This window comes from Ceratosolen solmsi, unplaced genomic scaffold, assembly GCF_000503995.2.
Source record: "Ceratosolen solmsi marchali unplaced genomic scaffold, CerSol_1.0 scaffold10, whole genome shotgun sequence".
Classification (NCBI taxonomy): Eukaryota; Metazoa; Arthropoda; class Insecta; order Hymenoptera; family Agaonidae; genus Ceratosolen; species Ceratosolen solmsi.
Window position 1 is genome coordinate 5,751,030 of NW_011948412.1, and position 72,089 is coordinate 5,823,118.

The window sequence follows — 72,089 nt, forward strand, 5'->3', positions numbered from 1 at the left end:
AAAAAAAAAAATTAACAATCTCCAGATGTATGAAATGATTATTTAAATTATTACATCATTAATTTTAGACACTGTACATTTTCAAATATATATATATATATATATATATATATATATATATAAATATATATATTATTTCGGAAATATGTATTTGAAATAATTATCTATTTGATTTTTTGAACGTCTTATTGATAAATTCAAAGGAAGTGATATTATGAAATCATGTCAATTCGCGACAAATTTAAATGTCTCTATTTAAATATACGTGGATCAAAGGGAAAATTAAAATTCTTAAATCACATAATAATTGTATTTGTATTAATCGTAAATATTAGTCGTATAATTATGTCGCGGGGCGCGCACGCACGCACGCACGCACACTCGCAGACTCAATGAAAGTAATGGACGCGATAAAGTGTGGTATTAGTGTACAATCGACTCTGGAAAGTTCCATTATAAATAGTCGTGTTAAACTTGTTAAGGGATGAACATTTCTCCGCCTACTTTTTTAAACTGACTAAATCGGAGCATTTTCTTACAGGGTTAACCGCCCAGTTTTCGTTCGCCACGGATTAAAAAGGCCTTAACCTCGTTTTGCGCTTTCGCGGGAGCCAAGAACGCGCCACACTTTGCCTCATTATATACATGGGTCGTAACGCACACAGAGCCGATATTTTTTCTCACCCGACCACAAAGACCGTTCGTTTTACCTTTTCACTGTCAGCGAAACAAGAAAAAGCGTCGGCAAGCGAAACGGGCGTACGACGCTTTGAGCGCCAATGAAATTGCGGATGTATTTGAAAAACGAATAATAATTTGATTATTTTCTTTTCATTCTTTAGCTTGAATTTGATCTTCGAAGCCACTTACGATTTTATTAAAATGGCTTAGAATCAAGAGTATTACGGAAGAAATAAGAATAACTATTTAATGAATAGAATGTTGGTGTGCGCTGCATGGTTATAAAATAAATATGAGTACGCAATTGTTAAAACGTTGCCATAGAAGCGGAATCGAAAATATCATCTTAGATATGCTTTAAAAATGTTCGTTTCGCCGAAAAATTTGTTAAAATGTAAGCGTGCGAAAGGAATATTCGTGCTTGTAAACAATATCGCTACTGCAACCATTAATCCAATGCTTTTATATTGAAAATTGCACTTTAAATTACTACAATGTCTTTGTATTTATTTTTAATGAAATATTAATGATGTTTAAATAAACTTGATACTCTCAGCGTTTGAACAAATAATTTTTTGAATAAGTAGATTTTTTTTTTTTTTGTTTTTTTTATTTTGAATAATCCCAACGTATTGAAATTTACATATGAAATATGAAATTAAATGGCCGGTAGCTTGTAAATAATTTTCAACTTGATGTCGTGGTTGTTCATGGAGATCTACGTATTCGATTGCTAATTGCTAATAATAACACCATACATTACTGAAGAATGTTTTTATTGCCTAGAAAATATAAATACAGCGAGACAGAATTTGCTCGAAATTCAAACTCCGCTTCGATTCTTCGCTGTTCTTTACTTCAATATTCTTCGGATTGATTTTCATTTTAATAAACAAGTGTATGAATAATGTAAAGCTCTATACTACTTGGATATTCTCACTTTGCCATGAAAGGGAGAAATTGTAACGATGAAATAATCGTAGCCTAGAGAAAATCAGTCTATCCTCGCAAAAGCATTAACAACAGTCGAGTCAACGTCCTCGAAAAAGAAGGACCGACGGCGGAGAAAAAGGAAAGTAGCCGACGGGCAACGTCTTTGAGCTACGCTAGGAAAAAGCATCCGGAGCTAATTCGCAAAAAGTTGAGGATAACTACTCGGCCGAGTAGTATTGAGACGAGGGAAAGCGTGCGCCAAGCTAAGGGCGGAAATTGCCTTTTGGACGTCCGGCGCACGCGGCTTTTCGCTCCCTAAAATCATTTGGGAAATCGACGCTCTGTCGCGCGACTCCGTCGTCTTGCTCCCTAACGAACGAGAATCCGAGCTACGAATTTTAACGAAGCGACGACTTTAATAAGCTTTCGCGAGCAGGAATTTTATCCCACTTTCCGCCACTGAGAATAGAAATTATAATGCCATTTGTAAAAATTTATATTATAAGGAGGTTAAGTGCCTCGATATTGTAAGGAGAATCTGCGGTTACATAAAATTAAAGCAGAAGTAAGAAGTTTTACTTATAGAGTCGATCCATATTTATATTCTCGATTAATTCTAATGTTTTGCACTATTTAAGCTAAACCGGATAATTACACTTAATGTTAAAATTAATTATATTTTTATAATGTTGATGTGGTTGCACGAGGTCTTGGGGCAATTATAATTTTAGTGTACAGATAGTATCGAATTGAAACATATTGACTTTACAAATAGATTCCCTGATGGTACAATGTTTGGCACAAATTATCATTAATGCGATGAAGACTTTTGTTTAAATAACCAATTATAGTTAGAAAAATAATCTATACCAAATAAAGCTTTGGTAAAGAAATTCTGGAAATCCTGAAATTCTTATGAAAAACTTGTATCGCGAATAAAAATTCATTAATAGCGAAAATATAAACAATTATTAATAATTAATGTTACGTAGAAGAGAATTAAAAAAAAAAAAATCTCCTTAAATTATAATTGCTTTAAACATAAGAATTTCAATATGAATAAATCGAATATTAAGCTATTCTAGCGATGCCGAAGCTTTAAATCGAAAAACTTATTACGAATTATTTATATTATCAAGATATATGCACTCGTAGTGGAGTATTATACTTGCAAATAATCTCTATACTTATTACTTCATCGATATCTTAAAGCTTATTATTTTGAAGGGACTATGGCTTAAATACTCTTTATATTATCATCTATTCTTGTCTTTATGTATGAATTTTACCATAGGAAATATAAATCACTTGGACATTGATCAACTCGACGCATATAATAATAGCCTTATCATCTTGAAAATTCAATTGATAATAATAATAATCTTGCCTCTATGTCTTATATGTATGCTCTTTTCTTTAATATTAATTTCTTGCAATTTGTTAAAGATACAATGACTGCTAATGATTGTGAACTTGAAACGGATATTCGGGATTCGATATTCGACATGTTGAGTGATTAAGGGATGCGAGCTCGATGTCATAAGAGAGCGGGATCCCGCAATCGTATACATATGTCGAGTTATGTCTGACTTTGCTTGTTCATGGTATTGGTGCGTGATGAGTTAGAGTGGCAGTTCTCGTATGGTGGTCGATTCACCTTTCACCTCCCCCGATATTCCTTTTTCTTCCAACTCGGGTCACACCACCGACGTCTCTGTGGCTATTATTGTTATGATTATTATTCCCTTGTATTTGATAGTATCGTTGAGTGACCGTCTTCCACTCAACTTGTCAAGGCCAAAGCGGGTAGGTCGTCAGGTATCTCGCGATTTACTCAACTCTCAGATCTAAGATCTATATTGTGTTATAGCTATATATTGTTAAAGTTGGATAAAACGTCGCATAGCAAACGATATTATTATAAACACATTGCCGTATAAATAATATTAAATCTGAGATTGATGATACATGAAACAATAATGTTTCTCAAGATTTATAAAATATTCTATAAAAATTAATCAAATGTCGCTCCCATTTCTTAAAAGTAACGTATACTTTGCACATTAATTATAAACTTTGAAACATCTTAACATTAATTGGTTACTAAATTTCTAATATTATAATCATTATTATATGACTCCAAGTCAAAGGGGCAATTACAAATATGTAAAATTGCCATTTTACAATTAGCAAGTGATATTGTTCATTAAAATATAAATTACTTCACTACCAACGTCCAAATTCATCAAAATTACTCGAAAAAAAAACTTGCCTTCAATGTTCTGAAATGACAATGAAAATTCATCAAAATATCATTACGATAATTGAATTTCAATTTTTTAAATATAATTTTTTAATAATACGTGTAAAGTTGTACGTTTTTTTTTTCCATATAAAAGTTTATTGTGTTTAGTTAAAAATGATTTCAAACAATATTTGAAAAATTTGCGGCCTCTATACAATTTACCAATACATAGATGTTACATATTCCTTTTTAATTTAATATAAAACGACGATATGGATTCTAGATATTAAATTTAAAAATAAAGAAAAAATATATAGATATTTAATGGAATATTTGACTACTTCAAATTTTTAATTATTATGTGTTGTGTGTTGCATTTTTTTATATTTTATATTCATCAAAATCTAAGATGATATAAAGCAATGAAAATTAAGTACAGCATAAGCAAATTGTTTTTTCTTACTATTGTTCGGCACGAAAACAATGCATATACTGATTTTAAATTCCACATTTTCAGTAAAATACTGTTGAAGAAAATCATTATTATTATTTGTTTTTTGTAGCTTATGATAGAAACAAATTAAAATGAAATTAAAAAATAAAAAAAGATGCGTATATACAGATATATAAGACATTTGGATTACTTTACGCGACCTTAATAAACATAAAATTATGAAATTGTGAATTTAATATAAGTTAATAAACTAAAAATAAAAATATAAGTTAATTAAACTGAATGCTTGATGAATGTATAAATTTGTTAAAAAGATATGCAGTTCGCAAGCAATATGTCGTCGCCTTACTAAGGCGCAACTGAAAGTCATCAACTATATTTGCTGAGTATAATACTTCTGATCCCTTCCTGATGTTACTGCACGTAAATTATTGTACTTACTCAAGTGAACGTTAAAGTTACGAAGGACCGAATTATCTTGTAATTAACACATTAATGAAATTTACAAATACTATTCTAAATTAATGTTTAATATCTATCAAAGAATGATGAAGATTTATATTGAATGACTTATATTAAAAATATAAATAAACACTTTGTCTTATGAATATCGATTAATAATAAGTACGCGCATGTATAGCAGATTAAATAACCATAAAAGTCTTATAAATTCAATTTACAAAATTTATATTCGATATATCTCCGTTAATTTATATACACTTATGTATACGTTCATTATCTAAATAACTTTCATACAGCTCAATATTTTTATTATTGTATTGTAAAATATTTAATTCACGAAAGATGCCTAGTGGTAAACAATTTACTCATTTGATTTACTAAAAACAATTGAATGCCATTTTAAATGATTTTGTATTTAGTTGTGAAAAAGCTGTATTCTCTGCTATACATTCTTGAAATAACAATATATTTATAACGATTTCAGACGATTGATAATAATGCAGATAAATATCTCTCAACAAAACCTCAAATAAAGATTTTGGAAAATAAATTAGTTCGCGTAACTTAATTGTTTGTTTAAATTTTTAAAAAGAAAATATTTATTTTTTTTTTTTCAAATAACATTCTAATTATTAATGAATTATATTTAAATAATAATATTGTTATTCAAAACCTTCTCGAAAACATCAAAAATTTATTCACAAACAGTATAATCTATTCATTATCGTTAAAGTTTGCATGAAATCATATCAATAACTTTGAAGCAAAATTTATCTTTTTATAAAACGTAATATACGAGTTACATAACTTCATTTGTGTGTAACTAGAATTCGAAACTATAATATCACCGATAGTCCAATATTTAATGTTGCTCTATTAATCAACACTAATCCGCAATAAAGTAGCCGCGACGCTTCAATCACGCATACGAAAGAGAGAAAAGTTAGAAAAAAGCAGTCAAAAATTTTGCTTTTCTGTATTATCAAGACAGCGCAGGATCCAGGATGAGGATGAATTACAAGGAGCTTAGATTAACGGCACCTCGTATTTTCAGATTTTTCCGTAAAGCAGGTACAATCAGGACTGTGAACTTATTACGCGATCATTTATTTCGCCGGTTATTTAATTCCAGCATTTCCGTATGTTATCTGTTATCTTAATAACAATCGTGTTTTTACGATAGATAAGAAAAATATTGAAAGTAGAGTTAACAAATGCAAAAATGTATGATAAATTTAGAATGTTTGGAGACTTAAAAAGAATGACGATACGCTTGAGTAACGAAGCGTTTTTCACTGTTAATGTGAAAAATGAAAAAAAAATGTTCCAATGGAGTAATAAATTTAACGTAATAATTGTTATTACTGCTAAAATACCATATTATATATTTAAAAAATTTACACCGAAATATAATTACTTTGACATGATAGCGACAATTATATGAAAGTAATACGTCTCTGTGCACGAAATATGTGAAATCTTGAAATCCTAAAATATTAATAATGCAACTAAATTTTCCTTCCAAAATAATTAAAAACATTAAATATACATTAGTATTATATTATTTCGCAACGTAAGAAAATATAAAAAATTCATATTCGAAAGAAAAAATTTATCATTCGTCGAGCAGTAAAAAGGTTGAAAAACTTAAATTTATTCATATTTACTTTTAACGAGTATTTATGCGCAAACATTAAGAGATTCATGGATCAACAAATTATGTAAAAAGTAAGGAAATTATTAACAAACTTATAATGAATTATGATATTAGTAAAAATTTTAGAGTTTATTGCACTTTTCTATTAAAAAAATTAATTAAAAATTCTCTATTATTTGGTTAAATGAGTTAATAAAATATTCTAATTAGCAACATTATTACATATTCCATGGGTAAAATAAATAAATAAATAATTATAATGGCGTTACCTTGAGTATTAAATATACTATTAGATAAATTAAGTATTAAATTGTTAAAATATTGACATTGTTATATTTAAAAAATTCATATTATCATTAAAAATATAGTAAACATTAATGAAAATTAAGTAACAAATTCAAATTAAAATTTATTCAAAGTTTTTTTTTTTTTTTAATATTCGATATATTTATTCTCAAACAACTTATACCTCTATAATAGTATTTAGAAAATAAATATAAAAATCTTCCTACGATATTCAATATATATAATCAAATATTCAATATATATAATCAAATATCTCGATATACAAGAATGAATATTAATTTTTTCTTCTTCTTTTTTCATTATATTTATCGTATTTTATAAAGATAATAATAACGCAATAGCACTGTTAAATAATAAAAGAAAATAAATTTTGTAAATTTTATAAATTTAATTTGTAACTCTATAAATAGGTTTATTAATTTAATTAATTAAATATCGATGTAAGAATGCCATTTTAAAAGATCCAATCTCAACTTATAAATAGTTGAGGCAAATTTGTAAAAAATGCATTGTTATTATAATAAATTTGACAACATTAATAGTTCGAGCATTACGTAGATTTCTTTTCTTTCATAATTCAAATTTTACATTAAATCAAATACATGCCATTGTTCAATCATATTGCATTAGACGCCTAATAAACTAAGAATTTAAATAATTAATTGCATTAAGTACATTGTCAATATGTACTTCAAATTAGCGTGGGAGATATTTTACCTTTTAAGTGACAACACATTAGAAATTTCAAAAGCTGCTGAAACTCATCTTATCAAAGGAAAAATCTTTGAAGAAGATTGATGAAGCCGAAAAATCTAATATTCTATTTTCATAATGTTAGATTTTTTTTTTTAATGTTTTTTATATATAAAAATGGTTTCGTGCCAAATTGGCAGCTTTTGAAAACACAATTTTTTCAATAAATCGAATTATCCTAATGAAAATTATCCTAGTTTTGAAATTATTTTTATATTTAAAAAATATTGGATTATTGTAATTTCAAATGAAAAAGAGTTATTAACGTCTTAGTCGTATTATTATAAATCCTATAATCAAAAAATTAAAAAGTTGATCTTACGTATCTATTACGATTTCTTCGAATAGGACCATTTTACCGATAAAGATGTCATTTAAATCTTTGCAAATATTGATTTTAATATTATCTTCGGGAAAATGATAAATTTTTACATTCTTAGTTCATTATTTAATAAAAATTGCAACAACAACAAAAATGTTTCAATAACATTGTATTATTATACAATTATTATAAGACAATATGTAATTATCAAATGTCTTTGTATCTTGATTAGGTATTTTAGGTAATTTAAAAAAAAAAAACAAAAAAAAAAACTAATAAATGAGTGTAATCTCAATTAAAAAATATATTCGTCGTAGAATCAAGGCGATGGGAACATTTTTATAAATAAACTATATTTTCCAATTTTTTAAAGATTAAATTTTTAAAATAAGCTTCAAGACATCGAGTAACTGATTATCGTATATTTTTTTACACAAAAGACTTATTTCTCTTTTAAAAGTCCCTTACAATGTATATACGTATAAATGAAAGTTTTTAAGTTAATAAAGTTCTTTGTGTGTGCTCTAGCGGATTAAAAAAATTGCAGAAATATTTCCATTGAATAAGCATTTTCATATCAAGGAATTTTTGAAACGTCACACAAATGTTGCCGGTGCAATGCCAAAGCACCGCCAAACTTCCTTCGTAAGACAGCGATTATCGCAAACTCACTGATCTTCATTAGCTCAATCGACTCGGAACAATGTCACTCAGCGCTTAAAGGAGAGAGAAACGCAACAAGAAAAACTCGCACCCAATCCCAACCGAATCTCAAGGCAAAATGCTCTTCGCTCGGTGCCAGTAGTACGAGTCACCGAGCGGTCGTCCGAGGATCCGACATCAATCCCTAGGTGCTCGCCCTTCGTACCTTCGATCAGCATCGTCGTGGGGCCTCCTTCGCCTCCTCCTTCTCCCGTCTCACGAGCGGCCTCGGCTTCGATCGGTCGGCCACTTCGGGATGCCGTGTTCCGGGACCCCCGAGGATCTTCCTTAACAGGGCCCCAAACTCAAACGTCGCGACTCGGAGACGAGACTGCGACGACGGCATATTCCCCGCGGGCCATCCGGTAGTCCCCTCCTCGGGGCCGACCTCGGAGAGGCTCGCGCGCGTCCGCCCCCATATACATCAGGCCCCAACCGCCCTGCACGCGCACTGCTTCTCGACTGGAGGGCGACCTGTCCTCCAGGGGTTGCCGGCCTCGCGAAGCACCACTGCTGCGCTCTCAGGCCTCGATGCGACTCCGCCGCGAACTGCTCGCGTTCAGCGACTGCCGCCCCGCCCCGGCCCGCGCCGCCCCCGCGTGGGAGGCCGCCCCCGCTCCGCCTGTCTTGCCGCGCGTCTGCGTGCCATCGCCGAGAGCCGACCCTGAGGCTCGGGGCTCGCTCCAAGCTACCTTTTTTCGAGGAGACATCGTCGGCTCTGCTTCCAATGACATTACACAAGCGATCATAGATATTATCGCGTTTATTGCATTTACACTGGAGTGATTTGTCGACGGTGGTCGACTTTATTTTCCCCCTAATATAATCACACCAGTCGCGATCGACATTCACAATTGCGAAAATATTAAGCGGACTCGCTGTCGCTAAGATGGACCAACTGGGTGAATTATTATCGATTCTATCCTGTAAATTAAATCTTACTTTCAATACCTAATGTCCTTTAAATTACTTGTATTACATAAGCCTGCTATGTGTATGCTTAAGTCAGCATGTAAATTGAAAGTCAATTGAAAATTGGAAATGGTCTTTCATCTCGGTCGATATTTTTCATCGATGTCCAAGATTCGACTTTTTACTATTTAGCATCATTTTTCTAAACAATATAAAGCAATGCTTTATGATACTTGAATATGATTTATCGATATGAACTATTTTTTATTTACATTTATCAATATTGCATTTACAAAATCAATGTATAAATTTATTTCACTTCCAAAATCTCTTTTATACATATATAAATTAAATTAAACTACATTATGTTCGGCAGTGTATAAAACAAAAAAATAATCAATTTATAAGGCAATAAATATTACGACCAAGGATTAATATTACAATAATTATAAACCTTTTATGTTATCCACGTGAATGTTGAAAAACCAACTGTAAAATGATTAGACTTTCCGAAATGTGCAATCTAACGACTAACACTCTAGCGCAGTTTTCCAGAGTGCTGTCTCAGAACTTTGAATTATCTCCGAAACGGTTAAAAGCTAGCTCGAGTGATTTCGAACATCCTACCGTTAGATATGTTTGAAGTTAACAGGTTTAGAGAAACAATAGCAATCTATGATTCTGTAAAGGTTCTATTTATTCATCTTGTTCTCTAAGCAGCAAAAAGAGATAAAACATCACTGCTTAAATAGTTCTAGTTAGATTTTTCGTTCAACTTTCAGCTTTGAAAATTAAATAATACATTAGAAAAATAGTTTGTTCTTTACAATGCATTAAAAACTGAATAATTAAAGTAAATATGGTTTGCTTTTAATAAGACTTATGGCTAAATAATTAAATAAAATTGTAAAAAAGTTTCAAATAATATAAATGCATATCCAATGTTTTTTCCTAAACATTGTATCATAAATGGTAAATACAAACAAGAGAGCAAAAATATAGTTTAAGCTTTTATTATTACGATACGATATAGTTAAGTTAAAGTTAATTAGTCGTAACGCTTTTAATTATGAAAACAACTAATTAAAAGAAAGAGAAACAAAGTATAAAAAATATGCCTAATAATAATGATATTCCATAATGATTATCTTTAACAAATTTTATTCAAATAAGAATGGATATTGTTTTACGAAATTTAAAGAAATAACAAAAATTCATGCACAATTATAAATATAAATTATGGATGTATCTTAAATACTATATTAGTATGAAGATTTAAACAAATTTTAAACAAATTTTTATATTTACTCGATTAAATGATAAAGTGAAGCAACTACAAATCTCAGTATGAAATTATCTTGTGCTCAATAATATTAGATCAAAATAAGTACTAAAAAAGTACATACTTACATCAGAAGTTTTAAATATAGAGCGAACTTCAAGAAGTTATAAAATAACAATCCGAAGATGGTTTCGAAGAGGAATTAACGGGAGGATTACAAAATAACTGAAGCGAAATAACGAGAATGGCATCCTCGAAAACCACGAGAAAGCGATGGAGTGCAACGTGTACGTCGACCCAAGAACATATAAGAGCACAAACCGTGATATAATTTTAAGATTACCTACAATCACATGATGATGATGGTGTGCCTCTCTGTGTGTGTGCGTGTGTGCGCGCGTGTGTGTGTGCGTGCGTGTGCGTGCGTGTTCGTGTGCGTGTGCGTGTCATAGAGAAGCAGACGATCCATTTATCAGTTGAAGTGTCAAAAGCTTTAACACCCAGTGCTCATAATACTAGCCAATTTCATCACTTCAACGTCTATGGATGCGAAAAATCTCAACTTTTTAGTATTTTCTCCATTATTACGTTAAGGAAGTAAAGCAAAATCACCCCTGTCAAATATCCCCCTGACAAATGCCGATGAATAAAAGCCAATATTTCATATTCCAAAATAAGAGACGTAGCATTATAAATAATAATTTAATAATTTCATCCGCTTTTTACGACATTATTTATATAGAGAGTTTTCAATGTTTACAGAATTGTTAAATAAACTCTTGAAAAAATAGCTTATATACGAATAATTAATTGTAAATTGTAAATTAAATAATAATGCAGATGATACATTTATCAAAATAAATGTCTACTCAAATGTTACTAATAAGACTCTAAATAAAATAATACTAAATTTATTGACAAAGAACTAAATTCTGCATAATTATTTGAACTTAAAATGGCACAATTACAAAAAATCATCTCTTCAAGTAGATCAAATATTTATAAATTATTAATAAATAAAACAATGTAATTAAATAGCATTCGGTTAAGAAAATTATTTCACTCAAAAATGTATTTAAACATTAAAATTTATGTTCGTCTATAACTTTCGCGATGCATACATTTAACGATATCCATAAACGTATGTGTGTTTATACATATATATATATATATATATATATCAACTGCAAACATTATCTTGTAAAATTTAATATGGGAACTCTCAGCCTTCTTGCTTCAATAAAACTATCCACATTAAAAATATTCCGAATACTTTCTTGCATTGTTGCTATATAAAAAGTTACAAACATTGAACATTCAAAATCATAACTCATGATTTCAACTTCTATATAAGATAATATAATTACGGTAATACAAATACTCAACATATTAACAATCTTTTTATTGGGATAATAATATTTTTGTAATTATGTTTAGAAATTATAATTTTTACGTTGAAATTATTAATAAAGACGTTCTATTTATACTAAGTGCGATTTAAAACTGAATTTTATTTATTTCATCCGACAACATTTATGAAAAACCAAAATTAGAAGGAAAATTACAATTAAAAATTGAATAAATCTCTATATTTTAATAGTTTATCTATCACGTCGTTTTATAAATCTATACTGACAGTTGTCAATGACTTCAATTTCAGAAAAATCATTATCACCATAGTAGCCAAAACGAAGTATCCATTCATTTTTTCTCATATTTCTTTTTCGTCCGTTTACTTTCCCAGCATTGGGAAACAAAATGAAGGCATAGAGAAAAGGTAATCCCTTTTCTGCTTTACCAATTTTTTCTTAAAGATAAAAATGAAGTCTATTTTTATATTTATATGATTTATGAATTTCTCAGAGAAAGAAATTGATTATCAAATGACAGTTAAAAATGGTACCCATCACTTAACCTCCGATACTTATTTACGATTAAGAAATTTTTTAAATTTTGTTTGCTCTAAATATTTTATATAATAAAATATGATAAAATATGATAAAATATCTTATTAGTAAATTTATGTTTCAATTTCTAAAACAAAAATACTTAATATAAATGCTTCATTCTTACATTTCTTATTAAATTTATAATGAAAATTAATTGCTTATACATTCATGGAATTAAAAAAATTAATAAATAAATAAATTGATCATAACGTCTCAAATAAAATGCTATGTATATAAATTAATGGTTAAATTTTTAAATATTCATTTAAGATTTTTTTTTTCTCTATCTTCAACAAAAATAATGGCTACATTGTATACATTGAATAGAAGTTGAAAAAATGTATTCGATATCAATAAATAAACTGCATAAAATACAAGATATTTTGATTATTCTGTGGCATACTGTAAATTTTTTTTATGTTAAATTAAATAAATAAAGTGATATATAAAGAAAATAATATTATTTATAGGAATAAATTTTATCCTGTCATATATATGAATATTCGTTTGTAAATTGGGAAAACCGTGACTTAAACACTAATGTTAAGAGTAGTTAATTATCGAACATTAATTAACAATTTATTCTATCATAAATTTTTATATCAGTTTTTTTTTTTTTTTTTTTTTTTTTTTTTTTTTTTTTTTTTTTTTAATAAAAAAAACTTATACTTTAAATTATGTTAATTGTTATATGATCGGTAGATAGAGAAAATATTTTTCAAAATACTGACATTTGGTAATATAAGAATATCGATTGAATAATTTATAATTTTATTCGCATACTATATCAATTTTAATTCATCATCATAATCAATTATCATCTAATTTTACTTAATATTCTTAATTACATTAAACATTATAATACAATTTTACCTAAATTTTCGTGGTTTTCTTTACTAAATTCTAAATTAATTAAATTTTTATATATTTTATATGATATCATTATAAATTGAATTAACTCTTTTAAATAATATATTTAATTTCTGGTAATTAATTTTTTAATTTTATAATTTATATTCTAACTTCATTAATTACGTTTTAAATGTATTTTTGTATTTTTATAGACAGACTGAATTTTAATATCTGAATGCCATAATAATCGCTTTTCTTAGTTTGGAAGTGAGATTTATTGAATTACAAGACATATATTGTAATTAAAAATCATCTTTATTTAATATAAATTATTAATTGTCATATATTTATTTTCAATCTAGATATTATTGCAAAAAATAAAACAAAAGAAAGACTTATGATATAAGAGAATGTATAATTTTCGAATTCAATTCTATTCGCAATGACAAATTATTCAAGATTCAATTTTTAAAAATCTTATAAGCATCCTATTCTAGAAATAAAATATTTAAAATATTCTATGGAATATTAGAATAGAGAATCTAAGAAATTAAAATATTCTTTGTGAATTCTGAGCGTCGTTTAACTTTTGTCTCTTGTTAATTATCTTATAAAATGATGGTTTATATTTAAAAAGACTGATATTTTTGTTCTCAATCATTGATTTTACTAAAATCTAAACTATCACTTAAAAACTTATATTTCTTTCTCCGACTATCGGTACTTGAGAAAGAAGTTGATATTTTCATGAGATTATTACAATTTATACATTTTTAAAAATTTATTCACTTATAAAATATCATATATTATATAATGTGCAAAATTAAAAAACAACCAATTTTTATATAAATTGATGTGTAATTTTAACATAACATCAAGCTCATAATTTTATAACATTTTTATATTATCATAAAAAAATTATTATTACTTCAAAGTAAAAAATTATGAATAAATGATATTAATATTTTGTTATTATTTATTTATGTTGAGCTAAATGTATATTTTTATAAGTAAAATTTTTCGTAATATTCATAGAAACTATTATAAATATGATAATGTTGCTTATAACTATTTACTGATTATTTTCTTTACTTTTTTAATATCAAAGAACCATATAAAAATACATCAAAATCAAATAAATGCTTCGACTATATTTATTTTTACTTATTTTATCTTAAATATACTTTAAACATTGCATAAAATTAAAATTTAATAAAAACTATTTAATCTTAGAAGAATTATTTCAAATACGTTATTGTCTGATTGTATATAGAATTTTCTCTAAATAATTTAAATTGCATTTATTCTAAATAAAATTCATACTTATTACTTAATTATTGAATTTAGTGTAATAACTAGTGCACTCATTAACTCATGCACATATACATAATGAATACCTTTGCAATAAAAAAAAATATATATTTCGTTAAACTATTAGAATGAGTAATTAAAATAAAGAATTCTCTTCGTATATAAATGTGGCTAATTTATGTTAGAAATTAGCTTTCTTAAATAAAACGATATCATTTTTAATAATAAATAAAGCTATCTTCTCTATTACACATGATTTTATTAATAATTTATAATACAATTCTTAAAAATAACATACAATAATTTTTATACTTTATACTTTTAACATTTAGTAATAATTTATAAATAAAATTATTTTCAGCAACAAAATTTTTTATTAATAATTATGAATGCAGTCTATATAAATAATTACATTATTCTTATTAATTAAATGTAAGATAATTTTTTTTAACCTTTTCAAATATTAAATTCTATTGTTGCTGAATTGTTTAATATTTTAATATTAGGCATTATACTGATCATGAAAATATTAACATATTTAAAGACTAAAGGAAAATAATTTAAAAATTTTAAATTTAATTGATTTTAAAATCATAAAAAGAAAAAACTTAAAATTATAGCGTGGATTTAAAATATAGAAAATATTCTAGAAATCGGAAGCTCGTAAAATATTTATAAAATAAATAATTACTGAAATAAATGATATACATAACGATAATGTTCCATTCTATAGTATTGTGCGTTAAAAATACTTTTAAAATTATGTATAAAATATCTTTAAAAGTATTTCAAAGCAAACATTGATAGAGAGTAATATGAAATTTCAAATTTTCAAATAAAACTGTTTAAATTTTACAATATGATTTTATCAATTGAAAAGTTACATAAATATGTGTATATTAATAACTAGATTGTCTAGAGAAAAAAATGTATGGTCTTAACATACATTTTGCAATAATATTTCATATATTGTTGAAAATGCATTATCAAAATATGATGATATAGTTTATATTCAAAATATAAATAAATCATTTTATCACAGAGTATCATATTCGATTTTTAAAATATAGTTAGTTATATCAAAGTGGCAACGTATTAAATTAAATATAAAATAGTTTAATTGATAATATCAACGTATTAAGAAATTAGTGGTATGTCACCATTATAAAGCCTATTTCTTATTACATGTACGTATAGAATATTTAATAAATAGAAATTATAAAGATGATGGACCGACTTTTTATCGGTTATTATTTATTTGGTTAATTATTATTGATTATCAATATTACTTTATAACAAAGTCTAAATTCTATGACTACTTGTAAAATTCCAAATCATTACCATTCATTAAAGTTTCCCATCGCACTCGCAAAATATTTCATCCAAAGGAATTCTAATACTTCAGGTGGGAACATCTAATTATGTAAATGTAGTCAGAGTTTTATATGAAAATTATCGATAAAAAAATAATTAAATTGTATTGTACATAAATTGGATTTCTCGGAAAATCTTAAACAATTAATGTCTATGATATTATATCTCTTCCATTACAATTGTAAAATAATATTTCATACTTTCACCAATACTTTCTGCATTATCAAAAATTATCAGTTCAACGTTTAACGTATTTTCTTAAGCATTTTCATTCTATAGACTTAAACGTCATCTATTTCTCCGTTCTCGAATATAAACTATATGATTATGTATAAAACTATACGTAATTCAAGAAAACAGTACCTGATCGCAATCAGATAAAAAATTACTTCCTTTTTCATGATAAACTAACTTAAGAGTAATACGTATTTACAATAAGATTATGCTTGGATTAGCCAATAGTTATTTTTCTATATGAAAAATGACCGATGACGAGATTGTTTAATAATTTTTTTAACTCTTTATCTCTTAATATTTGTTACTTCTTTTAAAATATTTCAACATCCAAATTTACTTTTTCATTTACATAAATTTTAAAAACACGAATAAATATGTCTTTTAAATTTAAATTTAAAAGAGAAATTATTTAAATTATAAGACACTGGCAACGAAAACACCCATATGGTATATAAGTTCGAATATGTGGATGAATCTCTGGTGCTGGACCTAAGTGTAAAGAATCTTCGCTCCCTTCGCTTAACTCCTCGATACTAAAAGTATCGGTAAGATCCTGTTTGTGCTTCAAACCATTCTCCCTCGTCATCGGGAAAAGTGTCATCTCATCCTCGCTACAAACACATAATCGTATAATATAGATTTATTATTATGTAAATTATTATTTATTATTTATTAATACGATATTATAGAGTTCACGTATTTTTTTACTATTTCAGTGAGTAGCGAAAATATTTCAATGATTATTTCAATTATTATATAAATTATAATTGTTAGACAATTGGTAGTGCAATATGGTATCATTGATAATAATATTTTAACTAATAACAATACTAATGTTTTTAATTATCGTACATTTTTGTATTTTTTCATCAATTTTCTTCGAGTTATTTAATACGAATCTTCTCTGCTTCTAGTTTATAATATTAATTGCATTACAATTTTCTTTTATATTAAAAAATATATATTAAATATAATATTATATATTATAATATATATAATATATAATATATAATAAATAATATAATAATATATATAATATATATAATAAATAATATAATATATATATATAATATAATATTATATATTAAATAAAAACAATTCAAGATAAATTAAAAACATTTAAAAATATTTTAAACATCCAATCCAATATTATTTTGTTTATTATGCATTATTTTATTATATAATATAATATTTATTATATTAAATTATGCTTGTTATTTAATATTTTATTATGCTTATTGTTTATACCTTTCATCGCTATGCCAAAATTCTATAAGTGTAGAATCAGTTTTCTTTTGTGGGATTGGTAATCTTTGTATAGGGATTAGCAAGTTGTATTTAGAACTACAATTATCTGGTTCGTTGTCTGGAAGTTTTGTATATTCTGAATTACGCTGAATACGTTTCGCTTGTTCGATTCTGGCTTCTAATGAAAGAATGAAATATTTTTGTATAACAAATTCACGACTTTTTTCAAATGCCCACACACTTTCACACATGTATCCGCACATGTGCTCGTATAATTCTGTCAATAAACATGCCCAAATTAAATTTAATACATTATAAGCTCTTATCAAATCTTATACATCATAAACAATTAAGCGGATTAAAAATTACAATATATAAACATGTATATCATCATTTTTATTATATTATTATTATCTTCATTTTGAAAGAAAAAAAAAAGATTTAATATTAATATTTATTATTACAATATAATACGAATGAATACTTTTACAAATAAAGCATGCAGAGATATTGCAAATTTTACCAAGTTTTTTCTGCAATTGCTTTGTAGTAGACCTCTGACATGTGGTTTGATTGTTGCTGCTGCAACTGCTGTCGCTTCCCTTTTAAACTCAAATAACTTAAAGTATCGAAACATAAATTTATTAAGAAAATCATAATGACTTACCGTGAAAAAGTTGTCATCTTCCATGCGCACATTAGTTTTCGGATCACTATCAATGCCGCTATCTTCCATTGCAATATTATATTGCAATTATAGATTTACTTTATATATAAAAAAAAAAAAAAAAAAAAAAAAAAAAAAAAAAAAAGAAGAAGAAAACATTTATAAATTATAGAGTATTGATAAAAATATAGTAAAATTTTTAAGTAAAATTTTCTTTAAATATTTAAATATAAATTAAATATTAATTTAACAAATAAAAAAACCATCATTTTTAATTTTAAATAAAGTTGAAAAAGATTAGTAATATTTTTATCCAAGTGAATTTCAACGTTTTGTCAATTAAAAAAAAAAAAAAAAAAAAAAAAAAAAAAAAAAAAAAAAAAAAAAAAAAAAAAAAAAAAAAAAAAAAAAAAAAAAAAAAAAAAAAAACAATGCATATAACAAAAATTTTTGAGCGACAATTCAAAAATCTACGTTGAAATAATATTAAAATTCGTGTAAATTAAGATTAAATTAATTAATTAATTATTAAATAATGTTTACTTTCATTAGAAAAAAAAAATCGTGTAATACGAAAAAATGATTTTATATTTAAAATATAAAATATAATTTATATTTTTTTTATTTTTACGATAAAATGATTTTATATCAACTTAAAAAAAAAAAGTAAATATAGATATACGTATAAATTAAGAGTAAAATAAGCAAAACTCTAATTGTTTTACTTTAATCTTTTCCATACAACTTGTAGCTCTCTGACTCGGTATTGGCTGAGCAACTATTGATTTTTTCACAAAACTCAAGCATATACAGGTAGGTCTTTAGAAGGAAAACAAGACCCATTTAGACTCAATGAAACAAAATCGACGAACTAATATACATAGAATATAATATATAGACACACACACACACACACACACACACACACACATATATATATAAATTTGCAATAGACTGTTGATACGATTATTAAAAAATATAATTTATTATAAGGTTATAAGCATATTATCTTAAGAGCGTTTGATAAAGAAAAAAAGAAAGAAAAAGCGAGTACCGTTCAGTCTTACGCTAATTAACTTACTCCATTAAACGGCCTCTGTCGCTAAGCAATGATTGAGAAAATTCATAGTGCACAAATTAGCAAGCGATCGCACGAAGTGTCAACTAAACTGGAAATACACTGAGTGTCGAGAATAACCTCAGCGATATTTAGTGAGTTACGCGCAGACTCAGTAACGTTGTATTTCTTCATCCTACAGCTGCTGGTAATTAAAATCCTAATAGTAACTTGCGGGTTTGGTTAAAAAATTTCAAATACATTTTACAACCAATAGATCTGGTCTGAATTTTAATTTCTATAATTCTCCAAATAATATTAGCCGCGATATTCGGATGGTATTCATTATAGTATTACATAAAAACTAACTATAATATTATATAAAAATTAATTGTTTAAATAATTTCGTTGTAATTTATTATTGACATTATTTTTAAATATGTAATGATTTATAAGGACATGATATTGTCGAAGTTTTATTATCTAGTTCGTCAATGCTTGGGTATATACATTCAAAACATTTATTTATTCTTATTATATAAGAGTCTTTTTAACGAAAAATAATAAATAGGTATTTAGTCCTTTTTTCGAGTCAACGATCTAGTATTTAATAAGAAAAATGATCATATAAATGAAGAAATATTTATCTTAAGTCGAATGTTTTTCTCTTTTGTAATAACAATGATATACCATTTTCTAATATAGAAAATATAATTTTATAAAAGCAATAAAAACGATAAAAACATATATAATTTTTTTTTTTTTTTTATTTGTCTTGCATACGAAATTAATTTTTGTCGGAGCCTTAAAAAAAGCAACATATTATAACTAGTCGATTTAATATAACAATCAAATTCGTCAAATTACTAAATGAATTATATATATATATATATATATAATTATTAATTTTTATATATATATATATATATATATATATATATATATATATATATATCAAATTCGTCAAATTACTAAATGAATTATATATATATATATATACATTAATATACTGCTATTTATAAAAAAAAAAATTAATATTATTCTCAAAAATCTTGAGCCTGGTTTCCATAGTAACTAATTCAAAATTTTTTAAAAATCAACCGAATTTTACTTCTGAGAATATGGGCGACACAAGCAAAATAGTCGAAATCGCAGAAAAATTCAATCGCGAAATATCATTAACCTAAGTTTTTGAAAATGTAAAATAAATTTCTTCGAACTGATAAAATTCGGAAAATATTAATAAATTGCTCGACGATTTCTTATCACCAAGGCAACAATATCCGTTAGTATTGCACCTGTCTTTCGTTAAGATCAGCACAGTGTTTTTCGAAAAATTAATTAAAGCGAAAGTTGAGTCCAATAAGGGGAGAATTCTTTGAGTTTATTTGGGCATAGCCAAAAACGCGACAAAATGCACGGATCATTAATGAAAAGACAATCAATGAGGGGATCAGAGGTAAATTTATACTTCACATCTTGATAATAAAGATTTTTGTATAATCTAATTCGAGTTATAATTATGAATTAACTAACTGTTTCAGCAAATTGTTATTATTAAAAATTTTTTAATCAAACGTTTTCTATATGGTGATTATATTAAAAAAAATAAATAAATAAATAAAATAAACATAAATAAATAAATAAATATTTGTGTGCGTGCGTGCGCGTGTCTGTGTGCGTGTGAGAGAGAGAGAGAGAGAGAGAGAGAGAGAGATTAAAAAAATGATGAAAATGTAGAAAAAATTGCTAACCAACTATAATGAATTTCCTAGGGAAACAAATCAAAAAGTCAAGCATCCAAATTCGATATGGGAGGTGACACGGACATTATACGTGGAAAAATGTTATTAAAACCTGACGATCAACTTCAGTTGACCGATACCGTATGTAGAAAGCAGCACTACATTGACTATCTAACGACCGCTATAGAAAATACATAATATTAGGATCATTTTATTAAAAGCAATGATAATACGATAAAGTAAATTTTTCATTTAGGAACTGAACGAGGAAATAGCCAGGGAATTGACAATTAAAAATACAAGGGTGCCAAATAATTTAGTTGTTTGGTCGTACCACCGCAGAGAATATGTTGCCGTTCCTCACCCACCAAACATTGTGACTGTTCTCAATGTCCTTGGCACTGTCGTCCATAATGACAGTGAAGAAGCTAAAAAACAATTAGTTGGAGATATCATAGGTAAAAGTAATTTTTTTCTTTTTCTTTTGATGCTTAACTATGTTTTACAATGATAGTTCTCTTTGTACCGAGTCACGAAACAGCAAATAATGACTCGATAACAGTCTATGTATGATTTTACAGAGTATTAAAGTGTAATTCTACAGTTACAGAACAAATTGAAGGTGAAGATAAAAACGTAAATGAAGATGGTAAGGAAGAGAAGACCCATGAAGAAAGCGACGGCATAGATGATGAAGAAATTGAGGAAGGTGAAGGTGGAGAAGGTGGGGAAAATTGGTAAAAGAATGTTTTTAAAATAAAAATAAGTATATTTATGCAGCAAACTTTTGTAACTTAATGGAATTAATAACAAAGCAGTTATATTATATATACACTAAAGCGGAATACATTATACACAATTTTATATCAAACATTAACAATAATCTTTTGACTTACAAACGATTTTTAACACTTTTAAATATTATTATGTAATTTATTTTATGACGGTATTAACAAATACATAACAGACGTTGAATGATGCATTTGGATTTACTTAACGTATTCGTATTTTGTACGGTAAGATTAATCTACAGTAGATATAAAATAATAATAAATATGAAAAATAAATAAATAGTTTAAGATCGATTGATAAATTTATCTCGAAACAGATGACGATTTAGAAGACAAAGCAGGAGATGACCTAATAGAATTCGATGCCGATGAAGATAATATGACGCAGAAAGCCAAAAAGTTACCAAATCAGTTCAATTTTTGTGAAAGGGCTGCCCTCACCTATCCAATCCCATCAAAAGTAAGCTCGTGTTTTTTTTATAGAAAGCGTTAATGTAAAATATCTTTTTCGATAAAATTCAGATGAATATAGTCATCAAAATGATTTAAATTTAACATTTTTGGTATTTGGCAATACTGCAGTTAGAATTATTATTTTACTGTTATAAGTTTTTACAGCTGTAGCTCCTTTATAGCCTCTCAAAGCAGAAATAACTCGATTTCAAGACCAGATTTACTTTAATTTTCTAGAGAATACACAATTATAAATGATTACCTTAACGATGCATTATTCCAACAAGATTTTAATTATTCAATGCTGTTAATTTAAGTTTACAATCTGCAGGCTTGAAAAATGAATTAATTATTCCTAAAGTATACAAACTTCAATTTGACAAATGCCCTTTTACAATTAATTTGTCCTCTCCTTATAATTTGTGTTCTTTAGCTTTAAATACTAATCGCTAAATCATCCTACATATTTCTTATTAATTTGACATTCTGAAAGAATTATAGAAACGGTCGATAAGAAATATATACAATATATAATTTCATTAAATCTTTAATCACGTTTATAAAGTGTTAAAAGTAGTACTTTGAATTATGAAGCTCCTAATGTAAATAATAATGTTGCTACTATAATTGTCGCTATAGTATTAAAGTCGCTATAGTTTATTTTATTGCTGATAAATGGTAGAAATATTATATTAAAACAAGATATAGTATGCAATGATATATCTTCTACATTTTAAAAATTATTAGTAGTGTGCTATATAATGCGGGGTGTGCTCCTATCTCTTAAATGTCTAATAAATCCAACGATTGCTAGGATATTAAAAAACAACATGTATTGAAATACATGAAATTACCACCCACGTGAACTACGATTTACAATTAAAATCGAATTGACGTGCATGAGAAAGTGAGAAAATCTAAAATATACATACAAGTGAAATCATACGTATAATAAAAATAGTAGGGTTACGGTACTCAATATTTAATAATTTTTACTAATTTTAGATCTTCTTTTAAGCACACAAATACTCTTATACGTATATGTATTGATATAATTAAGTAATAAATATTTGCTCTCTCTCTCTCTCTCTCTCTCTCTATCTCTCTATATATATATATATCTCTATCTCTCTCTATATCTCTCTATATCTCTCTATCTATCTATCTATCTATCTATCTATCTCTCACTCTCGCGTTTTCACTCTCGCATTAATGCTAAGAATTTAAATAATCATGTGGCACTACTTTCTCCTCTTGCCTTTAACAAAAAAAAAAAAAAAAAAAAAAACTCCGCTAATTTAAATCAGCGTAAATAAACGGTAAAGTTTTCACATCGTTGCATTTAACATACAGCATTAGTAAACATACATTAAAGTTGAAAATTACTTTAAATTGTCTTGTAGGACGCATGGACAGAAACAATGCCACCGCCAACAGCAACATGTAAAGGCACCATCCATCAATGGGAAATCTACGATAATTATAAGGTAAAATTTATAAAAAAAAAAAAAAAAACTATTTAACATCAACAAATTCTATCTAATAGACAATATGAATATTCGATCTGTATTTTGTACGATACTTGAGCTTCAAAGAATTTCACAGAATTTGATAATAAAATGATTGAACTATCTTATAATTATAAATCAGGCGGATTATGAACAGCATCGCCTGGAAAAGGAGAAAGAGCGTAAGGTATTGGCAGTTCATAAGGAAGATGTAAAAAAAACAACTCTCCATGGAGATGCTGCAATGGCGAATCGTATGTTACAAGCAGCGAAAACTTTGGAACGAATGGTCAATCAAAACGTCTTCGACGACATATTACAAGGTTTTTAAAAATCGATAATCATAAATGGCTGATGATTTTCGTGATTTTTATACTTGTGCCACATTTTTATATTTATGTCGTAATGTAATTTTTCCATATATTTAACGACACTTATAGTGTCGGTAACATAATTTTATTTTATTTCATATAGCTATTCCCTTCTTAATACTGGTCACATTGACAATTTTTGTTGTTTTTAATTTTTTTTTTTTTTTTTTTTTTTTTTTTTTAATCGCGTAGGGCACGCGGGCCTATAAAATTAACCAACCGGAAATTTTATTAATAAAGAGATTTTTGAATGCCGATAACAAGGGTGTCGCATTTGGGGAATACGAATAATTAAAATTAAGATGGATAAATGTGCCTTTTTCAAAATTACATTGTTAAAAGACGCGTAAGAGACAAGGACTTGAAATAATCGTTTGAACAAAAAATATTGATCCTTAAAAGTGACAGGTGACATTTTCCGATAAAATGCATATGGATTTCTTAATCATTCACTATGGATTAATTAATTAATTAATTAACCATCACTATGGATAATTATTTTATACCTAAGTGTTCGAGATTCGAGATTGATGGAGTTCCATGAATTTTAGAAAAAGTAGGTCATACGCGCTGTGCGGCGTAGGGCACGCGGGCCTAGACCGGCACGCGCACTCGGGCGAATGTTTATAAACAAAACTCGGCAAGTCCGAGCAAGTTTTACGACTTGAAATCTAATATACTATAAGATCACACAAATATATTACTCCTACTTTCCTCTCGTCGAACATTCTCGAAGGTTCTAGAATTTTTCCTTCCACGCCTCGTGTAAGAATTAGTACAACACTAAGAGTCTACTGGAAGTATCAACCAATTTATTTGGTTAAATAAAATTAAATTGAAAAAAATTTTTTAAATTGTTAAAACATGTGATAAAACAATAACAATTGTATTTATTTTAGATTACAGGTACTGGGATGATCCTAGCGATGAATTTAAGCCTGGAGAAGGATCACTATTACCTCTATGGAAATTTACCTACGAAAAAATCAAGAAACATGACGTTACCGATCTATGTTTTAACAATAAATACTATGATCTGTTTGCTGTTGCTTATGGATCGAGTGAGATACAATTCTTTTGCATTTAACATTTCTACAATAACTAATAAGTATTTTTAATTATTTAATATCTAATAGCAAATTATATGCTGTACAATATACTGAATCTTATAATAGAATTTAAGACAGAAAATTACTATAATGAAAATATATTTTGAGTTATAGTTATACATTATAGTTATAATGAATTGAAAATCGTTATATTGATGGATTGTTCACGAATATTTTAGTGAAATTTGACGACCCGATGCCAAATGGAGCAGTTTGTCTCTACTCGTTAAAAAATCCATCTTTCCCCGAATGGATTTGTATGACTGATTCGCCCGTAATGTGCTTGGATTTTAATGTACAAAATCCTTATCTTCTCGTAATTGGTAATAAAAAAACAAAAAAATTAAATAAAAAAAAAAAAATTAAAAAAAAAGCTATCACAACATTTTCATCCTTTTTAATTCAATGCATAAAATCTTAAATATAAGGGGAAGAATAATTATGATTTAATAACATTTGCGTTTCACAGCCTTTTTAAGTACGCATTTAATTGAGCAGAGGAAATTCAAATTAAAATACCATTAAGAAATGTATTTTAACAATATTTTGAAATAAATTCAATAAGAATTTTGCGTTATACCATTAATTATATTGATTAAAAAATAATTTTTTCTACAATGTCGTAGAAGAAAATAATTATTAGGATCTTAGTGAAGTTTTGAACGGTTATTTAAATATTAAGAAAATTTATATAGAAGATATTAGTACGATTATTAATATTATAATAGAAATAAGAATTAGTAGAATTTTAACACGTGTGATTAAAAATATAGATTTTCTGGACGTCAATACAGTCACATAAGAACACACAATTAAAATGAAAGTATAAATAAAGTAAATTTGACACATTGCAATTTATTTGGATATTTATCATATTAATATATATTGTATAGATATCATATAATAAATATAGAGATAAATGTAAAATAAAAAAAAAATATATATATATATATAACATAAATGTATTATAGATATAAATAAATATAATTTATTAGGAACAATGGAGGGCTCGGTAGCAGTATACAACGTAATGTTGGCTCCGACGACTCCACAATACAAGAGTAATAACGTAATTCAAAAGCATGCGGGCATCGTTTGGCAGGTTTTACAAATTCATAGTTTCTTATTTGCCAATTCTCAGAATATACAATGGGGATAATAAGCAATTTCTTGGACAATAATTAAAAGGTTTGTTGGGCACCGGACACCGAGGAGGGTAATATGGCTTTCTTCAGTATAAGCATTGATGGACTAATCAATTATTGGGTTCTAAATCAAAATGAACTTGGTGTCACAAACATCATGACTCTTTTTCTCGACCATTCGCCTATTTCTGGACCTGATGGAACCAAAATCCCATTAAAGGGTACGTAAAAAGAATCGAAATAAAATTTGACTGCATACTCGAGATTAAACTGTATTGATGGCCTTACCTTAGCTTACCGCACTTTACCTTAATATGAAATATTAATATTATTAATAATTACTATTTATTATTATATAAATAGTATTGATTATATAATTCAATCCTACAACTTCCAAATTATCAATATATATACATAATCAATAAAAATGTAAAAATTAACCACCATAAATAAGGTATTACATTAGAGAGAGAGAGAGAGAGAGAGAGAGAGAGAGAGAGAGAGAGAAGAAAGGAAAGGAGGGAGGAAGATGATGAGCCAAATAAATAAATTTCTAATGATACCCGGCTTTGGTGTAATAATTCATTTACAAAGGAAACGTTCAGTGCCAAACTATTGATAACCACCAATTACTCGTCCTACAGGTTGCGGCACGTGCTTAGTCTTCCATCCAAATGAATCAAACGTGTTTATGGTGGGTACAGAAGAAGGCACCATATACAAATGCAACACGGCCTACAGCAGCATTTACATGCAGACATACGTAGAGGCTCACAATATGCCGGTCCATCGAATCGTCTTCAATAAATTCAACTCGAGTATATTTGCAAGCTGCTCAGGCGACTGGCGAATCAAAATCTGGGAGGACGACAGACTGTTGAGTATTATCTACAAATCTTAATCGCGACTTTGGCTCGAGCTTGCGTGACTTTAATACTAGTCGAATGTGTCGAATGAATGACGCAAAGAACTGCACTCCTTCGCCGCGCTTGACTCAACCTTCCGAAGCTGAAAATTAAAAGACTTTTTAAGCTATCTCGCTCACCCCGCAGAGAGCCGCTATTCATGTTCGACCTCGGGGTATCGATCAGCGACGTCCAGTGGGCGCCCTACAGTTCAACGGTCCTCGCCTGCGTGTCCAACGATGGCAAAGTCACGGTATTTGACCTCAACGTGAATAAGTACCGACCAATATGCAGCCAAGCGGTTGTCAGCAAGCGAAACAAGCTCACGAGGCTCGCTTTCAGCAATTGCTTGCCCTTCGTGATCATCGGCGACAACAAGTAAGTCGCGACTTCAAAGTGCCAGGTGAAACTTGTTTCGGCACAACCGTCGCTTTTACTCCGCTCACATGAGTAACGTCGAGGCACTTTGTTCCAGCTAATACGCTCTCATTACTTACAACTAAATCTTTATTACACGCTCAACTTTACCAAGCGTATTGTGTCATCTCTAGCCGAGCCAACAATCATAAATTTTCGTCTTTTAATATTTTATCTGAACATGTAGACCGTCTAAACAAACGTAAGATCAAACGATTGTTAGCGGTTTGTTTGTTTTTTGTTTTTCAAGCTCATAGATACGACGAGAGGTCAAAGAAATAAAGAATTCTTATTAATTCGGTAAAGTGTCTGGATTAAAAAGGGGACTAAGAGATAATATCATTATTCTCGAACATGTTTTTATACGTGGTAAGACAAAATTGAGAAAAATTTTGTTTGCATATGTTGTGCGGGAATAAATGAATTGATAAATAATGTGTAGGCAAGACAAAAAATTTTTTTCAAGAATTTATTATCTTTGAGATTTTGTTTTTATTATAATTAGAAATTGTGCTTATTACAAGAGCGTGAATTAATGTAACGAAAGATTCTTCTCGAATAACAATGAATCCCATCAATTAATGAATCTATAGCTTATTCATATTTATTACAAAATTATTATAAAGTAATGGAGATTAAATAATTGCGCGTACATTCTCCTATCGGATAATGCAAAAGCACAAAGCAAACACAATAAATGGCTTTTCCTTTTCCGTCGAATGTCTTCAATTGATCACAAAAGATTGAATTAACATCCGAATTAATTGGTCATACGAATAATTTGTTTTTTTCACTTTCAGGGGAACTGTCAGCACGATGAAATTGTCGCCAAATCTCAGGCTCAAAGTAAAACTTACAAAAAAGCAGGCGCACCTATCGAACTACGAGCTGGAATCAGCGAAATTAGATAAGTTATTAAGTTTCGTACGCGAGCCAGCAGTTTTGATACCGCCAAAAGACAATAAAGAAAATTAATTTAATGTAATTCTTATCGACAAATCAACAGTAATCTCTCTACTTCTTCAACAATAACATCTTAGTATTAATTATCAATTGTCTCTTATATTTATAAACTTACGTATTTGGCACTAACTGTATGCTCGTTTCGATTATGGATACTCACTTTTTTTTTTCTTTTTCTTTATATATATATATATATATATATATATATATATATATATATATATTATGTTTATTATCTTTGTTTTTTAAGAATTTTATTTAATTGTAGTAAAATCATTTCTATATTACACCGCGCTATGAAATGACATTTTTTCTTCTTTATGTCGTAATTAACATAAAATTTACATTGAAAATACTGTACGAAAGTACATCAACATCAGCACATATGAATGATAAATGAAAAAATTACATTAAGTTACACAAAATAATCTTACAATATTCGTATCAACATTGTCAATTTACATAAAAAAAAAAAAAAAAAATGTATCGTTTTTATTTATCAGATCTGAAATAGAATGAAACGTTTTTCAAAACACGGCTCAGAATGGAAATACCACCGGACGTATCTTTTATTTTTTTTTTTTTGTTTTGTTTTTTTTTTAATTTTAATTATTTATTTATTTATTTATTTAGTTTTTTTTTTTTTTTTTTTTTTTTTTTTTTTTTTTTTTTTTTTTGATTTGCAACTATTTGTACCAATAATTTAAATTTTAACCTTATAAAACTTTACTCGATCTCTTAATCTGGATTATCTGGATTAGAAATGACGCTACGACTGATATACAAAAAATATAATTCCAATATAAATATTTCCGACTGCAAATTCTGTCGATTATACCCTGCTACAGTAATATTGGTGTATATTTTGTATCCACATTCTTTTTATTGAAGATACGAGCTATACAACATTTACATAAGCTCGATAATACGCGTTACAGTAAGAAAAATTCTGTGATATTACTATCATCACTTTTACGGAAAAGAAAGGCTTCTTATATAGTCTTACAATTACCCTTTACTTTTGTAAAAACATGCAATTACCGACGCTTCTTTTTGACTTACACTATTAAATAAAAAAAAAAAAAAAAAAAAACGTTCCACTAATCCTTGATGGTAATATTTATATAAAAGCTTTACAAGATTACTTCGATGATTTTAATTACTTTCCTGTAAAAAAGAAACAAAAAATGATATATTTCCAATATTTACATCATTCTATATTTAAAATTAAAAAAAAAAAAAAAAATCATTAATAATTATAATTTATGAATATTATCCTTGTTAAAATTATAAACTTGAATGCTGTTAAATCGTAATTTCATACAAATTTAATAATTTAATGCTTATATAAGATAATGCCTTGAGGCTTATAAAAATTGTACTTGAAATTTAATTGAAAAAAAAAATAAAAATACAATTGTTCGCTTAATCGCAAGTCTGATGCTATACTAAACAGGCTCTCGTTTCAATAAGATAAACAATTTTAATAAAAAAAAATTTTTAATACACAATAAAATACTCCCTGCATGTTTTTCGCAATATTTATCGCTTTGAGGTACCCTTGAAAAATAAATTCTGCTGCTTCACTTTATCTTTTGAATTAGTACCATTCCATTACCAACAAGGACGTACCATAGCCAAAAAATAACAGAAATAATAAACTATGTTTATTTATTACAACTCGATATAACATTTCCTCAATCAAGAGAAATCTTCCCCGGCAATTCCGGATTCTCTATCACACCTTTATAATACTTAATCTCTAAAAAGTCTCTTATGTTATTGGGACTTGGCACTTGCCTACCAGCAAAATCAATACTTGACATTGGATGCAAAAACTGTTCTGGAAAATCCTTATTCCGCAAGAACCACGAGTCCCTTGTCATGGTTCCATTTCTTGCATAAAATGGTAATAGATTCACATGTAGTCTGTTGACTTTTGAGTACTGAACTTTGAAAAATTCTCCCTCTGTGGCTTTCTCCCATACAAAGCCATGATTATCCACTACAGCCTTATTCTTAGCTTTGGTTAGCCATGGCGACCTATTTAAATCATCACGATTTACACCAACCACGACCTCGTGATCCCATGGTAGGATATCTCCATTGTGCATAGCACCCAACAACGAACCAGCTTCGAGCCAGTATCGAATACCTACTTCTTCTAATTTATCGAATACATGATGAGCGACTTTCTTTAAACCAGCAAGACAACACGGCGGAGTGTAACGATTTTGGTAAAGATACGATGGGATGCCATTCACTACAGATCCAAAGCAATGATTGGTTTCCCTTGAACAGCCATACCATTCTGTGTTACTAGACGCTCGAACCACCTTTTTAATTCCAAGCTTTTCGTACATTACACGTTCTCTAGTTCGATGGAGTTGCTGTAATTTCCATTGTGCTTGCTGACTGCGGTATAAAGGTTTCCCCTCATTAAAGTGAAAATTTTTCAAAATGTTTACCTAACAACATAAACCATTTTTTAATTTTCATATTCAATTTTTCAAGCTCAATGTCAGAATAATAGAATAATATAGTTTGCCTTTCTCATAACCATGTGCGCTGCACTACTTTCAAAAAGATATTCTATTTTTATACTAAACATCAATGTACATAAAGCCACTTAAAAAAAAATAAAACGATTATCGTACTTACCCATAAAAAATCACTCGTTACAATATCACTACATAAAGAATGCGCAATGAAAAAATTTATGCTAAAAATTAAGGAAAAAACAAAAGAACAAACAAACAAACATGCTAAATATTATAAATAATATTTTTTTTTATAAAAGATAATCAAATTATATACCTACTATGATTATGATAAAATAAATGTCCATTCAAACATCAAGATATAAGATACTGATAGCGAATCATACCTTAATGCCAAGTGACGTCATTTGCAGATAAAGAGCATCCGTAAATGGCAATAAAAATGGATCTGATAGTTTTTTTAATAATTTAACATCCATAATGGTAACATGTTTTCCTAACACCGCGTCGCATTCTGTCCCACTTGCCTTTGCGACTTGCATACTCCATTCCTTAATGTTCAATTTAACGCCAAGGCAATTTAAAGAATTTTTACCTACGGGGACAGAAACGACTCCTAATTTTGATGCCTGATTTATTGCCTCCTATAAGTACAATCAACAATAGTAAACATTAAGGAAGCATTGACAAGTTTTATCTTTATTTATATATTTAATTTAAAAAATAATATACAAACCTGCAGCGTTTGTTTGGTAATTAATCTTGTCGCGTCTGGCAAAAACAAAACAAACTTGGTATGAACATAAGTTAACGGATTACGTTCATCCGATGATTTATTGAAACTTGGCTGCAAATTTACAAGATGAACATTCCTCAAGCTCTCGTTTGTAAAATCTAATTCCAATGGTGGATATAAAAATTCATCGCAAACAATGATTATGGTCATGGTAGGGAATGAATTTAAAATAAACTTAACGGTTGTGGCTACATCATTTTCAAAGCTTTCAAATTGTCGTACGACCACACTGACTAAACGAGCTAGTCGACGATGAAGCTTCTGCGGAACATCCAACGTTGTTCCAGTCTCCGACAAAGACTGGGACTGATCGACTGCGAACAGCTTCCATATCTTATACCAAATAATAGTGTTGCCAAGTAATACAAGAATAAGCAATGATTTTGCTAATTTCAGTCGCATTCTTGCAATAAAAAAAAGTTTGTACATGTGTATCAATCTATTTACAATTTTTGTCATAAGCTTTCATACTTTTCGTATTGTTTAAATAATTTTATATTTACTTAACATTTAAATATCGAATACCGCATAATACATTTGATATTCGTATGTGACGTGCATCTTGGTGCAGATATTAACGAAGTGGATTTAATCAATTTTGTAAAGAATTTTTAAATATTCTCTCTTAGGCCAAGTAGTGATGGCCTTGTATAGTGGCTTAAGACTTTTCGTTCCATAACCTTTTATAATCAAGTTTTAAACTTTCTCTCATTATTGATAGACAGCTAAGGGCTATATTCAACGACAACGATAATTCTTCATTACTGACAAAATCTTCGAGCAATAAATAATAACAATGAAAATTCAGATTCTTCGGCGTCCCGGCAATTCCATCACATACACTACCACGGCATTCGTAGGCCCACGCATACGAAACTTTGTAATAACGTAAAAACCATTGCTGTCAAATATCAATTATCCGCCACCATCGAGAAAATAACTAAATTCAGAAAAGTGACAACTCAAAACGTACTTGTACTCATCGCCTCGTCAAATAATTCTTAACGCATAAAGATCCGAGACAATAATTCGCTTCTCCTCTAACTAGTAAATTACGTCGATAGTCTGTCAATGTTGATAAGCCCCTACTAACACAAGCGATATTTAAATAATAAGTAATTACGCGGTGCACAAGGCGAATAAGTCCGCGAATAAAAAGAGGGTGGATTTCGAACACATGGATCGGCGAACGAGAGAAATAGGGAGCTAAGATTACCAAGTATTAGGGAGGGTAAATTCGATTTCGGATGTTTTTTATGCGCGCGCGCGCGCTTTCGAAAATGAGCGAGGCAACTATATATAGCCCACCACGAAGCTTGAATTGTTCGAACTTCCTAGCGCCAAAATAAGAATAAACTACTTTCGGACAATTGAGCAAATATTCTACATCCATCGTAATATTTTTCATTTTACTCCCCTACTAATTACATTTAATTCAATTTACATACTTAAAAAGGAGTTCCTTTTAAATTGAATTGTGAAGATAATATTGTTATTAAATAACGCGGGTAATTGCGGTTTAGTATTGTCGATAGAAGGTGATGCAAAATGTAGTCGTAGATTTTTCGTAATTAATAATTGCAATAATGAATGATATTTATAAGGAGGATACCGACGATTGCATAATATTTTACAATTACGAAGAAAAAAAAAATCCGAACCAACGTTACATTTATATTATTTATATATTAATTATTACGAAGAAGTTTACTTCGCGCAATGTAATTAAATACATTTAATAATAACAATAAATTCAATGTTTAGTATAAATATAAAAATTAACGAATATAATTGGAAAGCTTTAACACGATTTATTTGTCAACGTATATTAAAAATTAGTTACGTGTTCAATTCTTGTTGTAGCGATATAATTCCTTACGTCACTGTACATTATTGATTTATCATCACCCAAAGAATATAGATAAACTCATTTAATAAATTCCTCTGCAATGACAAAATATTAAAAACTACAAGGCAGTTTACGTAATAAAATTACTTATTAATAATACACGAAAGCCTTTATCAGTTACAAAATATTTAAAATTTCATTGCACGCAATTCATTTCCAGTACGTTTAATTTATCAACTATTTTAATTAATTAAACAGCAAGATATTCTAAAAATTTAATTGAAAATTAAATATTATTTTTAATTCTATGCAATAGTTGTGAATATCGGAAATTCTTTATAACATAAATTCATCATTAAATAGGCTTTTTATCAATACAATAATTGACAAATAAATGAAAAAAATATCAATAAAGTCTTGCTTTGCAATATAATAAATAGTACATACGTAATTTTATCTTTTTCTTTCTATTATCTGTTAAAAGAATAAACGATAATCGTACCGCTGTTTATTAAAACACAAAATTATTTATTTTACATATATTAAATACTTTATCTTTATCTTACTAAATCTGTGATTTTTAATTGTTTAGCTTATCGATTGAGAAATAAAACATTTAATAGTCACTTATTACTATAATATATTTATTACGGGATTCATTTCATAGAAGTACATAAAATTATTCAACATCAAATAATAAATATAATATTGTTTTTTTAATTTATATATATATATATATATATATATATATATATATTTTTATATATATTATCTAAAAAACAACTTAAGTACAAGCTTTTTAAAAATAAAAATGCTAAACAAACATAATAAAATTACAAGAGAAAAAGTATAAAAGAACTTAAAACCTTTTAAATTTTTCATATTACATATTAGACGTTCGATCGATTAAAAAAAAAAAAAAAAAAAAAAAAAAAAAAAAAAAAAAAAAAAAAAAAAAAAAAAATTAAAGCAAAATAATACTAAGAGTCGACTCACAAAGGTGATCACGCAACGATTGAAGGATAGGAGATTTCAGTTAAAAAGGTGAAGCTGTCCATAAATGCTTAAACGAATTCAAAAATGATTTTATTTAGTGAAAATTAAATGTTCCGGAAAACTATAGTGACTTATAACTTTAATTTAAAACCACTGTCTTACACTTTCACTATACAGCAAGAATATTAACATTCGTTAAGTGGTTTGTCTTCTTATCAAACTTATTGGCTGCCACTATTAAAAACATCGCTCATGGTATCTTCCTCAAAGTTTCCATTAAATATGTATCATTATCTCTCATTTTTATCACGTGGTTGTGGCAATGGCCATAGTAGTACGACGATATAATTGTAGTAGTAGTAATTACTAACTAATAAATCATTCAATTGTCTTCCAAAATTATTTTACATCGATATATTATTCAATATAATCAATTTCATATATTTCTATATTAATATAGATTTCTCTTTTACTTTTTACTCCATTAAATTTTCTTATTCTTTTTCTCATTCTTTAATTCTTCTTCGTTAAAACCTCTTTATAATTGTCGCACATAACGCTTGCCAGACAGAAAACTGCGTGACAACGCGAGCGCACGCAAAAAACACTTAATCAATCGGACAATAATTTTTTTTTCTTTTCATAATTCATTATAAATTATAATTTACAGCTCTTCGGTGCCACTCGATATAATAATCGCTTGCCTTTCAATTTTATCTTTTAGCCAGCAGAAAATTACCACAATGTGCAAGGCATGTTATAACATTACATATCATATTTGTTTTATTTATTTTCATACGAATTAAGAGATTGACGGGCATTCAAGGGAATAAACAAGAGAAGGGAAAGCATTTTTTTTTCCTTTTTCTTTCTTAACATTTCCTTATTTTCTCGTTTCAACAACAATGCGTGTAGACGCGTGTGCGTGTGCGTATGCGTGTTTGCGCTCACCAATATTCATATTTATATGCATGCATGCGTGTATATATTGTACACGCACGCGCGCTCGCACACACACACACACATATATATTTATTTATTTATTTATTTATTTATTTATTTCTTAAATCTCTCCCTTCCCTTTCTTTTGTCACCCTTCTTTCTTTGTCACCTTATTGAGATACGCAATAAAATCGCAATCAATTATAATTGAAAAAAACGATAATAGTGCTAAAGGACTAGAGGCTACTTTAGAGTTGATTTTTTTAGTCGAGGGACGACAAAGGACTACATTTGATTTTTGGAGGATTTTTATTCTTATTCAATTGATTAGGTATATACTCTATTAAATCACACATGGATACACTCCATCACTTTGAAATGAACACTCTCGTTTATTTGTGCCCTATATTTCACATTAAAATTAACTTTATTACACAAATTACCAATATGAGAAACTTTAATTATCGTACTACTATACAAAAACCATAAAATATTTTTTATCCTTCCTATAATCCTTATTAAAAAAAAATATGAAAAAAAAAATACCAACAGTATGAAAAACCATATGATAAATCTCCAGAATTTACGTTTATATTTTTGTAATCATTATGATAAAAATTAATTTATATTCTATAAAAAAAATTCACGAGTATAACCGTATACTCTAATATACTCTAATGTACAAATATATAGGACTACTAATGAAAACAAATTTTTCATTCAAACAAACGGAAAGTGTGCTCTCCAAAGCGATAGACAATAGCCACTTTTCTAGCGAATAAAAAAACTCAGCGTTGGACCATTCAAAAATTGAGTTAGTCGTAACTCAATCAGATGTAGAATTAAAAACTATATAAGCATGGTACAAGTAACAACGTTGTAAGCAACCAAGTTCCACCTTCATATTTTTTTTCCTGTTTTTTTTTTGCTTTTTTGTACTCTTTTGATTAAGGTTTAATCGTTTAGCCAAGCGATCATTTAATTGTAAAACACATACCCATAGTCTACATTAGTGTTTATCTATACAAATTACTAAGGGCTTTTCTTTCTTGTCTTTATAAACTCCACTTTATACAGGTTCTCCAACTCTTATTTACGCCCTTTTGAATATTCTTTGAACTTTTTAATGTCGTGTATAAATTTTCAGTTGATCGTTACATTTTTCGCGTTTGAATAATGAGTAATTATCTTAAATCAAAAAACTATTTTACAAAATTTCAAATAAATGGCTCATCGATCGTAATAAATTAAAATAAATTACACAAAATTTGATGCAATTTTTTGGACAGTTTGTTGACAATTTTGTTTGAAATTTTGCATGAGAATCATTAAAAAGTAAATTTGACACTTCGATAAATCGAAGGTTTTTACTCGTAATTATTCATTATTCATTCGTTAAAATAGTTAAACTATAAAAGATTTACTCGACAAGTTAAATAGTTTTTCTGTATAATTTATTTTGCAAAATATAATTAGACGGAAGTAATTTGATAATCATTCGTATTATTTACTTTTCTTGAATACTTTATTTTTGCTACTAAAACTGACATCGTTGTTTGCGATTTTGCATTTATTTTCTTTTGTTGCTTACCCGTTTGGTTGTTTAAGAGCTAATTTAACGAGAAGCGCTTGTAAGACATTAAATTTGCAATGAGAACCAGTAACAATAATACATTATTTAATTTTCTGAGTCTACAATTAATAACCGCACTATTAGAAAACGAGTACTCTTTGCATTCAATAAATATCAATTTACAGATTGATCGTAACTTGTGTACTAGGTAAATAAATACTTTTTAAATTTAAATATAATTTAACATCGTTAAGTCTTAGATTGATTAATTTACAGATTTATCTTCTACGATCAATAAGAAAAAAATATTTAATGAAAAGAATATTCTTTCGATGTGCGTATTTCTAGACAAAATTTCGCATCACTTAACTTCGTTATATAATACAAACAAAAAAAAAAAAAAAATAAATAAATAAAAAGAAGCTTAGATACATCCCTTCAAGCCTCTACATCCTTCATATGATAAATTTAGTTATTGTTTAGCAACAAATTTTCCCATAGTCATAGACATAATGAGATGAAATGGCTCGTCGGAAGATATATGCGACTCAAGCTCATCACGGATTTAAAGAAACGCCTATAGCGTTAATAGTAATTGGTTTGCAAATCTTACGTTACTGTTTACATTTCGGTTATAATTTTTGAAACACCAGTATAATCCCTAATGGAATTTAGATTTTGAACCTCAACCATTTATTTTATTTTTTGTTTGTCGTTGTTGTTGTTAATCTGAGGATATTATGCCTAAGCTATATAAAGCAAAAAATAAAAAATAATATTTAAAACCCTCCCACCCACCTCTCTCTCTCTCTCTCTCTCTCTCTCTCTCTCTCTCTCTTTCTATCTGTGTGTAATGCATAATATACCAAACTGAGTTCAGAAGTGAATAAAATAATTATTTCAAATTATTTTATATATAATTAATCGTACGAATAAATGAATATTGAAGTATTATATAAAGTTGTTTCCTTAACATCTATAAATGAATTTCAGAGTCCTGCTTTACTCATACTACCATTTATTTTTCTTTTTCTTTTTATTTCAATAAATACTTCAGAAAATAAACAATATCTCACAATCTTTTAAAAACACGTTAAAAAATTATTTTACTTTGTTTATAAATATAAATAAATGTGAAATATATTTTTTAAAATTTTTAATTTTCAATACTTTAAAAAAAAAATAATCGCTATGTTCCTATATTGTTATGTATTCGTTTGTGTAAACACTAACGTTTTGTATTTTATTCGAATCGTAAGTAACGATAAAAGAGTTGATCAGGCTAACAATAACAACTATTAGTTATTAGTAAATAAAAAATATTGTAATATCAGTGAAGCAAGTTACCGAAAAAACGTTCAACATTTTCTTATGAATAATATAAGTTTAATAATCGAAGTTCTAAACTTCAAGTTGACTTTATTTGGGCAACATTTTGTCGAGATTGGCAATCTTTGTTTTTTCTTTGATTCTTTTTCAGCGATCGCGTCAAATGAAAACGTACCGAAAAAGATTTGCAAATAGGCATTTATCCGTGTAGACTCGATAATAAATTTAATATATCGGTTTTCTTTTATTTTGCACTAACGCATTACTCGTCCTCGGTGTCGCCATCACTACTATAATCCTGCAGAGCAAGAGCTCTCGAAAATGGTGCTTCGTTCATCTGACTGAAAAATATAAAAAGATTTTTAATTAATTACAGCAAAGTTCAATGTATAGGGTACATGAATAATGAATGACTTTACGAAAATACATACATAAAATCAAACAAATATACACAACACACATTGACATAATTATTGTTTTTTTGTTATTAATTCCGGCTTAATGTGACTAATTACGCTATTATTTTGTAAGAGTTACAAACAGTCATTAATTAATATCATAACCCTATACCAATTTGGGGTAGCCTCAAGTTTCCGAAAGAGCAAAGCTCTAAAATGTATACATTATTCAAAAAACAAAATTAAGATACAAAAGCCATATATATTCTTGTAAACAGTTTGTTCAATGTTTTTAGACGTTGACTTTACATCTAATGAATTTTATTATAATTACGTTGATAATTATATTGGTTTTAATTAATTTGGTAAATAGCTGAATAGAAGAAAATTTAGAATATTATTTAAAGTAATTTCAAAATCAGCACTCTCTTAAAATGGCTTCAACTTAATAACATTATTATTAAGATTTTGCAATAAAATTTTGTCCTACTCAATTTTCATAAATCAATTTCAAGTTCAATTTATATTACTGTTTGTAAAAAGGTTATAAATATTGCTATTATACGTTACAAAATAAGATTTTGAACGCACTAGCTAATTAATTATTAAGAAGCTCTAACGATTAAAGAAACTTGCCATAATTAATTATTCTCTTTTCTTAACTATTTATATTATAAATAATTACAATATTAAAGGTAATATTGATATCGTTATTAATGACGAATACATTTTGTTAGAACAATACTACTTTCCATGCCATCCAATTATTAAGATTAATATTAAGTTTATCAATAATTATTCTAATAGTTAATGTTTGAAATATTGAATTGACGCTATTGAATAAGAAAATGAAATGAAACTCGTGTAAATATTAACCGATATAGATTAAAAGTTATCATTCAAATCCGTCGTGTTATATAAATAATTTCTGCTGTAGATTGTAAACGCAAAAGAGCAGATTTAGAATCTTCGCTCATCCAAAAAACTCATGGACCACCTATAAGTCAATATCTAATAACAACCTTTGTCCTCTATTTTACTCACGCTAATCTTCTATAATGATTGAGCCATTCCTCGACCATCTGTGCGACGAGGAGCGGCCTTTTATGAAGTTTTTGCTGCGCAACTAAAATGCCCCCTTCGGTCGTGCAAACATCGAGCCATTGCTTGAGTATTGTCTCCTCGCGGCCCATCTCTTCCGGACTCAAAAAGTGAATAGGTAAAAGCTTGCGCTCACGATCCATCAGCGGCATGAAGGTCGTTTGCATTTGTAATTGCTGCATTGGACCATTGCCGCCCCCGACGACGTTCACGCCAACGTGATGCGAGGCGAGAGCGGGTATCCGAGACGAGGAATACGGCTCGATTGGCACAAGGGCCGTGAAATGGCCCCGAGTATAGCCTAAGGCTATCGGCGAGCGGATACAGAAAGAGGGCTCCCAAAGAAGAGGTAGGTAAACTCCTTCGAATCTTGCGTAACCTAAAACGACGTGTACGTTTAGTTTCCTCGGTTTTTTTTTCGCTATTTAGTTATATATCTTACATTAATACGTATAATTGCAAGCGATCATTTCAAATAGAAAAAAATAAAACGATCAATCTTTTAAAATAATTAGAAAAATAATACTAATAATACTACTACTACTAAATAATAATAATAATAATAATAATAATAATAATAATAATAATAATAATAATAATAATAATAAAACCGAGCAAATGAAATCACATCTAGGACTTACAAAATATTGTTAATGAAATTAATTATTGTAGCGATTGATAGATTTACCTATGTCTTCGCCGCGGAAACTTTTAACGTATTTAACTCCATAAACAATAATTGGTCGTCTTAATATGTGAGCCAAAGCGAACACGTGTAGTTGTTCTAAAGCACTTCCAGGCTGGGCAGCTGTCGCCAGCAGATTCTCCCAATCTTCCTGCCATTGAGTTTCTTCAAGAGTAAAGTCTAACATTCTGGAAGCCTGCGATGCCTCGTATTCCCGCCAACGAGGATAAAAACTAAAATATTTTGCACGAGATAGTAATTGCCATATCACATTAAAAACAAATCAGCAATGTTGTTAGCAATATTCAAACATTGATTTCTTTATATCCTTTTATATTCATGTATTGTGTTATTTTAAAAAAGACATATTATTTATATGGCCATTAATGGGAAAAATTATATATTTAATATTTTTCTAAGTTTCCTATAAAATTTAGGTGCAATACAAAAAAAAAAAATAGGTGCACATGAATCAATTTGCAAATTAACCTAATTAAAAGAGAAACGAACAAATGAGATTAAGCCTTTTAATATCGCGATCATAGGGCTCGAGACGTTTGTACAAAAATTTGTTTGTTTTCTACGCCCAACGATGTAGTAATGTTAAAGTATTGACAATACAACTCTGCCGCACAAGGTTAAGAGCTTATTTTTATTTTACTTTTGTTTTACTTTACTCTCTCGACATAATGCATCAACTTTTACATAAGAATCCAATTATTCTGCATTATTATTGAATCTCTTTCGTCGAGAAGCTCTCAAAATTCGAGAAATTAGTGTATTTAAGAATACGTGGGAGAATGAAGCAATCGTAATGAGCAATAGGCGTCGAAGTTGATCGGAGCTTGTAACGATTAAGCACTCACAATTGACCAGCTTGCTGCAACGTGTCGGCGAGAGCCCGTCTAAGTGCATTATCCCGATCAAAAACGCCCCAAGTAGCTTGCATGACGGAATCGAGAAGGCAATCGCCAGCCGAGCGATTCCATAGTGCATGCAGACGACTCCCGAGTCTCTCGGTAATTTCCAACGACCAGTTAAGGGCCGGCGGTTCACCCCCACCACCCTCCAACTGTTGCTGCGCCTCTCGATCCAATAGTTCCTCCAGCATCTGCTCTTGTACGATGCTCGGGAGATCCTCGACCTAAAACGTTTGCAAAGTGTATTATTTGCGGAGAACAATAATAATAGGTGGCGATAGATTTGTATCATTTCTAAATGATACAAATTGGCGCAGTAATGACAAATATCGACACGGCAAATACAACAGCGATGAAACTGTAATAATGAATGCATTTGATTCCGTTTCTTAAGTTTCGTTCCTAACATTTTCTCTTTAAACGAATGAAGATCTTATCAAAGATAAAAATTATAGAAAAGGCATTTATTTATTTATTGATAGAGAGAAAAAAAAGCAAAAATAAGACCTCACCTTATAAATCTTTTTGAATTTCTTTGCAGTTACGTAACAAAAATATTAATCAAAACTTTCATACTTGATAGCTTTTATACGTAGAATTAGAAAAGAAAAAGAATATATCTTAAAATATATTTTATCACGAGGTAATAAAAAAATTATTGATTGCTATTGATATAAAGAATATTACGTTCTGAAACTTCCGACATATTGTATATATATATATAGATATATATATATATATATATATATATAATCAACAAGTTACAGATAATTTGAAAGATCTATTTAAATTTTAGATAAACATCAACTTTGCAGACCGCCATAAATCACTTCGCCTACATAACTGCATATATAAAACGGTTAATCATTTTATAATTACGCACGAGCTTTTGGACACGTCCCCAACATTCACAACGTGAAAAGTGAATGAGAAATATTAATGTTCAAAGCAAAACCTGATAAATGGAGAACTAAACAAAGTGCTGAAATACCGACCAAGTCTACATCAGCGTGTCGAGAAAATGGCTGAGCGCCAAGTTTATTCAGCACTCAAATTATCAACGTCTAAAACAAGGATTTACCATTACCTCTGCAGGCAAGGCGAAGGTCACCATATCCGTAACAAAGTAGCAGGGGAAAGAGCCTTTCCTCATGCGTATGCTGTTGGTCACGTGACGGCGGATCTGAGCCGCGAGATCCGGCGCTACGTAGCTCGGCACCCTCTTGATACCAGAGCCCGAACCCTCGATTTGCGACAACAGTGTCGCCAAGATATCCTCCCTTTGAAACCTGAAATACAATGGGGAAGAAGAAGAGTCGATTAGGTAAGGACCGAGTTTTTAACGCTCCATAAATCCAATCCTGGATATTGGGAGTAACCTGACTTTTAATGGACAAGCATATATCTCGGGTGGATAATTTATTTGAAGCTTATAATAATAATGTAAAAATTAAATACGTCATTATAATTTGTTCATTAGGTAGTAAGCCAAAAATATTCGAGTCAAATATATGAATTTTAGTGTGCTACATTGAAAATACAATGCTGACCTTTTCATGAGTCTAATGACGAAATTGTTAAGAGTATTTGTGTAATTCTTCAGACTCACCAATACTTACTTTACCTTCTGTTCCAACGCAAAAGTCTTTTTCGGCATTTAGCCTTGAAACTTTATATGAATATAAATTCGAATGCTCGTTCAAATACAAATTTAAATGTATTATCTTCGATTAAGTCGTTGAAAGTCGCAAATAAATGTATAATAAAAACTGTAAATAATTTATTACTTAACAAAGAAAAATATTGCTCGTTTAAGGCAATGCATTTATTGTCTAATATTTGAAGAAAAAAATACAAAAATACTTCATTCGATATGAGAATCGCTAACTAGAAAAATTTATTTTGAAATAAAAATTACCTGTTGTTTGAAGTATTGTTTTTAAGAAAACGTACATTTTTACACTCAACTGCATTTTATCAAACTCCTTTCATAAATAAATTATTTATATAATTATCGGGAAAATGTGTACATAGATTTCTAAATAATTGTATATGATATACTTAATACGCCCACTTGAGAAATAATTTATTCGTACTGTCTTAAGCATGAGTAAATACAAATTTACTATAATTTATTATTCATGTTTTAAAAATAAATTATAAACTCGTCCAAGAAATAATGGAAAACCAGACAAACAAAAGTTAATGTAACAACAACAAAAATGAAAGAAAAAAACAACAAAAAAAGTACATCATATTGAAAATATTTTATCGACATTCGTCGTGTTATTTTGAAAATCTAAAAGTAGTATAGTATCTACGTGCCAATACCTTCATTTTGGCCGACAAATAAGACCACGTAAAATCCGACATTAAATTGTCGATTAAAATATTTTAAAAGCTTATCAACGAAACTACCGTGACATAAAGAAAGAATTTTTAAAAATATGTAACGCTCAATGCTCCTGTTAATAACAATAGCTTTCATTGTAGTTATAATTATATATGCGATAACGGAGATGAGAAAAATAATCGTACATACTAAATAGGCATGAATATTCATACAAAAGCATTTATATTATAGTTAATAATTACTTAGTAAGGCAGTTTTTAAATAATGTGAGCTTCGCTAAACAATCGTGTTATATTTTCAATAAAATTATACGTAATAATCACAATTACCAAGAGCTCTTTGGACTTTAAATCAATCTTATTTTTCACTATACAGTAAACAAGATAATGCTCGTCTTAAATATTTGCTTTAAAAAAAAAAAAAAAAAAAAAAAAAAAAAAAAAAAAAAAAAAAAAATATAGAATAAGAGGCTATAAGAGAAGAAAATTCATCAATAAAATATGTTTAAAAATTGCTATATTACTTTCCCCTACTCCAAACAAAAAAAAATTTATTTATTAAAAATGTATTTAATAATTAAAATAATTGTTTTCAATCATTTATAGTTTCATTAATGAAATATATATAAGATTAATTGCGTGTATTGAATACGCTAACAGTAGTTTAAATATAATAGCAGAATTGCCAAAAATTTTTTTTTATATATTGTCTCCTGACCAACAATTGTATTTTTAAATGAAATAGCAAAGGTCAAAGGTCAAAACAAATATAAAAAGATAACTTATAAAAACATATATTTATGATGAGAGAATGTCATACACTAGAATTATAATTACAAATATAAAAAGATAACTTATAAAAACATATATTTATGATGATTTTAAATTTTAACTCGATAATGATTTATGGATTACTCAATATGATCGTGTGAACACGCTTCGAATAACACGAATTACGTACCTGTTGGACAATACGAATTGTTTATTATTGATAAAATATTTATACTAAAATAATTTGACAAAAATAAATCATATGAATTTAATATACTCAATTTATATTATTTTATCAATAATAATCTTAAATTAAAAATTTATTTATTTAAAAAAAAAAATACTTTCCCATAATGTATGATAAATGTATTCGTACTTTTTTTGTTTTTAATAACACAAAAAACAAATTAACCATATTGTAATTGTAAAAGGGCCATATTTCTTGATTTTAATTATTGTTTTTCAATAATCTTTATAAATATCTTTATAAAATAAATTGTTCTTTTAAACTATTACACTGTAATAAAATAATATCGTATTATATATACTTTTTTAAACAAATTACATTTACCACCCCCGTTTATTAAAATTTCTTACGTTATATTAAACTATATGAACGAATAAAATTTTCAATTTGAATGTGAATAATTAAATTGAAACAAAAATGTATTTTCTTTTTATATATACTAGATAAATGCTAAGGATAATTAAATATTTGTATATAATACTATTAAAAGAAAAATACACATATAAAAATATATAAAATTAAAAAATATTATACTAGTTAAATCCAGCTTCTTCATTTTTTTTTTTTTTTTTTTAATAAAAATGTCCATTCTATAAGCATAAATTCATTAAAAACTATTTAAAAAATATTATATCAAAATACTTTGCAGCTCTCAAAATAAAAATTATAATTTGTTTATTCGATAATGGATATTTGTAGCTAGAAAAATTACAATCGCTTCTATAGGAAAGAAATATTTGAAAGTATTGGATGATGGGTGTAATAATTGTACATTAAATGTTTTTATGTAAAATAATATAATCGAAAAATATTTCATCGTAACTTCTAAAGAAGCTATAATATAAATTCCATTAAACAAGATAACGATAAATGTTCACGTATAACTGATTTTTTTAATAAACAAATAGCTTAAACGTTATTATATATTTCGAACCTTTAAATTAATTTTTCTTTTCATATAACTACCAGTTTATTTTTCTCGAACAAATCTGAAGTACGTACGCACGCATGCACGCATGCACGCACGTACACACGCCCCTATATATATATATATATATATATATATATATATAGTTGGTTTAGAAATTCTATAAACAGTGTGCGAAGAAAGGCAATGCTTTTTATACAGAGTGTGGGAACGATGAATCACCTTTTTCTTCTTTTTTTTTTTTTTTTTTTTCAAGAAAAGAACATACGAGACTCACCTAATAGCTAAATGAACTAAGGTGTGTCCTATGTCAAAAGCACTGCTTCTGTTCAGTAGTAAAACCTCGGAATGCGTTAATTGTCGCGCCGGATCTCCGCCGCTAGCAAGATACGCCTCAACGGGTGCATTGTCACCCTCGACAATGCCAAGGCAGGCATTTAACCAGCACCAGTCCGTGTGACGCCTCAGCTGCTTGAGCCTGCGCTCATAGTCGCAATTATTAGGGGATTGCGGCATAGGAAGACTGTCATTTCTGCCATCGTACCTGTGAGAGCTCCTGTGATGCATTTCAACAACGGCTTATATATAAATGCAGATCTTTAATTTAGTTTTAAATTTCTAATGACATAAATTGGTCGCATTCTTCTTACAAAACCGTAAATCTTTAAAGTTACTTCCGAAAAACTTGAATCTATTAGTACGTAGGTATCGTTTACTTACGTAGATCAATTCAATGGAAGCAACAATCAACAATTACGATTTGGTTACAAATACGAAAATTATCTTTAACAATATACACGGCTTGTTAATGTATTTCGAATTATGATTTTTGCTTTCGCGACAGATTAAGAGGTATGTGAAATTATTTTCAAATCGCGTAATCTAACGATAAGATGACATTGAAAATCAGGCTCTAGGACTTTGGATGTGCAGTCAAGTAAATAATAAGGAGTATATAGGCATACCGCCTGGCGATCGCAACGTTCTCGTCGCGTTGCGCTTGATGTATATAAGGCGTGTGAGGTGGTGACGGTAGGCCTCGTTGCGGATGATTATTACGTATGTCTCTGTCAGGGCTCGGCAATATAAGACTCGTGTTCGTCGTGTTAGTTTTCCCTTTCCCTCTGGTGACCGCACATCACACACTTTACCGACTTCGGCCAGTTTTCATAAGTACACTCCAGACAAGACCACTTATCCGGTTGCTGCAGCTGTTGCTGCTGTTGTTGCTGTTGTGGCTGCTGTTGCTGCTGTTGCTGCTGCTGACCCGAATTATTCCTCGATTGACATCTTTCTGAATTTACATTCAGATTTATCTGCTAAAGAAACATAATCTGTATTTTAGGTCACACGATTGAGCAATTGAGCAAAAATCTGATACTATCGCGCGATAAGTCTTTTAAATTTCAATTTTAATTAACAAAACTATGTCAATTTATTGGATAAGTGGACGATTTTTAAAGAGAAAGTCTCTAAGACGAGAGAAGACGAGCGATGTAGAGTGAGTTGAGAAACATCGCGTGTGATAAATGATACATGATGTCTAAAAATATGTAAATAATTCAATGAAACAATATGAAAGATTAGATATAAAGAAAAAAACAATATTAGACAGTAAATGAATGAACTCTAAGAGTTGATCATACAAATTAAAAGACAAATTCAAGAAAATGGTAGTATAAAATTGAGCAAATTAGGGGGAAATGCCGTAAATGAACTTTCAAGTTAGAATTAAATAGAACTGCGAAAAAAGTAGGTCGGGAAATAATATTGACGTGAAATCCAAATGTAACGATCATAAGATCGTATAAATAATAGATGAAAAATATACAAATACATTCAGTTCATTAAATAAAGTATATATTACAAAATTAATTTTTTTTTTTTTTTTTTTTTTTTTTTAATGTAGTAACTGCGTTAACAAAAAAGACTGAGTAAACAATCGATAATTATTACGATAGATACAATGAATGATAGGACGTATCTTCAGAATTTGCAGACAACTTACAAAGATTTAGCGAAGGACATGATGAATAAAAGAATATACTATCAGTAGAATAAATACTCCTTAAAAATCTAACTAAAATATTGATATGCATAATATTTTGCATAAAATCATTAGTATTTAAGTAAAAAATTGTTTTATCTTTAATTAAAAATTAGCAATGACGTTTAATAACAAAGCCATTCATTTGATAACTATAATTGATCTAATTAATCATTAGCAACTGTTTTTTATATTTCTTAGATTACATTTTATTGACATTATATATGCAATTTTATTTCCAATAAATGTTATACTTCGCATACGAAAAATAGAAAACATATATAAAGCACTGACTGATCAATATGTAATTGATAAAGCCAAGTGGAAAAAAGAGGCGGAAATTTCAAAGTAAAATAAGAATAATATCTAGCGTAAAAAGGACATTTTTAAATTTCGTATCTGTTTGAAACTTTAGTGCAGTAATTATAAACAGAAAATACTTGATATATTCAATTATTATAAAGAACGTAAGTTCTTATTATAAGTAAGCAAATAAAATATGGAATTTTGGCGAATAGTATTGCGTTTGGTTCCATGTAAACGATATGGATATAAGAAAGAATGAAAAATTTACAGATTTTTTCTTATTGAACGTTTTTAATATTAAAAAAAAATAAAAATTAAAAAAGAAAAAATAGGTTAATCAATATAAGAAATATGTTAATCACAGTCGTATAATCATGAAAAAATAAGAAACAATTTAACACGGGACGAGTATATTTTTTTTTAAAGAATATTGTAAGGCACTGGATGCTACATGGTAGAACAAAATAAATTAATATAATTTATAAATATTGTTCAATAGCAGAAAAAAATTAATAAAAAAAGGACCTTGATTTATATATGTAAATTATGTGTTAACAGAGTCGGTGTGAAAATTAAATGTAAATAACGTGCAAAATATAAATAAATAATATACACAAATAAACAATTGTATGGGAATACAAATAAGAAATGTTGATTATAAAATATAGGACATAAAATGAAAGCACACGGATTAACAATAGAAATTTAAGCAAATTAAAATTTAATAGAAAAAAGTATCTTAAGATAAATAACACAAAAATATTTCGCAAAAAAATTAATGATATGAGACGAAATAGGAACGTCATTAAAAAAATTTGTAGATATCCATTAAATATTGATAAATAATAATAATAATAAGGACAAGTGTATAAATGTTAAAAAAATTGATTTTACCTAAATTTTTTACAATTATGACAATATTCTTACAGAATAACATATCAATTACTTCAAGTAAATTATTTTATCGCTTATTTCAAAAAATATTCTAAGCATTGTATTTCTCATGTAAAGAGGCAAACAAATGCGAATAATTGCGTATTAATAATATACAATGATACATTTGTACATTACTAAAATACAAATAATGAAGGAAATATTACTTTGATAATTAATAAAAATATTTATTATCTTTATTATAATTATTTCTGATAAATGATAGCATTCAATATATTATTTTTCCTTTAAATTCAAGATAGACATTGAAATTGAAGACTACTGTTTATCTGCTTACGTTACATGAAAATATATTAAACTCAAAAATACCTTCTATTAAATAAAATTAAATAAAAAAAAAAAAATAATAAAAAAACCCTCATACAAATGAATATAGATTGTATTTTTATTTATAACATAAAGGACGAGGATTTTTTTCACACATGATCCCAAAGTACTAATGTAAAGCTAAAAAGATGTACACACATTTAATTTCTATCGCTGCATAGATTCGAGTACGAACGTTACGGTGCGCAACGTTAACAAATATTAATAAACGTACCGTCGGTGTGTTGCATTGAGAATTTGTCTGCGGTGACGGTGCATCGCCGAGTCGCAAAGGGGCGAAGTGCTCGTGAAGATTTGAAGCTACGAAGTTTATCGATTGGTTGTTTTGAAGTGCCGTTGCCGGCATCGCTGTCGTGGACGAGGGTCGGCGGCTTGCGCACTGCGTGCAGCGAGTCGCGTTCTGATAATTGAGATAAGTGCATGCGTCGCAATACCATTTTCCGGCTGATGGTACATTCTGACTATAATTTTGCGAGCCTGTGGATGTTTAAGTAGAATTTTCTCATCAAATGGCTGAATCGCCGAGTCGCTCGATTTTACCCTCGAAGAAGAAACAGGCATTTTGAGAAGTTAATTTGAATGCTGCTTATAATAGAAGTTATCGGGGCCAACAATTTATAATTTATATTTGCAATTATTTATTTATATAATATCGCATACTATTAAATATAGTCATAGCAATTCATCAGAAATACAAATCTATCTCATGCCTTTGAATAAACGATAATTCTGTCGCATGATAAATTTGTTTAAAAGGAAAGTATAGGAGAGCTATTTCATTTGTTAAAGTAAAAATTACTTGAAATTAATTGCAATTGATAATAAATATGCTATTACAGCATTTATTCGAATTTGTTAAACAATATTAATAAATTCGTATATAATATTTAATTTTTATATACATTTAATAATAACTTTATGTATATTTATGTATATGTTTTTTTAAATAAGCATATTCGTTAATTTAATGAAGCTTTCAAAGGGAATATTTATTTTTTTTTTTTTTATCAAATCTTTTATCTATTAAATACAACTCGACATTACTCATAAATAATGCTATTAAAGTTTAATACTAATAATAATAATATATATATATATATATAATAAAATTATAAAATATAAAATTATAATATAATAATATTATAAAATAAAAATATATATATATATAATAAAATTTTCATTTCAAAGAACTTAGTTTACAAATAATGCTATTATATATATATATATATATATATATATATATATATATATATAATAGCATTATTTGTAAACTAAGTTCTTTGAAATGAAAATTTTATTCAATAGCTTTTATCAATAATTTATACTCCACTACGTACGGTCCTAATAATCTACATTAATGCAAGAGAAAAAAAATAAATATAAATAAGAAGTTGATCTGATTAACCTTGGAGAAAGTTAAAAGCAACTCGATAAAAGATTAAAAAAAATAATGCGAGAAAGTATATTCGCGTACGGAGTTGCAAGTGTAATAGATGATAGTTATCGAGTTTCAATACATAAGTAGATACGCACTTTCTCGAATTATTTCTTTTCTCTTATTGCAACATTATCTAAATTCAACTTTCTCTAAAGAGATAAGTATATTTGCATATAGTTATCTCTAGTATATAAGAATATGCTGTTCATTATTAATTAACAATGATGTAACATGATGCATTGATTCCCATCTGAGTGCGAAAGCTTATGATTTATCTGCAATTCAATATCTTACTAACATATTTTTCATAATAACTGTAGAAATAAAGCAATAAATACTTTTCTTATAATATTGATCTTGCGAGAATAAAAATTCCATGAATGCTTAACATGAAAATATACGTTAAATGAAAATGATAATAAATGATGCTTTTATGCAACAAATCAAACAGACTGTTATTCAAAATTTTTAAACATTACACTTAATTTTAATCAATATATCCTTTGTAACGGTGTAGATTGTTATTAGAATAGCAAGATAAATTGTCAACACGCTCTCATTTAATATAGGAAAAATTTTTACAAACAATTACAGTTTCGTGAGTTCAATAAACGATTTCATACCTAAATTATATGAATCACTAGCTGGTGGCACTGGACCAGATGCTACGTTAGAACTAGATCTTTGTGGGCTTGGATCTCGTAATCGATAAATATCTTCACCTAATAATGGTTTAGCGCCTCTACACATTGTACATTTCAACGATGATGGCCAATTCTCATAGGTACAGTATTCACAGGTCCATTTTGACTCTGTCTCACCGAGGCGACTATTCATTTTCTCAGAATAACACTTGGTTTATTGTGCCAGGTTATAGCCTAAAAAATGCAAAATTTTGTATTTATAATAATACTTATTATATAAGCATGTACAATAGAAAATTAATGAGGATTAGTTTTATTAATGAAGCACCGATTTTTATAATTGATTTGGCCTCTCGATGCAATGGGTAACATGAATAAAAATGAGTATAAAATGGCCCCGAGTTTATAATTGATGAGAATTTTTTATAACTATACCACAAATAAAATTCAATACCATAATTGAACGTTGGAATTTTTCACTACATTCTAATGTTCCAATGTATTACTGTTGAAAATACTTTACAAAATGTCCCTCTACGTTAAATATAATTTTAAAAAATCATAGCTTCACTCACCCTTAAGTTATTCAATATAATTCGAATAAACTCTAGGATTATAGATAATTTCTTGTGCCTATGTTATCAAATTTTATCTTTTCTCTTGATTTTGACCGATCTTCGCTTATTCTACGCCATAAAAACTTTGGCCAATATTTTCCCAACGGGAGTACTCGAATCTTAAATCTGTTATGTAATGGAATATGCATCATGGGATAGTTATCTTAATTGAGATCATGGTGTTGCTATCTGTTGTTTTTACTGTATATTAACAGCTATCTAAAACATAAGAAAATAACAACGTAAGCGCTTTGACTCATAACCAATATTTATTTTTAAAGTAAATTTGAAATCTTCATAAAAAGCAAATACTTCAATACAAGCACCGATTGATATACTTTAAGCAAAATTTGAAATTCACAATTGGAAATAGAAAATTTTTAACATAATAATTGTATATTTTCAATTAGTACTAACTATTCGATAAGCTAATCGAGTGTGTAATTTACAGTGCCAGCTGTCAAAATAATAAATTTAAAAAATAAAGCCATTTACCATGAAAATATAAAAGTTAATTGTTATTTGTAATGTTTATAATACTATGTAGGTGAAGAAGTACTTTGAAATCACAGTCTCGCGATAGTCGAGCATTGGCAGCTACTCATAAGTAAATTTCATCCAAATGATAAGTTCTTATTCTTACTCTTTGTGGTCTTCTACGCAAGGCAAAGTGGTAAACTGCTATCCTCGTGAATCCACTATAATAGCAAAATCATTAATAAATACTACTATCGCTGTAACTTTAAAAAATTTAATAAAATCAATACAAACCCTGAATATAAGCTACTAAACTACTTAAGTATTTTTGTATTGTTACATGATGTTATGTTAATTATAAATGTTAAAATAATAATGAATAATTATTTCAAGACATTCTCCTTCCTAACAAGAAGTATTTTAAAATGAACTATAGATTAAATAATTGTAACGAGATTTCACTTTTTTCCTAATTATTGTATCATAGATGCAATTTCAGCAAAAATAGATATTAAATATAATCATGACAAATATTATTACTTTGTTATGTATAAGGGCCACGATTGCACAATTATTGAAATATAAAATAAGCTTGCATCGCTCGAATGGGATAAAAAAAACTGTTTGAGCCAATAATTAAGAATACGTCTCCTTTGAATTTTTCATACATGATAATTGTAGATAAGAAGTAATTAATTATAATCAATTATTACAATTCTTAGCGTTAAAACATTCCAGATGAAAGTTAGATTAAATAATAGGATTAAATTTTTAATCAATTATTAATTCAAATTATGTCATTGAGAATTGTTTAATATTTATAAATTATCTTTAACGACTAGTATATTCAGGTAATGTATTGTTTTAACAAACAAAAGATCTTTTAACAATATTTGCCTAAATGTTAGATATTTTATTTCTATATTTTTATTATAAATCTATCATACAATTTAATTCACAAAGGTAATTTATTATTTAATTCCTATTATGTGAATTGTGATATATATATATATATATATATATATATATATATATATTATCTAAACATTGTCGAATTGACAATTCATGATTTTAATTCATTTTAATATAATTCAATTGTTCAACATTATTTTAACATTATTTGATTGAAATCGGTTGTTAGTATAATAATGTAACTTATTCAAAGGCAAGTACTTGTAATGTATCTTCAAAAAAGAAAAAGAAAAAGAAAAAGAAAAAGAAAAAAGTATCAAATAGTGTCACTCATGTAAGTGTTAGCCTTAACTGTAAAAAGCCCCAGAAGAGGAAAATTAATGGCTTTCAATCATATCCATAAAAATTTACAAATTAAGTTGAGAAAAATGCTAGGTACATTGATTATAATGATTGACCATGAACAGCACAGACAAACGGACATTACGTTATCACGTAAATTCGAGGAATTTACTTGCTCCATTATGGATAGTGGAGTGATTTGCAGTCATACTATCCAGGGCTCTGTTTTTACCCTTCTATTTTCTTTTCGCTCACTCAGCCTTTTCTGCAGGTGTGTGCGCAAACTTCTCATCACAAATACGCACACATATCCATCAACGGTTCCATATATATAAATAAGCACACATACGTGTCCCGTGTATACCAATAAAGCATGCAGGTGTGGGTGCGCACGCGTTCATCACGTACATACATGTATGAGGGTACACTCGTATTCAAAAAGAAAGACACCAAAAAAACCGCAACACAGCTCACTCGTTACGAGAAAAGAGGCGAGCGATCGAGGCGCGAATTCCTTCATGATAAAGGGATCTAACAACACTGACAACAAACACTCGACACTTACTACTGTTCATCGTCGAAGGAGAAAAAAAGTCCAAAAGACCACGAGCTTTCTTTCTCCAAGTCGCTTTCTTCTCTCTTCTAGCTCGATCGCGCTCTCCTCACTTTCTATCTATCTCTCTCCCTTTCCCCTCCCTCGCACACTCGCGCACTCTCTCGCGCTTTCTCTCTCTCTCTCTCTCTCTCTCTCTCTCTCTCTCTCTTTCTCCCTCGCTCACTCTTTCTCCCTCGCTCACTCTTTCTCTCGCCAGCTCTATTACTATATATCTTTGTTTCTCTCTGCCTCGCTCACTACTGCTTATACACTGTGTCGTATAACGCGTTATATACGAGTAGACATCGCCGTCCTCGTCGTCGCCGTCATCATCATCGTCGTTGTCCTTGTCGTCGTTGTCGTTGTTGTTGTTGTTGTTGTTGTTGTTGTTGTTGTTGTTGTTGTTGTTGTTGTTGTTGTTGTTGTTGTTGTTGTTGTTGTTGTTGTTGTTGTTGTTGTTGTTGTTGTTGTTGTTGTTGTTGTTGTTGTTGTTGTTGTTGTTGTTGTTGTTAATCTCTACCTATCTATCTATGTTTCTCTCAATCCCCTAACCACTAGTACAAGACTACACACATTGGCACACTACTACGAAGCGCTGGTGCTGCTGCTCCTCCTTGCCGCCGTCATGGTGCTTCCGTAACTGCTATTGTTGCTGTTCCGGAGGACGAGGACGACGACTGCTTGCATCGCGAAACGAACTGCCAGTTGCACGAAGCTCCACTCGCGGAACTTTGACTGAAGGTAGCGATACGAGTTCGCGGGAAGAAAATAAGTTTTGACAGTCATCCGCAAAGCGAGAGCCTAGCAGCAGCAGCAGCAACAGCAGAAGCAGCAGAAGCAGCAGAAGCAACAACAGCAGCAGCAGCAGCAGCAGCAGCAGCAGCGGCGGCGGCGGCGACGGCGGCGGCGGCAACAGCGACGACAGCGACGGCAGCAGCAACAACAACAGCAGTGACGGCGACGGCGACGGCGGCGGTAGCGGCGCTGGAGGTGGAGGTGGCGGCTGTGGAGGTGGCGGCTGTGGAGGTGGCGGCGGTGGAGGTGTCGGCGCTGGAGGTGGCGGCGGTGATAGCAGTCGTGACGGTGGCCAGCAGATCAGTCCTGCCAAATGCGCGGAGGTTAGCAGTAGTTAACCGATGTTACAGTGGAAGCGAACAATGATGACGATGACTGATGTCCGAGATGACACTCTCTTCCTTGGACTAACTATCGAGGGGGGCGGGGCGGGAGGAGGAGTATGACGGCCCGTTTTACCGGTGGCGCGGCCACCAACACGACTCGCTCACTCGCGACCAAATGACGGTGTCGCGAGCCACTTACTTTGTCATTGGCAGTACTGTATTTAATCGTAGTACCTTTAATAGGGTTCCTTCCCCTGAAAAATACAAAATAATAACGTTTCTCTTCTAGTCAATTATTTGCAACAACAATCCAGAAAAATTATTGGATAGAAGCATATGTATTATGATCGTCGCTTAGTCATTAATGTACTCATCGATTAATTGTGTCATGTTCTATCTCACTAAAGACGTGTCCAACTATCTCTTTTGTATAAAAAAGAAAGCAATCCAATCGATTTTTATATACCAATATACAGTCTTCGGAAATTATATGATATCATTGACCTACGAAAGGAAAGTTCCTTGAATAATTTCATTAAAGGAATTTTTAATTAATTTAAAGTAATTAGATATTTAAGTTGAGCGCGATACTTTCGTAAAGCATATGTGATATATAAGAATTTTCTTATTCGTCGAAAAAGCGCGTAAAAGTGAACCGCAATTAATAAAATTAAATATATAAATAAGGTTATAAACTTTATAGAATAAATTTTGTATTGTTTTAACCATAAGCGATGTAAATAGTTGTTTATTGACAGATAAAAGGATATTTATGGATAGTTGACGAAATAAAAAGCCGTAAAGTAATACAAATTATTAAACTTACTATTAATAATAAAAGTTAAAATCATATTAAATATTACTATTAAGATTCAAATTAACAATAATTAAATTGAGATTTTATCGAAAATCATTGTCGATTTGCACGATTAACGGTTTTAATATCTAAATTATCAGAAGAAACGATATTTTATATAAATTTATGGACACTATTGAGACATTTAAAATAATACCGTCGTTTAAAGCCACCACTACCAACATTATAAACATTTCGTGTATCCTACATCTCCGCTCGCACGTGACAATGAATGAAATCTCTTTTCTAAGAAAAAGTGGTAAAATTCAGCGAAATAACCAACTGAAAAATAGACTTCGAATATAAGGGAATGATTCATCCTCAAATAGTTTCTTCTTTTAAGTGACTGGGAGAAATTTTAGGTTATATCAATGTCTTCTCAACTACATCTCTGCTTTTCGGCAATTTTTTATATCCGTAATCCAAATATCAAATATCGAAAATATTTCATTACAAAAAAATCATGAAACAGAAAACAGAACGTAAACAAATTTTAGCTATTTGTAAATAAAAATTTCATTTACTTTAATGCATGACGATTTAAGAATACAAGTCCCAAAATTTTTCAGGTAAAGTTGATCAATGTAAAAGAAATTGCTGTTTTTACCTTTATAAATAATTATGGGCCAAAAGCCAAATAGGCCTCGACCTAGACTTTTGACCTTGACATCTATCATAAACGTTCAATACGTACTAGTGTTAAAACATTGTATACCGTTGCTTTACAAATTTTGAATTAAAATGCTTTAATTAATTTAATATGTTGTAGCATTCAAAAAAAAAAAACAAACAAACAAACAAACAAACAAACAAACAAAAATAATGCCATAACGGTATAGAAAGATGTGAAATAAGGCTAAAAATTTTAAATAAATTTAAAATATTTATGTAATTATATTAATAAATTTTCATTTATCACTTTTTCCATCAAATCTCTTCTACCAATTATTTTAACTTTTATATTAATGTTGTTAATATAACAAAGATTGAACGGAAACATAATTTTATCTTTTTAAAAATGTTTAGATGTTTTATCAGAAAGTAAATGTACATTATGAAAAAATATAGGTATACTAGATTGAATGTTCTTATCTTGGAGAAAAATATTAGTGCAAATAAATAATGTACTTATACTCATTCCGTGAATAACGTCATGTCATTATCTGTTTAAGCATCAAGGATTAAAATAGCAAGCAGTCTTATAAATCCATGATCACCTATATTGCAAAGAACGATTTAATATAGTCTTTTGGTTTACAAATTTAACTTTATACTTTAAAGATGAGTGAACCAAAGATCACTATCCTTTATGGCAGCGAAACTGGAACTGCTCAAGATATTGCGGAACAAATTTGGAAGACATCCAAAAGGTACAATCTCTTAGTGTAGTTTATTTTTCATGTAAATTATCTAGCATTGCTATTTACTATTTATTGCTAACTTGCTTCTGCTCAAATTTAGGACAATAATATTTTTATTAATTTTTTATAAGTAATATGAACTTTAAAAATTTTTGTAAACTATAATATTGATTTATTTTATTTTTTTTTTTTTTTTTATATCACTAACAATCTGATTTTACCAATTACTATTACATTGAATTGTTTCAAATTTATTTCAATAGCTTAAAATTATAAATAACGATAAATATAAATTTTCAGAATTAATTTAAAGAGTAGCGTAGATGCAATGGATGATTATAAGATTGAGCATATTCAGAACGAAAGTATAATCATTTTTATAGTTTCTACAGCTGGTCAAGGAGACACACCCATCAATATGAAAAATTTTTGGAAATTCTTTCTGCGCAAAAGCCTTCCAACCAACTTTTTAAGTAGTGTAAAATTCTCAGTACTGGGATTAGGTGATAGCTCTTTTGAAAAATTTAATTTTGCTGCTAAAAAATTAAATAAACGATTATTGCAACTTGGGGCAACTGAATTAGTACCAATTGGATTAGCTGATGATCAACATGATTTAGGAATCGATGCTGTTTTTGGATCTTGGCTAGAAGATGTATTTAGTGAAATATGTCAACAGTATAACTTATCGTCACAAAGTATTCTTACAGATCATGAAATAGTTGAAAGGTTTAATGTAAATATTTTGACAAATGAAGCAGTGCCTGATAACTCAGAAAATGATATATATCTTTATGAAACACAAATAAACGATGCACTAATTACTGGTACAGTTATTGACAACATCAGAACCACTACCACCGATCATTTTCAAGATGTAAAACTAATTAAATTTAAGGTCCCTGAAATTAATTATTTACCTGGTGATATCATTTATATAAAAGCAAAAAATTCAGACGAACAAGTAAATAAATTTTTTAATATTTTAAATAATAATGGTGTAAATATTGATCCAAATATGGTAATACAAGTATCTGAAAAAGAAATAAAGTTGCCAACTGTTTTAAAGCCAAAGTTAACATTAAAACAAATAGTACAGCAATATTGGGATTTAAATTTCAAACCTAAAAGATCAACGATGCAAATTCTTGCACAAATCAGTGAAAATGAATTAGAGAAAGAGAAATTATTTGAATTCACTACTTCAGCTGGCCAAGAAGATTTGTTTAATTATATAAATAGACCAAGAAGAAATATTATTGAAGTTATGAATGATTTCCCGCATACGACGAGCAAACTAAACGTAAAATTACTCTTTGAAATTATGTCACCAATAAAACCAAGAGCTTTTAGCATTGCATCCAGTTCAAAATATACCAAAGATGAGATACATTTATTAGTTGCTATTGTTCGTTATAAAACAAAATTAAGCGAACCAAGATTTGGACTTTGTTCAAATTGGTTAGCAACTTTAAAGTCAGGAGATGAAGCTATATTTTGGATACAAAAGGGCACATTTAAATTCAATTACAGAAAACCCATGATTTTAGTTGGACCTGGAACTGGAATTGCTCCCTTTAGATCCTTACTATTAGATAAAGCCATAGTAGATGGCGATTTAAGCTCATGCCTTGTTTTTTTTGGCTGTAGAAATAAAGAGAAAGATTATCATTGTAAAGAAGATTTTTCTTTATTAACTGACAAATTTAATTTGAAATTATATTGTGCATTCTCCAGAGATCAACCTGATAAAATGTAAGTTAAAGTAATTATTTGAAGTTAAATTAGCTAATCATTATGGAATATTAAACTTATTTGTTAAAGAAAGGGTTTTATAAAACAACATATTACATAATTTCTTAATTAAAATATTATATTGTATTAGAAAAAAAAAAAGTAGAAAAAAAAGAGAAAAAATTTTTTTTTTATTTATTGTATTTAATATATTATTATTTATTTTAAAATTAATTAATATTGTCTGTCGAAGCTTATGTTTCATCCAGTAATATCTATCTTGATATTTAAATTTCTCATTTGTCTTTTATAATACTTATCAAATATTTATTATATTATATAATATTTTCAAAATGTTTCAATTTTAATACACATTACTTTAATTTACATAATTAAAAACATACTAATGTATGAATTAATTTATTATACTTTTTATTATTATTTATTTAGCTATGTACAACACATGATTCGTCAACAAAATAAGATTTGCTGGGATTTTCTACAGAATGATGGAAATATTTACTTGGCGGGTAATTGTAAGAATATGCCTAATGCTGTGAGAGAAGAATTTGTAAATGTAATAAAAAATTTTAGCGAACTGGACAAAGATAAAGCTGAAAATTATATTAGAATGTTAGAAAAAAGTGATAAGTATCAAACCGAGACTTGGTGAAGAATGATCTACATTGTAGATGATAGATTTTTAAATACATACTTATGAAATTTGTTGGTAATATTCATAAGTTTCGTTTTTTACTATATATATATATATATATATATTTTTTTTTTTTTTTTATATTATATAATAATAAAAACTATGTTAAAAAAAAAAAAATAATAAAGACCTTCCTTTTGAATTACTGTTTGCTAAAAATCATTATTAGTAGAAATGTTATCCCATATCTTTAAATTAAAATAAGTTAATTGATTGAGGCATTGAAATTAGAATTATAATAAAAAGTGTATACGTGCATAATTTTAATTTAAACTTATTTCATTATAAAAATAAACTATTCAAATTTATAGATGATATAAGTTTTCATTTTAAATTAATGCATATCATTGTTTGAATTAACTTGATTTGAATTAATTGAAAGAATTAACTATCTAAATACAAATGAATAAATGAAAATATATTAATTGTAATGTACCAATAATTCTAAAATTCTTAAAAAATTTTGTTTTATGCAAAAACTCTTAATAATTCCTTATGTTGATAATTGTTTTTACATACTCGTGTCAAAATTGTTTAAAATATTTGTGTAAACTTCTTTTTCGACATTCAATTATATTTTTATACATAAAAATAATCGGGCTTTCTTATTATTAAAATATAATTGCCATACTTTATTTTATATTTTATTTAGTTGCATGTTTTTAAATAGTAAGGTTTCAATTTTTATTTTTGCTGTGCTTTCAATGAGTAATATGATAGGTATAAAATTACATTAAGAATGCAGTTATTGGATTTACAAGTATTTTACAAGTATTCTAATAATTTCTTATTAAGTTTTCTATGAAAATATCTATCTTACTTTTAACAAGCGCTTCGAATGTACTTAATGGTATATTCGAAGATACATTTCACGTATATGTGGTACTATTCATCATTAATAAATAAATGTGAATTATAAATAACGAAATTAACGATAATAATTATCCAGAGCACAAATTACTTTGATAAACAATGTTTAAACAAATATCAGAGGATGATAAACTTCAAATTAAAATGAATAAAATGCTTATTACAAATTCGATCCAATGATTAATACATTGTGATTAAAACATCGTGAATTCAAGATAGAATAATGTATAATGTATAATGAATAATGAAAAGGAGTTTTTCATCCGAGAGCACGAAACAGCGGTTTCTTGTTTCTACCACGCATCAAACTATAAAAAATTCGCTGTTCCAAGTAAAAAATGAAAAGAAATGTATAATTCAGCATAATACATAATGATAAACCCACGTGGCCGTAACGACAAAAGCGATGTATGGCTGATGGAGGGGACAATAATTGAGAAGTATAAAGAAAGTAGGCGGTTACCGAGCGTGCGCAATACACGATATAATAATCGGTGGGGCACCGGGCTGCTTTCATTTTTACATTTAACAAGAGCATTCACGCTGCTTTGGGCGCGTGAGAAGCAAGGGAGCGATAATCTTTGGCGCTCTGTTGTCGCGAGGCTTGCGTGGAAGGTGACATAACCTAAAAAAATAACGCGCGTAGTCTTGCAACAGTTGTGTGCCACCACTGTGAGATTAAGATGGTGCAATGAAATAGACCTGGTTTGTGTATCATCGCCACGACTCAGTCAACAAAAGGAGTACCCACGATTCCCGTGGACGCACGCGCGCGTGTGTGCGTGTAAGTGTGCGTGTTGTTTTTTCTCTTGCTCTTTCCAATCAAAGTCAAAAAATAAAAAAAATAATAAATACAATACAAGTGAAAATACCGATGGATGATCTCATTTATAGGAAAAGAGCCATAGGGCCAGAATATTACACCAATTATTTATAATAGTGGCCGTGTAGACTAGCATAAAAATGTTAATTTTGAATTTCCAGAGCCCTTTATCCTCTATTTTGTAAATTGAGGAAGCACAGAAATGGCAGGCAGCTACACGAAAAAGGAGTTTGGTATTGGTCCAGAGGAGCAAACACTCTTGAAGGATTCTAATGGAACGCGCATCGTACCCACTAAAGGTGAGAGAGAGCAGTATAAGCCTACTCTGTGCCTATGTTGTATGCGTGTGCGCCGTCTTTAGGTGATTATTTTGCGCGTGTAACTTGTCGGCAGGTTCGGTCAGTTTTCTTCCTCTCTTTCGTTTTCCCCTTTATTATCTCCTTCCAATAGCGGTGGAAGGAAGAAATGAAAGAAAGAGGGAGTGAGATAGATAGATAGAGAGAGAGAGAGAGAGAGTGAGCGAGTGAGTGAGGGAGCGAGTGAGTGAGTGAGAGGAACTGCGCTGCTATTTTGTACATAAGAGAGGAGCAGTGGTGGATTCCTGCGAGTCCTTTTTTTCATATCTATTTGCCTTGTTCTGCCCTTTCCTGGCCTCCTGTCCATCCATATAGTGCTTGCTACTTCTTTAACAAGGAATACTAAAGTACAATTTTACACAGCACTATTCTGCTTCACGTTATCTTTATTTCATTGTTGTTAAATTGTTTATTTAAGTACTCAAAATTTTACTAGATTCTGTTTTACGAATCATTATATTAAATTAAGTGAAATTGGCTAATGTGTTATGTGTGGTGTGGTATTATGTTATATTTAAAATCGTCTTTAGGTACTTGCTGTTTAAAATGTGCTTTGTGCGTATGTGCGCGTGTGCATGCATGAATACGTATGGGTGCGCATATGAATATAGATGAATTAACTTTATTATTCCATAATTTTTATTTATAAATACAGTATCTTTAAATTAACGATGTGATTAGTTGTTCAAAAGTGCAAATGAAAACTTCTTAAAGAAAAATTATATTACATTGAATCATAGTCGTAATAAAATGTTAAAATATTTTAATATATTTGAAGTCATAATGGATAATTCAAATTTATATAATTAAAATACCGGAAATTGTTATATTTCGAACGTATATAAGTAATAATAATTTGCAATTAACTTTCAATTATCACAATATTACAGTTTAAAAATAAATTTAGAAATATAATTTGAATATCGCCAATTTTATGTATATTATTATTATCATTATATTAATTTTTATAAGAATTACTTAAATACTTTTACTTAGCTTAACCATTTGAAAAATTAAAATTTAATACTTGTTAATTACACGGATAAACAGTATGATATTATTAAATTTTTTCAATTGTAAAAAGTATGATAATTGCATAATATTTTCCTTCCCTATTATTCTTCTCCATTGCTTTAATATTGTTAATATTGTTGTTATAATTAAGTACTACGATTCCTGCGTTACTATTTCATGCTCCGTTTAATATTCACCTTCTTTTCTTCTTTTTTTTAAGCTTTTTGTTGTATAATTTGATTTAATGGATGTAACTTAGATGTATGACGAATCAGTAATTAATGCACGTGATAAAACATTATTCTATTACCACTAATAAAAATTTTCCCATAACTAATCTAGCTGCCTAAATTCATCATACTATATTTATGTATTCTCTATTCCTATTATTTATAATTTTTCCCTGCTTCTATAAGTTTTATGCTCAATTTATAATGTTCCAATCTATTGACGTGGCTTTAATGTTACAGTATCTGTTTAAGTCATTGTGTCAGTCAATTACTTCTTGCTACGTAATAATAGATGAGTTTAATCATATTTTTAAAAACTTTAACTCTTCAAAATATGTTTAACCCTATACATAGAAAAATCAATTATATAAATTTTATTCAAAAAAAAAATTTTATAATCGTCTTCATTACACAATATTTTTATCATATAATTAACCAAAATACTCCAAAGATAAGTATTATCTTAGTATTTCATATATTATTATCAAAAAAAACAATTTTTTTTTCATTCAATTTTAAAATTTATTAGCCTTCATAATTAATCTTATAATACTATTTCTCTCTGCTTATATTAATTTTGCAGTTTTAATTATGTAATATATTAATATTAGTAGTATCATTATGGGTTTTTCATAAAAAGCAAATCTTCAATTGTATTAAATATATTTGTGTCCAATGATAATAAAATATTACATCTCGTTAAAAAATAATATGATCCGGAATAGTTATGATTAAGGATTTATAATTTTACTAAATAAAAATTTTAATAATTGCGATAATTTTATATTCCGTTATATAAATGCATTATCTTATCTATAATCTAATATTTACAATTGCACTGCTATTATCTACAAAATGGTATAGACATCATTAAAAACATGCGCGAGTTTTACATTTCACTCATAGTACTATTGTAAAAACTAAAGATAATTTTAAAAAGCTTCATCTGTGCTTGTCATTTGCATGTATCTGTTAACGTTCAATAATCTTAATATTAACCATGAAAAAATACTTATGCCTACTCCATAACATATTGGGGAAATGTTTAAACTGTGCTATTCGAGACCCAAATGCAACCTTTATTGTCTGTTTCGTACTAACAATATATATATATATATATATATATATATATATATATATATATATATATATTCATTCATACATATATCCAGAACCCACAGAAACTCTCCAAACTAATTATTACAAATTAGGAACTAAGTACATTCCTTAGGTGATGAGTAATTCAATAGAGGATATTTCGTAGGCATGAAAATTATTATAAGGCGTAGCAAAGAATAGACAGCAATCAACATTGCTATTGTATTGTATATTAAAAGTATTGTATATTAGAAGAGTCTAACATCCAATAGTTAATTGCTTTTAATACAATGATTATAATGTTAAAAATTCTTTCAATCAATTACAAATGAATATTGATTACTTATATTTTATCAGCTTATGCATAGTAAGAATATATATATATATATATATATATATATATATACATGATATGCTATTTAAACATGACAAAATACTACATAAATTCAATAAAAACGATATAAAAAACACAAATAATACAAAATTTTAATTAAAAAAAAAAAAAAATATATTAGAAATTTAAATGATTGTATAATAATATAAATAAAAAAATTAATTTTCCTTAGTAATAATAGCAAAAAATTAGTAAAATTTCTTTACCGTTAGTTATTATCATATAATTATCATAATTTTCTACGGTACCTTAGGTATGCAATAATTTTTTAATACGTATAATTTTTAAAATGTAAATAACATTATTTTTGACTATTACTAAAACCACATAATTTATTGTAAAACTTTAAATATTTTTACGGCTTAACCAATCCATATCGAGGTTATAGGTCTAACTTTTTTTTTCATTAAAATAAACTTTTACTAAATATATGAATTGTATTTTCATGAAAAACAAGATATTTTATTATGTTATAATGTCTTTTTCATGACAAAAAATATTTAAACAAACTTATATATCTACTTTTATTATACAATATTAGTGGAGTATATAAAAAAAAAATTTTTGTTTAATATCCTTTTTAATATCATACATCGATTAAAATACTTGTTCGTTGTATTCCAATAATACAAGGTAAAGTTTCAAATGTATGCATATGTTTGTATGCGCACATGTGCATCAAATTTTTAACGTTTATCTGTATGTCAAGAAAAGATTTATTCTCAAATGAGCTTTAATATTTTTAAAATTTTTCTCAATGTCATTTAATAGAAATAGCCCTTATTAACTAGGTTGGAAGTTAATAAAAATAATGTTTAACAGGCCATGACAGATTCATTGAACAGAATTAAATCTATAAATTGAAATAAATTAGTATATTCCTAGCGCGTACAAACACACATATGCAGGTATATACATACATAAAGCACTTAAGTTTAATTAATTTAAATTTAATTTTATATATAGAATTTATTTGTTTATGTATGCAGTAATGTATATATAACAATCATATTGCGAAATAATTCTCAGTATTGTTATTGTGTTATTATATTAGGAACGGTAAAAGATTATTTTAATTTTTGGCATTTAGTCTATTAAATTTGTAGTTTATTTATAAAAAATATACGATTGCTTATACGAATATATATATATGTCTTCAGATACATCTATAAATCTCTTATTAACTAACTTAATTTCAAATTAACATTATTTTTGGCAGCACTATAATAATATACTTGTAGTAGTATCAATATGTAGTTGTATGTATAAAACGTAAGTTGTTTATATAATGATCAAAGGAATGTTAAAAAATTTTAACTACTTTGTATAATACTTACTTTAAATAATCGGTTGTAATGACGCAAATTTCAATTCTGTTGATAAATAATGCAATGCGGACGATTCTTCGTCACAGATATATGCAACATTCTTTATTAAAATTAGTTGATTTTCAACGTTACAAGTAAATGCAGAGTAAAGCACGAACTAAATTTGAACTTTATTCGTTATAATGTGACCGTTATGCTTGCTTAACATTTTTCATACATTTGTTAAAAATTTCATTTCTATTATAACACTTGATAATTTATTTAATAATATACAGATTTTTTTTTATAGAATATAATTATACGAAGTAAATATCGTGGTAGTATACTTTTTACGTTTAAAATTTTTTTAAAAATCCAATGAACTAAATTTAATCCATAAAATACTTTAGTTGCACGCAAACATTTTTCTAATACGCCGAATTAAATTGTAAACTATATTTAAAGTGTTGCTTATATGAAATTCCTACCGTGACATTTTCTATATATAAATGTTTCCTGAGTTACAGTTTCCATAATTTGCTGTTAAAAGTTATGTATTCCAGAAATCAAATCAATCTACCCGGTATGTATTAAAAAATAATCTTTGATCGTATATCTATTACAAATTTGAATTATGTATATATAAAAGTAAAAATGGAAGTTTTTAAAAGTCAATAGCTTTAATAATTTTGACTTTTCTAAAAGTTAACACGTACGCTATAAAAAAAAAAAAAAAAAAAAAAAAAAAAAACTATAACATACAATAGTAAAAAGAATTTCTTAAATAACAATGATTTAATAATTAGCAATATTAGCAATATTCTAGACTCCCAACATGAATCCTAAAACTACATAAATGCTTAAATATTATATAATATTAAAAGTAATTACAAAGGAATAAGTATTTAATTCGAGTATGTAGATAAATAAATGTTAAGAAATATTTATAAAAATCTTTTCTTTTGTTTGTTTGTTTTTTCTCTCGTTTATTTCTCAAATGTTGAGACGTAATTATGTAAATAAAAATAGTTAACAAATTTTTTAAATAATCGAAATCAATTGTATAAAGAACTATATGCTTAAGAAAGTGTAATTCAGTTTTTATTGAATATCGAATGTTTTTCATAGCACTTAATTATCTTATATGTTAATTTTGAAAATAAAAATTCTTCTGATCATTGTAGACAAAAAAAAAAAAAAAAATTGATTGATCCATTATTTTCCACTATTAAATGAAATATATTGTAGTTAGTCTATTTTATCTTCTTAATTACATTCGATATTACCATTAAATAAGTGCTGCTTAAATCAGTTTTACAAAAATTATTGATAAATATTTGATTGATGTAACGTTCTTTCAATGTCTGTCCTGCATATTAACTGCTTAAACATTTATTATAAATATAAAGAAATTAGAGAAATATGCCTTTAATTTTCACTGTATCTAAAAATGTGCATTTTCACTGTAAAAAAATAATTTCAACCGTATGCGTAGATATTGTTGAAAACAATTTTTATTGAGTGATATCAAGCATAATGATTTGTAAAACTATTGACAGCATGCAAATTTTATGTAAATAAATTTTTCTTTTTAGCCTCGTACAAATCCAATTTTTACAAATATAATAAGTAAGGACAAAAATTGTTAAGAAAACTACTAAATTAATTATCAAATGTAAATGCATGTATTATAAATCTATAGTAAAAAGTGTGGTTTAAATAAGTTTATTATTCCGACATAATTCAATATGCGTTTAGCTATTGGATCGTTGACTAGTGAGAAATTAGAAACATTTCAAGTTAAATCTAAAGAATGTCAAATCAAGTTAATAATTTGAAAAATTATTATGTAATACTACAGGCTACAGTTAATACCAATAAATCAATGACTTAAGTGGCTGGTAGTTTATCTAAACTTGAAAGTCGAGATCCCTATAACACTCATTGTATTTGATCAAATTACATCGTAACCATACTTCTTATTTGATTCAATCGCATAATGTCTTAAATGGATATACAATAGTAGTATTAGGTCTTTAGTAGATTCGAATAAATATTCGACTAGCAAGTTAAAAGCATAACCGAGTGAGAAAAATACACCACCATTAATAATAATGCTCCTTTCATAAAACTTAAGAATTTCATTATTATTATTTCATATTTTTCGAATCGAAAAAATTCTATTATAGTGCTCATGATTTTACATAAATTTTTTCCGAGTAGAGAGCACTTTAACTGATATATTCATATCGATACTTCAGATCTTCTTGCAAAACAAAAATGATGTGGCAAGTTTAAAATATTTAGCTGTGAAGCACATGTAACAATTTATTATTTAAGTATCATTATAATCAAAAGCTGAATATTGAAAATATTTGATAGAAAGTTCAATTTTCGATAAAACCACTTCCTTCGTCACGCAGTACTTTGAACAAGACAAACTTATCTTTTATCGAGGTGATAAGTAATGCTTAACCCATTGGAGTAATTATAAACCTAATTAGATAACCTCAATCAATGAAAATAAGAATATATATAAATTACGAGCCTAGCAAAGTATGAATTATAATAGTCGGTTAAAGCTCAAAGTTAGTCAGGCATTTACAATATGATCGTTCACAAATGTAAAACTTAAATCACACGCTGTAATTAATAGTAATAAGTAATTTGCCAAAAAGGCAACATGACTAGTTATAAATGTCGAACAACCAAGTAAATCTTCATTGAATTAGACAATGTACTGGAATGTTTTACTGGAAGCACGTGACGCGACCTATTTCCTTCGTCCTTTACAAATATCTATGACTTGTATCGCGATAGAATTCCTATACATGCGCATACGTTAATATGTGTAATATAAGCCTTAGAGTGTTTCCATTATATATTAAAATTCTTTCAAGGTGCAGAACCAGTTCGATTGTCGCCAGGATGGGAAGGAACTGGTAGACCCGACGACGAGCTCAACTTCAAAGGCGTCACAATGGATCAAGCAGATCTCGAGCTTAATCCCCCCAAGGATAGGTGATTATCATCTTGTTATTATCTTGAAGCGCATTTCTCGCTCATGGCGTGTAAGCAGTACGAATAAATGACAAACTCGAGCCAACCCGTTATGCTAATTAAAGTAAACAACACGAATCGAGATTATGTATACGCGCGCAAAACAAGAAAATACATAGAATAATTTATCTCGTTAAGTAAACGTAATTTTTACATGCATTTTATTTATTTATTGAGCAACGTTAGAGTGAGCGCAAGAGTCGTCGGCATTCTATCATTATTCTATTATTCTTAGTCTGTAGAATTTTCAAGGAGAATTTAAAGTACGTTGATTTTGAAAATAATTTCAAAATTACCTACGGCTACTACCGGCAATCGTCTGTAATAGCAAAAATCTTTTATTAAAAATCTTAAATTAACGATTAAAGAAAATTAATTAAAATTTCGCCAATCAGTTGAATTATTATTAAATAAGAGACATTAAGCAAAGCTTCGTAATAAATTCATGAACATTTTTTTCACTATTATTAACATCTCAAGAATGTTGCTGAAATACAAACGAAAGAAATATATTTCAAAGTATTTATTGAAATTATCACACATTAATCAGAATTGTAATCGCGCATTTATCAAGCTACGATAATGTAGGTGTAAAAACGGGGAGCTAAAAGTAGCCATCAAAGAACTTAACACGAAAAGAAGGAGAGAAAAAGAAGATAGAGAGAGAAAGGAAAGATAGAGAAAGAAAGAAAAAAACGTAAACGAACTCGGCAGCATCCAAGTGGACGAACCCTCGCGCGCAACTAGACAATTAATGGGAAAGATAACACAATTGCCCGATAGCTTCCTCGTCAGTGAATCCAACTGCTCGGCAGACGAGCACTTTTATCAAAGATGTAAGCAGCGTTAAGCGAGGAGACCTAGATAAGAAGGCCGGTCAGCGCGCCACGATGATGATCGCGCGTGCAACTCACACAAGAATAGTTGACGAGTTTCAACATCCGTTGTAAACAGGCGCACAGGCGCACAGGCGCGCGAGCATATTAATTTATCTTGTGCTTAAGCGAGAAATGGGAAGAAACGCGACATAAACCCGGCACAAAGTGCATTGGACCCTCGATCTTAGGCTCGTTTTTATTTAGGCGTCCAGAATTAGATGACAACATTTCGCTTACGCAATCACAAAGACGTTTCCTTGCCGGCTACCTCATTGTCGTTATTTTATCGTCTAGCATTCTCGAATTTTAGATAATATTGAAATGAAAGTTGATCGATTACTTTGAAAATACAATATACACGGGCTTAATGAAAGAAAGCTTTCGATTAGTTTTTCATCATTTTTAAAAATGAAGGGACGATTATGTATACGCAAAACGCACTTTTAATACATCGACTAAAGCCCGCTCGATTCTCATATCATTATCTGTGCCGTCAAACGACTAAATATATTATTTTTATTTTAACAGATTAAATATCGTCTTCTTCATAATGCTACTGCACGGTATCGGCGCCCTGATGCCTTGGAATATGTTTATAACAGCAAAGAGTGTAAGATAATGCGTAAAAAATTTTTCTGCGATACTCTTAAAAAATTCAAGCAATTCAAGTAAAGTATTTTTCAATATTCGGGCATAAATCCGAAATCAGTGTAATGCTTAGACTGTACAAGACAATTTATCATACCTAAATTATCGAGCATTCATTATAACATAATGCTTAATAAAAAAAAAAAAAAAAAAAAATTGCAAATTTATGTTTCAATTTAATTTAAGAAATACTTTGATTATGATAACAAATATATTTACTCGAATGCATTATTTTTTTTAAGTATCATATATTACCATACGAATAGATATGAATAAATTTCTTTTCTTACTTATTTTTTTTTTCTATTTAATTTTATCTTTTTCTTTTTCGTTCTTTTTTTCTTTTGTAGTATTTTGTCGACCACAAATTGTCAAAAAATTACACAGGCTTTGATTCACCCTACGCCGAAAATTTCCTCGCATCATTAGGGCTTAGCGCTCAAATTCCCAATTTCTTGTTCAATTGGTTGAACATATTTTTACCATTAGGGTGAGTTTATTAATAAACATTGCAGAGCATTAAATGAAGAATTATTATATAAAACATTTTATTATATAAAACATTTATATAATTAATACATGTATGTATACGTATACGTATATATATATATATATATATATATATATATATATTAACTTATTGACAAAAAAAAAATATATAAAAAATTAGTTTTATTAGAATAATTCAATTAAATGAGTCATTTACTAATTTTTACAAAATTGTTTTAGCGGCAATTTGACCACACGCATTGTATGGGGAATCTTT

The 72,089-nt window shown here is 28.3% G+C and overlaps 6 protein-coding genes across 7 annotated transcripts in view; 3 read left to right on the forward strand and 3 right to left on the reverse strand.

The window, feature by feature from the left end:
• Positions 1–16,824: 16,824 nt before the first annotated feature.
• Positions 16,825–18,446, reverse strand: LOC105368246 (uncharacterized). The gene is made up of 4 exons (XM_011507229.1): positions 18,348–18,446; positions 18,204–18,282; positions 17,681–17,858; positions 16,825–17,043 (listed from the first exon to the last, which is right to left on the reverse strand). The coding sequence occupies exons 1-4, from the start codon at positions 18,414–18,416 to the stop codon at positions 16,842–16,844; spliced, it is 528 nt and encodes a 175-aa protein (XP_011505531.1). The 5' UTR covers positions 18,417–18,446; the 3' UTR covers positions 16,825–16,841.
• A 1,112-nt stretch (positions 18,447–19,558) lies between these two features.
• Positions 19,559–28,995, forward strand: LOC105368257 (dynein intermediate chain 2, ciliary). Its single transcript, XM_011507240.1, has 14 exons — positions 19,559–19,612; positions 21,180–21,290; positions 21,406–21,607; positions 21,754–21,864; positions 22,270–22,400; positions 23,797–23,880; positions 24,044–24,224; positions 25,172–25,333; positions 25,561–25,704; positions 26,377–26,483; positions 26,570–26,747; positions 27,171–27,402; positions 27,579–27,809; positions 28,649–28,995. Exons 2-14 carry the CDS (start codon positions 21,216–21,218, stop codon positions 28,821–28,823), a joined length of 2,013 nt encoding a protein of 670 aa, XP_011505542.1. The 5' UTR covers positions 19,559–19,612; positions 21,180–21,215; the 3' UTR covers positions 28,824–28,995.
• Positions 28,996–30,270: 1,275 nt separating this feature from the next.
• Positions 30,271–33,358, reverse strand: LOC105368268 (fukutin-related protein). Its single transcript, XM_011507252.1, has 3 exons — positions 32,049–33,358; positions 31,699–31,956; positions 30,271–31,279 (listed from the first exon to the last, which is right to left on the reverse strand). The coding sequence occupies exons 1-3, from the start codon at positions 32,565–32,567 to the stop codon at positions 30,509–30,511; spliced, it is 1,548 nt and encodes a 515-aa protein (XP_011505554.1). The 5' UTR covers positions 32,568–33,358; the 3' UTR covers positions 30,271–30,508.
• A 5,364-nt stretch (positions 33,359–38,722) lies between these two features.
• trbd (ubiquitin thioesterase trabid) lies at positions 38,723–54,911 on the reverse strand. Its single transcript, XM_011507264.1, is given in 13 exon segments — positions 38,723–39,138; positions 40,240–40,675; positions 40,985–41,214; positions 41,848–42,125; positions 42,989–43,190; positions 46,477–46,755; positions 47,165–47,308; positions 47,310–47,518; positions 50,048–50,310; positions 51,895–52,149; positions 52,491–52,751; positions 53,176–53,230; positions 54,436–54,911. Coding segments are annotated over 10 exon segments (2,334 nt in total). The 5' UTR covers positions 52,109–52,149; positions 52,491–52,751; positions 53,176–53,230; positions 54,436–54,911; the 3' UTR covers positions 38,723–39,059.
• Positions 54,912–57,981: 3,070 nt separating this feature from the next.
• Positions 57,982–60,649, forward strand: LOC105368286 (NADPH-dependent diflavin oxidoreductase 1). 2 transcript variants are annotated; one of them, XM_011507282.1, is made up of 3 exons: positions 57,982–58,205; positions 58,580–59,951; positions 60,381–60,649. In XM_011507282.1, the coding sequence occupies exons 1-3, from the start codon at positions 58,145–58,147 to the stop codon at positions 60,601–60,603; spliced, it is 1,656 nt and encodes a 551-aa protein (XP_011505584.1). In that variant the 5' UTR covers positions 57,982–58,144; the 3' UTR covers positions 60,604–60,649. The 2 variants fall into 2 exon arrangements, with proteins under 2 accessions (XP_011505584.1, XP_011505577.1); XM_011507275.1 differs by having other exon boundaries at positions 57,986–58,205; positions 58,497–59,951; positions 60,381–60,647.
• Positions 60,650–62,028: 1,379 nt separating this feature from the next.
• LOC105368301 (Equilibrative nucleoside transporter 2) overlaps positions 62,029–72,089 on the forward strand; it is a 15,656-nt gene continuing 5,595 nt past the window's right edge. The window contains 6 exon segments of the mRNA XM_011507290.1: positions 62,029–62,305; positions 62,500–62,637; positions 69,644–69,758; positions 71,204–71,285; positions 71,674–71,813; positions 72,053–72,089. The exon segment at positions 72,053–72,089 is cut by the window's right edge and continues 109 nt beyond it. Coding sequence (XP_011505592.1) covers positions 62,541–62,637; positions 69,644–69,758; positions 71,204–71,285; positions 71,674–71,813; positions 72,053–72,089 — 471 coding nt within the window. The 5' untranslated portion in view covers positions 62,029–62,305; positions 62,500–62,540.

What these genes read in the sequence shown, in the direction of transcription:
- LOC105368246 (XM_011507229.1), bottom strand. Translation starts at nt 18,416, where the DNA reads ATGGAAGATAGCGGCATTGATAGTGATCCGAAAACTAATGTGCGCATG. An exon ending in AAGATGACAACTTTTTCACG is followed by an intron (nt 18,283 to 18,347) that starts GTAAGTCATTAT and finishes TGAGTTTAAAAG; the next exon opens with GGAAGCGACAGCAGTTGCAG. An exon ending in TTTTGGCATAGCGATGAAAG is followed by an intron (nt 17,044 to 17,680) that starts GTATAAACAATA and finishes ATGTGTTTGTAG; the next exon opens with CGAGGATGAGATGACACTTT.
- LOC105368257 (XM_011507240.1), top strand. Translation starts at nt 21,216, where the DNA reads ATGGGAGGTGACACGGACATTATACGTGGAAAAATGTTATTAAAACCT. An exon ending in CCTATCCAATCCCATCAAAA is followed by an intron (nt 22,401 to 23,796) that starts GTAAGCTCGTGT and finishes ATTGTCTTGTAG; the next exon opens with GACGCATGGACAGAAACAAT. An exon ending in ATGCGGGCATCGTTTGGCAG is followed by an intron (nt 26,484 to 26,569) that starts GTTTTACAAATT and finishes AATAATTAAAAG; the next exon opens with GTTTGTTGGGCACCGGACAC.
- LOC105368268 (XM_011507252.1), bottom strand. Translation starts at nt 32,567, where the DNA reads ATGACAAAAATTGTAAATAGATTGATACACATGTACAAACTTTTTTTT. An exon ending in TTACCAAACAAACGCTGCAG is followed by an intron (nt 31,957 to 32,048) that starts GTTTGTATATTA and finishes TTGTACTTATAG; the next exon opens with GAGGCAATAAATCAGGCATC. An exon ending in TGACGTCACTTGGCATTAAG is followed by an intron (nt 31,280 to 31,698) that starts GTATGATTCGCT and finishes TTATGTTGTTAG; the next exon opens with GTAAACATTTTGAAAAATTT.
- LOC105368286 (XM_011507275.1), top strand. Translation starts at nt 58,117, where the DNA reads ATGAGTGAACCAAAGATCACTATCCTTTATGGCAGCGAAACTGGAACT. An exon ending in ATTTGGAAGACATCCAAAAG is followed by an intron (nt 58,206 to 58,496) that starts GTACAATCTCTT and finishes ATAAATTTTCAG; the next exon opens with AATTAATTTAAAGAGTAGCG. An exon ending in AGAGATCAACCTGATAAAAT is followed by an intron (nt 59,952 to 60,380) that starts GTAAGTTAAAGT and finishes TTATTTATTTAG; the next exon opens with CTATGTACAACACATGATTC.